Here is a 60,948-nt window from a genome sequence, read left to right on the forward strand (position 1 = left end):
TGTTGTATAAAAGAAAATATATTATAGATATAGAATACATTGTATGTAAATAATGTATATGTGAACAACTAAATGATAGATTAATTAATTTCTTGGATATATAATAATCAGTAAGATAGTATTATTTAATTATTAATTATTATTAGAGAGAGAGAGAGAGAGAGAGAGAGAGAGAGAGAGAGAGAGAGTGTGTGTGTGTGTGTGTATTTATATATTGTTAATATCTAGTTGTGAAAGAAAGGGAGAGGTCAAGACAATTGGAAACAACAAGACATTGGTATTAACACCATCTTGTTGGCCTCCAAAAATTTTGGTTTGTCCTCATTGTGTGTGTGTGTCTTCTTTTCCTCTCCCCATTTTGCTTTTCTAGTTATTAGCATCAAGATATATAATGTTTTTAATAATATATGTTAGTACATTAATATTAGTAATGTTCTTTATATTATTATATAATATGACATAATATTATTTATATTGGTATTGTTTTTAATGATATGTGTTAGTACATTAATCTTATTAATGTTCTTTATATTATTATATAAGATAATATAATATTATTTGTATTGATCTTTAGTATGTATATCATATATTTAAAATTAGTATATTATTACAATATAATAATATTCTCTATATTATTATATAATATTATTAATGCAGTTTAAAATATAATATCTTATTTCAAATTAGTATTATAAAATAGTAGTAATCATAATTTAGTATTAGAAAATTGGGTTGTGGTGTTAGTATTATAAATTAGTAATTACTTACCAAAGGTATGTATTATGTGTTCTTTATTAGTTAGTTATTAGTACTAGTTATTGAACTATTAGTTATAAATTAGAACTTTGTAGTTTGTATTAGCAAGTTAGAAATTCAAATCAATGCCAAAAATCATAAGATAATATAAGCGTATTATTATTATACTACATAATGTTCTTTAGTTGTACTAGCAAGTTAGTATTTTAACTTAGTGCTAGAAATCAGGTCGTAGTTAGTATTGGTAAGCTAGAAATGACTTAATGGTAGTTAGTTGGTATTACTTAGTATTAGATAGTTAGTCATTAGTTACTATTATTTCATTGCTATTCAATAAAGGTATTGTGTTAAAGGATCCCAATACCACTACCACTAATGAGAAGAGCTCAGCCACCACTTACCAACTCACAAATTAGAGATTGAATTTTGGACTTTCTTGAATTAATTACTTAGTATTAGATACCTCCATTTCAATTAATGAAGGAGAGACAAGATTATAGACTTAGCCTCGATCAATGGTTTGATAAGATGCAAGTAGCATGGTCTACAAAGGACCCTAATGCACTAGTAGGACTAGCACATAAAATATAAGGATGGCAATTACAATCCATTAAATTTAGCCTTTCATATAATGTATGACAATGCACGTGCATAGACTAATAGTTTTAATAGTTCTAGTATTTGTATTTTATGTGTATAGTTTATAGTTATGGTATTTGTAGTTTTTTTAGAGAAGGGAGGCATTTGATAGATATAGAGAGAGGGGGGAAAGAGAAGTGGGGGAGGGATGTGGGATTTCATTTGCCAAGAAGGGGGTCACTGGTGTCCCCATATTTGGCCAATAAAAAATAAATCTGACACATCTCTCTCTCTCTCTCTCTCTCTCTCTCTCTCTCTCTCTCTCTCTGTGCATGTGACATGTATGTAATACTCCACTAACTCAAAGTGGTCATATAAGGTTGATCCCTCCTATGACCCCCCACATTATTGTGGGCACAACTTTGGATAGAAGACCAACCCCCCTTGCATTATAGTATTCCCTCAATTGTATAGATCTCTCTCTCTCTCTTTCTCATATGCATACACATTCTCTCTCTCTACTTACCCCTCTCTCTCTCACCTCACCTCTCTCTATGTGTATAGATTGTATTTGAAATGGACCCATCATCATGTGCCACATCAGAAGCTAACAATGAGGTCTATATAGCCTCTCTCATTTTCAACCCAATAGTGCAGTATACAAACAATGAGTTCTAAATGCTTAGGGAGGGGGAGATTTGCATTGCAAGGGTAGACATTTTCTTGCTATCATCCACGTGAATTGCTAAATACAACCACACCAATCCATTGTAGAAGTGACCACAAGGCTAGCCAAGTATATATTTTAGATACTTTGATTTCAGGAGACATGAAATGCAATTACATCATGACCATCCCCTACTATAGACCTCACTAGAAGCTCATGAAAAGTGGGACAAGAAAGGTGTGTGTGTGTGTGTGTAATGCAATTATTGTAACATATTTCATGCAATATAAAATATATTTTTATATGTGTATAATTGTATAATCAAAAGTATCTCTATGATTATGTTTAATATCATAGAACACATTGTAGGTGGTATAAAATAAATATTAGATAATCATATGAAATATATATTTTATGTATATAACCTTATGCTTAATAATCATATATGATATACAATTGAAAATATTATTGTTTGAAATATTTATAACTATACAATTATTAATATGTGATTACATGATTATATTCTATATAATTACAATTAGATCTCTCTCTCTCTCTCATATGCATACACGTTCTCTCTCTCTACTTACCCCCCCTCTCTCTCTCTCCTTACCTCTCTCTATGTGTGCAGATTGTACTTGAAATGGACCCATCATCATGTGCCACATCAAAAGCTAACAATGAGGTCGATATAGCCTCTCTCATTTTCAACCCAATAGTGCAGTATACAAACAATGAGTTCTAAATGCTTAGGGAGGAGGAGATTTGCATTGCAAGGGTAGACATTTTCTTGCTATCATCCACGTGAATTGCTAAATACAACCACACCAATCCATTGTAGAAGTGACCACAAGGCTAGCCAAGTATATATTTTAGATACTTTGATTTCAGGAGACATGAAATGCAATTACATCACGACCATCCCCTACCATAGACCTGACTAGAAGCTCATGAAACGTGGGACAAGAAAGGTGTGTGTGTGTGTGTAATGCAATTATTGTAACATATTTCATGCAATATAAAATATATTTTTATATGTGTATAATTGTATAATCAAAAGTATCTCTATGATTATGTTTAATATCATAGAACACATTGTAGGTGGTATAAAATAAATATTAGATAATCATATGAAATATATATTTTATGTATATAACCTTATGCTTAATAATCATATATGATATACAATTGAAAATATTATTGTTTGAAATATTTATAACTATACAATTATTAATATGTGATTACATGATTATATTCTATATAATTACAATTAGACTATTATATATCTCCCATAATAAAATACCTACAACACTATCATTGATGTGAGTATGGAAGAAGTGAAAAGAAGCAAGAGTGCTCCATGCAAGCATAGAAGAAGTTAGAAGAGGTAATGTCGGAAGCTATTGAGCTCATGAAGTCTAGCCCCCTTGTCCTAAGAGTGTTAAGCTTATTGGTATATTTTTAGGAATATTAAAAAATACTAATATTTAGAAAGAGCAAATTTATTTTAGATAAGCAGAAGTACCAAGTTGCTCTTGCAAGGAAACCTTTCACGATCACATGTAGTGGTGTTGTCCATGGAAAAGTATTCTCAAGGGTCGCTATTTAGTTTGTCATTGACATGTTGTTATCCTTTGGTATCCCATGTTGCTATCCTTTGGCATCCCTTGTTGAATGTCAGTAACCATGATGACTAGTAGCAGATTTGATGTTGGATTGCAAGGATTGCGAGACGTATGAATGGCACGTTGAATCCATTATCAAATAAAATACTTCTTAGCATGAGATTGTGATACTTAGGGTGGTTTCACACTTTGGTGGACAATAAAAATGTTAAGGGGTGTAGAGTTGATGTGTTGAGTGCTCGTGCCTTAAGAGATGTGATAGATGACCTTGGCACCCAAATCCAAAGATTGAATGGCTGTTGCATTAGGCAAGAATCAACCAATGACCTTGTGGACTTAAGGCAACCACCTTTTCATGATGCTAATCTCCATTCGACAATAAGAGAGTTGTTTTTGTCATTTATAATAGTTGTTCGCTCACTACTTTTTCGATTCGCTTCTCGTATGGAGTCAAATGAGAATCTAGTCTTAATAGCAGGGAATAGCCCTTGGCCAAACAAATAAAGTTTTCATTATAAAGAACTAATGTTGCTTGTGTTTGCTTTTTTGAAGGTTTTTTTTTCCCAATGTTATACATGGAAAATTAAGGGAATTGCCAAAATTCAAGTAAGGAGAAGAACAAACGCCATAGCCCCTTCATCACGCAAGGCCCCCTCGACCGAACAATGCGTAGCAGCAGCCCCCAGCTCAATGAAGGCGAAGGCGAAGGCGACGAGACCGCCTTCACGAAGCCGACCAGAAGTCGCAGTCTTCCACACCATGGCGCTGCCCTAGCAGATAACGTAGCAACGGATTTAAAGAGAAGGAAAGGGCTAGATGGACACAGGGTTCAAGTTTCCGCCCCGAGCAGCGACGATGAAAGTGACCGGGATCATGATACCGATGAAGACAGTGATCGACCAGCTGAGACCTCTGCCTCAGACGACGACGGTGACAGGTCTGGTTCAGATGAAGATGCTGACAAGTCTGGCTCAGATGAAGACGCTGGTGATGGGGCAGAACCCAGAAGCTCCACAACGGCTTTCGGTAGAGCTTTCAAGAAGATTCTGAAGAAGAAGCTGCCTAACACTAGTCTTACGGATGCCATGGTACGACATTGCTAGTACAACCAATGTGATCAAAGGACTGGGTCCTAATAAACATTTTACCGGAGGTTGATTGAGTTGATACTGGTTTTTGAGATTTTAGAAACATTATAGGACAAAAATATGTCCTTAATATGATCAGGTCGGCCAGCAATAAATGCTAAATATGACCAAAATGAAGACCATAAAAAATGCCTAAAATATCCTAAATAATGTGCCCAGCCTATGCATGCACAGACTCACACATGAGCTGACATATTTGCTAACATGATCTGAGTCCTATAAGGTTAAATATTTTCATAATTCCTATGGTGCCAGCTCTTGATCTTTCAACATTTCTATTGGATGGGTCTGGATAATTTTTAGTATTTTCTCTTGATGGGTGGGCTTGGTTCAATAACAGCGTTTCATTTCATGAGTGAGCCTTTTCTAAAAAGATAAGGCTTTAGTATTTTTTGGCTTGTTTTAGCTTTCTATCTTTATATCAACTTGTTTTAGCTTTCTATCCGTATTGAGCTTCAATCAAACATTCTCTCTTTTCATGCAGGGTCCTGTGTTGTCTGCTCATAAGCAGCTGATTACAAAAAAATTAGAAGAAGCAACCAGCGATCGAAAGGCTAAGAGCGAAAGCAAGAAAGAAAAACAAGCTGTCAGTGCCTTTAATCCTGTCTTCTTTACATTTAAAAAGCCATCTGATTTGCTGAAGCCTTAATTAGGAGATAAATAAATGATGAGGAAAGTGTGAGGTTGTTTTTGCAATGATGAATTGTAATTCTAACATATGCTGAAATAATACATGTAAACCTTGTCGTTAAGTACCTTTTTCAAGGAGCTTGCCAATTTCATAGTTTGAAGCTGCAGTTTTACTCGATACTTTTGAGGACATTACCAATTCGTAGGATGTTATAGAGGACAGGGGGGACATCTAGGTTGCAGCAAGAGCCGTGGTGGTCCTAGAGAGGGGCATCTCCATCCAAGACCCAAGTCCTTGAGTGTGCTATCTTAGTCGCTGAGGTATCTCTTCTAACCACCCATGTGGTTATCACACTTTTGCTGATATCTTCATTATTACTTTGCAGGTTCCAAATTCACTTGAGGCTGACTTTCCAGCAATTATGGAGGATCACCAGTCCTACATCTTACTTTAGGATCACTCGATTCTCAAGAATTGTTTTTGTACATGTTTGGGATGATTGAGCTTTTCATATCATTGTTCAAGGGATTTGGAGAGCGATTTTGAGTTTTATTTGAGTTTGTAGTAGATCTAGAGCTCGAGGTTTGATGTTGTAGGATCAATGCAAAATTTCTACAATATAGGGATACTTTGTCTACATGTTTTTAGAGAAAGATGCTCATGTTTCTCTTTCGGTGCTTCTATTTTTGAGCACCATCTTCTAGAAAGAGCACTTTTTAATCAAAATGTGAGTGGAAGCAAGAACTTGTGAATAGAAGACATAAGATTGAAGAGCAAGATGAAGGTGATGAGGAAAGCTAGTGTTGATGACGAAAATAGATACAGTAGAAATGCTTGCACTTGTCATAGTGAGTGACCATAGCAAGGGCAATGGGAATGAGAAGATTGAAGATGAGGGATTGTGAAACCAACATTCTTTCTTGCATAGGATGGTAAATAACTTGATTAGGCACTAACTACAAGAAGCATAAAATTCAAATAAATTAAAATGCAAATGTTACCTCTTAATCCTAAACAATCGACACATTGTTGGTCCCAAAGTTGGTGTTCTTTCCCATAATCCATTGAGTCATTGTGCCTCAATGTACAGGAAATAAGGATGCATATACCCGCTACCTTCATAAAACATGCAAAACAATCCCACACATTATTGGGATAAATATCTAGGGATTTTCTAATGGTGTGTATGAGTGGTAATCATATGGAGAATATGTGGAGAGACTAGCATGACGAAGTGGAAGCAAGTAAGGCAAGCAAGGCCAACATGTAAGCATAGGGAAAAAAATTTGCCTTTGGAGATTGCCATGTGCAATGCTACGAGTATGATGGATCCACAATCAACCACTCCAAGGGTGATCGAAAAGGGATAAATGCGCATAGATTCATGTTTACATGAATAGAATGTCAATGCATGGAATAATGCAAAGGAAGATTCAAGTTTTCATACTCATGCAGAATGTGATGCAATGGTGCTACTTGAATATTGCCATTGCAAGGGAATTGTTTAGTTGCCAAAGTGTCATTTTACAATCATGTTATTTTGATAGTGTGGATGAAGTTCCAAATGCCCATAATGTATAATACAAAGTAAAAAAATATCGAAAAGTGATAAAACTATAAACATAATCATTGCCACTATAAAAAGAAACAAACCACTACCTTTTAAACGAGAAGGAGAAGTGAGGGAAGCATCATTTCCTTGTCAATCTGAAGAAGTAGAGGAGAGTGTAGCCAAGCCGATTCGTGGTAGAAGATTCCGTAGAATTGGCCTGTTGACTGCCTTGGTCAAATTATTTGCATAATTATCATTGGAAGGCACAAAATCTAGGTGAAGAGTGCCTAGCTCAATCTGCTCTTTGGTGAAGTTGAAGTGAACCACCATGTGCTGTGTCTGAGGGGTGATGATCGGATTGCTCGCAAGGGCAATGGCATTGTGGCCGTTGCTGTAGACAACTGCGGGTGCCTCACAAGGAGACCAAAGCGCGGTTAAGAAGTTTCTTTGATAAATGGCCTTAGTGATACCATTGAAGAGAGCTTGATACTTTGTCTTGGTTGTGGAAGCTGCCATGGTCTCTTGCTTACGGCTAGCCCAAGAGATTAGCACCGTGTAAGATGTAGAGGTAGCCGTCATAAGAACGTCGGGTGTCAAGATCTCTTACCCAATCAAAATGAGTGTAGCCTTGCAAGCATAAACTATTGCTATAAGTTAGTCCATAATTACAGGTACACCTTAAATATCTTAACACACAAATACAAGCAATCTAATGAGACATTTTAGATGCATTAAAATACCGACTAAACAAACTAACTCAGTATGTAAGTTTTCGCCTAGTATGAATCAACCAGAGTAGTTTTCCTACAACGGAACGATAGGTATAAGAATTAAAAGGCTGACCTGAGATATCCTTATGTAGATGGATAGTGGGATCAAGAGGCACGGCCACAGGTCGTGTTTGATCAGTATAATATTGTTCCACTAGTTGTAGGGTGTACTTTTGCTGGGACAGAAAGGTACTTTCCTTGGATCGAACAATCTCCATCCCCAAGAAATAAGATAACAAAGTTGGTCATTTGAATGCAGCGCAAAGTTTTGCCTTGATTTTTGCTATCGGCCTAGAATCCGAGCTAGTGAGGAGTATATCATCAACATACAATAGAATATAGCTGACCCTTGCGCTAGTGGTGTGCACATAGAGATTTGGATCGTAGGGGGTAGAATGGGATCCATGAGTCTATAAGAACTTCTTCATCTTGTGATACCAAGACCTTGGCGTTGCTTCAGTCCATAAAGAGCTTTTGTGCTCAAGCGAAATATCTTATCATTCCGGTCAGTAGAAGAAAAGCCGAGAGGCTACTCCACATAGACTTCTTCCTTCAAAGAATCATTCAGAAAGACACTTTTGATGTCCATTTGATAGATCAGCCAATCATGGTGAGTGGCAAGCGCAACCAACAGACGAAATGATGGCAACGGAGCAGTAGGTGCGAAGGTTTCGTCATAGTCAATACTGTACTTTTGTTTGAAATCTTGCACTACTTGGTGAGCCTTGTTGTGACATTAATGTGACATTAAAAGTGATATTTAATGTCACATTAAGGTCATAAGTGTGGAATGTGACATTAAAAGGAATATTTAATGTTACATTAAGGTAAATTTAGGGGAACATGCACGAGAAGGACCGTCCGGGCTCTTGGGCGCCCGAACGGGGTCAAGGGGAGCCTAGAGAGTAAGGGAGTCCAGAAATAGTAGGACTCCAGCTAGTTGACGGCTGGCAAAGAGATAAGCTTGAAGGCCAGCACTTATCTAGGCGTGGCTGGGAGGTGAAGAACTCTCGTGCTTCCATCAGTCTCAAGAAATCTGTTCCCGTAATCTAACATTGGTATCAGAGCAGGTAACTGTAAGGATTCCTGAAGGTCTCAACAGAAGAGCAGTGACGAATGTGAATGGAAGTCAGTCGTGAAGAAGGACGGAAGCCAGAAGCGTCCCGTCCCGTCGCGTCTTCACGGCACTTAATTCCAGATGGTCACGCGATTTGACGTAGTACTTCCGCCCTGCCCCGTCACATAAGAAAACGGGCCGTCACTTCTGTCCGGTCCGTCGCGTGAGAAAACGGGCCGTGAAGAAAAAATTAAAAAGGAGAAGCCACGTCACGTCACATTAATGTGACCATTTCGTGGCGAGCAGAGAAGGATACGTCACATTAAGGGTGACCCGTTTCGTGACGGGCAAGGAAAAGAAAAGAATTAAAAAACGTGGTCGCGAGGACCAGGAGTGAGTCGCCAGCATTCGCGAGGACCAGGAGTGGAGTCGCCAGCATTCGCGAGGACCAACCAGCTCAGATGTGAAGCTGCCAGCAGCCGCGAGAACTAGATCAGAAGTGGAGCCGTCAGTATCAGATTGCTGTTCACGAATAGGACTGCTCCTGAGGCGGATAAGACTGTGACTGCTGTGAGACAGGCAGAAAACTTCATATACAACTGAAGCTACAGCCTTCATACAACTGAAGTCACAGTCTGCCATTAAAACCAGGGAAGTATTTTATCTTGTATGCAAATTTCTTATTTTTGCTTTCCAATTCCAGTGTATTAATGGCAAAAAAAGGGAAAGAAAGGGTAATGGAAAGTTCTAGTTCCGAGGATCAACCTATGGCAGATCCCCATGAACCAGACATACAAGAAGAACAATGGGAAGAATTTTTTGCCACGAGAGAGCAATTTGATGATCTTTCTGCTCGTGTGCAAACTCAGGGGGTTCAAATGGAGTTTTTAACTCAAACACTTACTGAAATAAAATCTCAGCTAACTTTATTATTGAAAAAAGATAAAAATAAGATAGCAATCTCAGATGTCCCATCTTCATCGAAAGATTTAGATGCGACCATTCGAGATTCTAAAGAACCCCAAACCTATCATAAATTGAGGGATAATCTGGTTTTAAAAGATATGAAACCACCTCAATTTTACGGGGAGGAAAAAGACAGGAATAAAGATACAATCTTTAATTTCCTCCAAAAATGGGAAGATTTACATAAATTAAAAAATACACCACCACATCTCTAAGCACTGGAGGCCAGTTTAACTTTGGGGCCCAAAGCATATAAGTGGTGGCGAACCTTAAAGGAGGCGAATAAAATACCTGAAACTTGGGCTCAATTTGAATCCGTATTTTTAAAAGAATTTCTTCCTGAAAATGAAATGGAAAGAAATTGGGAAGATTGGGATTATGTTAGACAAAAGGGACGACCCCTACTGACATATCTGGAGGAATATCGTGAGATAATCCTCAAACTGGAAGGAATTGATGAATTCCAAAAAACAAGAGGATTCATTAGGGGACTGGATAAAGCCTGTAAAAAGGAAGTAAAACGGAGTTTACCTAAGACGCTTGAAGAGGCAATTAAATTTGCATTAATTTATGAAGATAGTACGCGTCCAGGTACACTCACCAGTCTCACTGATATGGAGCCCAAGTCTAAGGAATTAGAAACCTCAAAATTTGTGGGCAAATTTAAAAGAAAAATGCCATTTTTCAAGGGTAAAAAACAACCTTTTGAAAAGAAACCATATATGAGGCCAAAGCTAAGTCCTGATGACTTTGATAAGGCCAAAAAACAAAAATTGTGTTTTAATTGCCTATCCCCTAACCATGCTGCTTGGAATTGCCCTCAAAAGAAAATGGGGGAAGACAAAGAAAAGGACAAGGGCAAGGGAAAAGAAAAACAAATCCATGTAGTGCAGACCTTAGAATTAAAGGGCCATGAAAAATATAAATCTTTAAAGGTCTTGCACATGGATGTACAACATAAGTGTTGTATGTCAACTTCTTTGTGGCAGCCTACTTTTGGGCCACATGATTTACTTAGAGTACATGGATTGATAGCTGGAAAACGGATTAGAGTCATGATTGATGACTCTGCCACACATAATTTTATAAATTATGCACTTGTCAAAAAATTGAAACTTCCCCAACAAAACAGTGAGCATCAATACGTTGTGCGTATGATGCAAGGCCAAGACAATAAAATATGGGATACAATGGTATCCAATTTGGAAATCGAGATTCAAGGATATAAAGATAAGCTTGATTTCCAAATAATGAACATGGAAAGAGTTGATATTGCTCTAGGGAGGGAGTGGCTATGGGGATTGGAACCATCCTTAAAACGTAGCTATCACCATAATACACTGGAATTTGAAAGGGATGGTAAGACTTTTGTTATTCAAGGTGAACATGAAGTATCTGATAATCCTTTGCTGTGTTCTATTGAAGTTCAGAAGCTGATAAAGAAGGAAGTTTGTGAGGTATATATGCTATGGTCTCTTCCTGTACAAAATACTTTTACTTCCTGTAATATAAAGCAACAATTTTCTTATGTTTGCGAATTGAATGTAAATAATGAATTGAACAGTTTGTTAGATGATTTTAAAGATGTGTTTCCTTCTGATTTACCTAGTGGCCTTCCACCAGATAGGGGTGAAATAAATCACCCAATTGATATAAATAAGGATACACACCCAATTTCAAAACCACCATATAGGTTAAGTGAAACACATCATCAAGAAGTTGAGAGACAAATTAAGGATTACTTGGATAAAGGGTTTATTCAACCCAGTAATTCACCTTGGGCTTCACCAATTTTATTGGTAAAGAAAAAAGATGATTCTATGCGACTTTGTGTTGACTATAGAGCACTTAATAAAATAACGGTGAAGAATAAATTTCCTATGCCCAGAATGGAAGATCTTTTTGATTAATTACAAGGGGCAAAATTCTTCACAAAGATAGACTTAAGATCAGGTTATCACCAAATAAGAATTAAGGCACAAGATATTTCCAAAACGGCATTTCGTACTAGATACGGGCATTATGATTTTTTAGTGATGCCTTTTGGTCTCACTAATGCACCAGCTACTTTTATGAAGCTGATGAATAGTGTTTTACGGCCCTATCTAGGACATTTTGTAGTAGTCTTTTTGGATGATATCTTGATCTTTAGTAAATCAAGAGAAGAACATTTGGAACACTTATTATTAGTATTCCAACTGTTAAGAACACATTCCCTTTATGCGAAGAAAACTAAATGTGAATTCTTTGCACAAGAGGTCAAATATCTAGGGCATATAATCTCGAAAGAGGGAATCAACATGGATCCAGAAAAAGTAAGGGCAATTATTGAATGGCCACCTCCACGGAACCTGGAAGAGCTGCAGATCTTCCTAGGTTTATCTGGATTTTATCGTAGATTCATTCGAGATTATGCCAAAATAGCTGTTCCAATGACAGACCAACTTAAAGGGAAAGGGAAAAGTTTTAATTGGGGAACAGACCAAAATGAAAGTTTTCAAAAACTTAAGGTAGCTATTGCTACAGCTCCAGTATTATTAATAGTGGATCCCAATAAACCATTTGTGGTTGAAGCTGATGCCAGTGACAAGGCAATAGGCGCGGTCTTATTACAAGAAGGTCGACCAGTTGCTTTTGAAAGCAAGAAATTAGATCGTGCAAAACAGAATTTTTCTGTTTATGAGAGGGAGCTATATGCAATAGTACATGCAATGAAGAAATGGAGGCATTATTTGTATGGTGCCAAACTTTTGATTTTATCGGATCATGAAAGCATTAAGTGGCTTAATGATCAACCAGATTTACATGGGCGTAAAGCCAGATGGGCCGAACTCCTCCAAGAGTTCGACTATGAAATAAGATATAGAAAAGGAAAGTATAATATAGTAGCTGATGCACTTAGCAGAATGCCCATCATTAATGAATTGAGTTTTACTCAGTTCACTTCCAGCTTGCTTGAATCTTTAAAAGGGAAATGCCAGGTTGATCCGGCATATTCCAACATATGGGAAGCAATAAAAAATGGAGATCCAAATAAAAGTGCTTCTACTGAGGAAGGAATATCTGAGGATGTTCAACTAGGAAATGGAGCATCAGGGGTTGCTCAAACTGGATTCAAGTGGAAGAATTTTACCATTGATAATGGTTATTTACTCTACAAGGGTAGGGTATGTGTCCCGAAAGATATAGAAATAAGGCGCCAGATACTCTTTGAGTGTCATGATACCCCTAGTGCGGGACATCCAGGAGTTAATAAGACTTATAGTCTTATTAAAAGGCAGTTCTATTGGCCTGGAATGAATAAGGACGTCCTTGACTATGTGGTCAAATGTAATAAATGCCAGGTTAATAAAGCTGAAAAATTAAAAATGGGAGGACTTCTTCATCCATTAGAAATTCCTTCGGGAAAATGGGAGAGTATCTCCATGGATTTTATTGTTGCTTTACCTAGAACACAGAGGGGGCATGACTCTGTGTGGGTAATTGTGGATAGGTTAACCAAAATGGCTAGGTTTATTCCAACTTCAACTGATGTTAAAACACCAGAATTGGCTAGATTGTTCGTAGAGAACATATACCGATTGTATGGCCTTCCGGCAAATATAATTTCTGATCGGGATAGAAAATTTGATAGCCATTTTTGGCGTGCGGTATTTAGGAAATTGGATACTAAACTTAGCATGAGTACGGCGGATCATCCGCAAAGAGATGGGCAAACTGAAAGGGTTAACCAAATTCTTGAAGATATGCTTAGGGCATATGTAAGCAAAAGGCAAACTAATTGGGAAGAGTATTTACCGATAGCAGAGTTTGCATATAACAGTGCCAAACACTCTTCCACTGGATATAGTCCATTTATGTTGATGTATGGGTTTCAGCCCAGAGCTCCTTTTGCAGTAGGACTGCATAAGGAAAAGGTTCAGGCAGCTAAAGACTTTTTGGAGGATATGAATAGTATGTTAAAATTTGCTCAAGAAAATATTAAAAAGGCTCAAAGTCGAGCTAGAGCATATACAGATCCTCACCGAAGAGACATCTCCTTTGAAGAAGGAGAATTGGTCTATCTTAAGGTGCCTGAACAAACTAAAACTATGAAAAAGGGACATTGTCCAAAGCTTTCACCAAGGTATTGTGGTCCTTTCATAATACTTAAAAGGGTGGGAGAATTGGCTTACAAGCTCCAACTACCTGCTGGTAGTAAAATACATCCAGTTTTTCATGTAAGCAAATTAAGGAAGAAGCTGGGTGATTTGGATAATCTAATCTTAAATGATGATATTGAGGAGTTATTCTATGACCAATCTAATCCACATGAACCAGAAAAAATATTAAATGTTCGTAATAGACGAACGAGGAATACTATTTATCAAGAATGTTTGGTTAAGTGGAAAGATTGTTCAGAAGAAAGCTCAACATGGGAGCGAGTAAGTATTTTAAAGAAAAGGTTTCCCGATTTACAGTTAGACCTTCCAAGTATCGTTTTGGAGGACGAAACCGATTCTTAAGGGGAAGGAAATGTGACATTAAAAGTGATATTTAATGTCACATTAAGGTCATAAGTGTGGAATGTGACATTAAAAGGAATATTTAATGTTACATTAAGGTAAATTTAGGGGAACATGCACGAGAAGGACCGTCCGGGCTCTTGGGCGCCCGAACGGGATCAAGGGGAGCCTAGAGAGTAAGGGAGTCCAGAAATAGTAGGACTCCAGCTAGTTGACGGCTGGCAAAGAGATAAGCTTGAAGGCCAGCACTTATCTAGGCGTGGCTCGGAGGTGAAGAACTCTCGTGCTTCCATCAGTCTCAAGAAATCTGTTCCCGTAATCTAACACTTGTATTTGTCTAAAGTACCGTCAGCCTTTAGCTTGGTTCTAAACACTCACTTCATCCCAATGCTTGGCTTGCGAAGAGGATGATCCACAAAGGTCCAAATCCCATTCTAGTCGATACTATCGAGTTTTTGTTTCATGGTTTTATACCACAGAGGGTTCTTGAGAGTCTTCTGTTGCCAATTGTTCGGCACGGAACGTGCAGTGTAACCAACTATAAATAGCGATACATATGAAATCTAAGAAGCGAGTGAAGCAGATCTTTTAGGGCCCTCCAGAGTGAAATTTGATGGAAGGATCTCAGAGCTCCGTATGGTTTGCTGGTACTAGTGAGATAGCAGGTTCCTTGGAGCGGGCCTAGGAGCTGAAGTATGTGCAAGAAGATCAAGAGTGGGTAGTAGATCGGGTTCAGAAGGTACGATCTCAAATGATGTGAGCGGAGGTGAGGACATTGAGTTTGGTGTAGAGGACTACACGGTGTCCCTTTCATCAAAGACGACATCTCTCCGAACAATCACCTTGTTCATTCGAGGATCGAACAAGCAATATGCTTTTGCTTCAGAAGAATAGTTCACTAAGATCAAGAGATTTGCTCAAGGGGTGAGCTTTCCTATCTCATCATCAGACTGTGCGTATAAGTACGACTATCGAAGACTCTGAAGTGAGAAACAATAAGCCAAGAGCCAAAAATACCTCATATGGAGTCTTCTTGGGGACCATCGTAGTTGGATATCGGTTAAGGATGTGCACTGAAGTGTTAATAGCCTCAACCCAAAGGCACTCAGGGAGCTCTGCCATGAACAACATAGGGTGTGTCATATTCATGACTATTTGGTTCTTACGCTCTACGACTCCATTCTGGGCAAGGAAGTTGGTAGAGGTGAGTTGGCGCACAATGCCTTGCTCCTGTAGAAGCTCAAAGAACTCGTGGGAGATAAACTCGCTACCAGAATCACTTCTTATAGTACCCATAGGATGACGAGTCTATTTATGAACTAGTAGCATCCAAGCACTGAAATAAGTAAAGGCATTTGACTTATGCTTGAGGAACTATACCCATATGTATCTAGAGAAATCATTCACTATTAAAAATAAATACAGTGTGCCATTCAAGGCTGTAACCTACCTTTTTGTATATTAATTGTTATGAAGACATATTGACTCAATGATTCTAAATTAATTTGATGCTCATATACTTTGAAAGGCGATTTGTATTATTTAAGTGTTTCAAAATATGATTAAATGTTCATCTTTCTATTTAAGGGTGGTCAATGGCTAAAACACCCTATAATTATACTTGGATCGTCATTGATGAGATATTTAAGAGAAATTAAAAGCTTACTCGAGTGGGAAGATTGACTAGAAAGCTCAGATGACTAAGACTTTAACACTTAGATAGTCACATTGACTAGAAGCCCATATAATGAGTGGTTTTATAAAGTGAAACCGAATACTCATGATTGAAAAAACAAATCATGATCCGTTGAACTTATATAATGAAGCTCCTCAAAAGCTAAATTTGGCGACTCCTAAAATTTACGATGTTCCTATTTTTGAAAGTTGCTCCAATGGAAATTGTGTTAAGGCTCCAAAATTTTGCAAGGAACTATTTCATCTTTAGCAGTTATCCTAAATTCTTAACCATCTGAGGGATTTTTAGAGTAGAGGGTTTGGAAACTTCTTCCTCTAGAAAAGTGACATGTGCCATCTAGAATAGGACATGTGTCATTTTGAAAAGCATTTTCAGCAAACACTTGTCACTTGTAGCCTCTACTTTCCACTTTTGAGTACCCAAGCCCGACATCTATATATTGGAGGTCTCTCTCTTCATTCGGAATAAGCTCTCATGATGCTGGAATATGAGCCACATGCTTTGTGCTCTCTTATCTATCTCTCATCCAAGAAGTACTTTCTACTTGGCTTGATCCAATCCAAGCACTAAAAAAGAAAATCAACGCTGCTTAGAGTTATTAGAAATTAGGGTTTCAAAACCCTAATTTTTAGAATTGCAGCAATCAACCCTTTTGTATATGGTTCAGACACTTCGTATCTATGGTTTTGTTTAAATAGTTCCTGTAAAGGAGGAGGGGCGAGGTCACTTCTCAACGAGGTGTCCCCTCTCTCTCTCTCTCCCCCGTAATTTTCATGGTGATGATTGAGTTGGTTAAGTTCAAAGTATTATCATTCTTACGTTCTTTCTAGTGCTTACAAAGACAGTAGTGGATGTGGAACCAAAAAGATCTACATGAATGAGCAAAAAGGGTTTCTCAATATGGGTGGTAGATTGCTGAGGAAAGGGTGTACGATGTTGCTTACCTAGCTAACATGCTTTATAGACCTCTCGAGATAGTTTAAGGTGTGGAAGGCCCTCAACCATCCCTTGACGTGACAACTTACAAAGAGAGTCGTAGCCAGGATGTCCTAAGTGAAAATGCCAAAGACGCTCAGAGTCTGTGGGCTCTTGTGTGTTGGCCAAGGTGTGGAAACGATGGAACTCCGGATCATCGACGATTGGCTTGGTAAGAAAATGGGTCATGTGGTAAAGGCCATTAGGTTGTGCCTTGCTGCGAGCATAGAAACAGGGAACGACCGTTCCAGCTTGTAACGCGTTTCAAACCCTTTGAGGAGGTGAAACGGCTAGGGAACGTTCCTTGTTGTTCCCAAGGCCGTTCCCTGCAGTTCCTTGCCGTTTCCCCTGCCGTTCCCTGTTTGGAACGGCCATTCTAGGCTTGTCGACAAAAAATTGATGTTTTTCTTTTTGCTTGTGTCACACTCCTACCACATGTTCACCCATCTGCATTGCCTAATATGCACCTCTCTCTCTCTCTCTCTCGGAGGCACATGTCAAGGATACAAGGGATACTATGCTGCCATCGGAGAGCCGTGCCCCGCCAATTCAACCTCTTGATGTTAGATAGACCCATGCGGGACATTTTAGGATGACCAAACTCCATGAGCAGTTCCATACCATACTTGGCACACATATGAATTGTACCCAACCTATATATCATTTTGTACCTACTCAATTAGTTTATCATAGCATTAGATAGTAGCTTTACTGGGACCTGGAAAGTTTCCCAAACATTTTGTAAGTAACGTTTTGGTCTCATAGGCCAACTTGGCCTTTCGTAGACGTTAATATGACTTTCTTTCTTTCTTTCTTTCTCGGGTTGAAGATTCAAAGTGTCAAGACAACCCATAAGCCAATCAAGCGTCCATGCAAAGTTCAAATTTGATGCATTATCAACTCTTGCAAATCATAATCAAATTTTAGCCTATCCTCTATTCCAAGGTAAGCATTCATTTATATTGTCTAATTTCAAGGAAACTTGGGATAATTGGGGCAATTCAGGAAAATTTGGAGCTATGGGGATAATCAAGTCAATTTTGGAACATTTGGGTTGATTTCGAGCATTGAGGGGTATTGGGGTAATTAGAGGGATATTCTTTGGGGAAATTTGGGTCATGTAGGGCATATTTGGGGCACTTAAGACATGTGCCGTTCCCTTCGTTCTTGTTCCCCAACCTTGGATATTCCCCTCGTTCCAGGGGGTTCGTTTCCTGTTCCAAGTAACTATGGCCGTGAGTAATCAGACCAGTCTGGGAGTCTAAGACCTCAACTGTGGTTGATGTGAAGAAAGTTGAACTGACAATAAGTTTAACCCAAGTTGGGGGACATGATAGACATAATTCAATGAAGCTAGATCCAAACCTTGGTCAATGGAAAAATTGACGTGACCTTTGGCCTGAATCTTGACCAAGGAGTTATTTCCTATGTGGACTTGTCGAATTGCAAGGGCTTTGGAAAGAAAATGTCCTGCATAAGAGTCAAGTGATGGTAGCTCCATTGTCCACAAGCCAAATAGGTGTTGATATGCTTGGCTGTGATGATTCATCCTCTGCAGTCACCTTGTCGGTAGGTAACTCACAAATGGGAATGAGACTTGCATCTGATGTCTCTAAGGAGATGATGTGGGCCTTAGTAGACTAGCCGGACAAACCCTTTGGAGTTGAGTAGTTCATCGATTTGTGTGGCCTTGCCATTTTCCCAATTGGGAATTGCCACCACCTTGCTTCCCCTGCAGGGGTTTTACCTGAATGGGGTGCGAGGTTTAGATCAACACTCCTTGTCGTAATGGCTAGTCTTTTGACAATGTTGACAATACCTATTCTTCTTAGGTACATTTTGCTGTCTAAGTTTAAGAGTAGATTGTGTGGTTTCTTGGGATTCACTAGCCTTGTTGTGATTTTGATTTTGATTTGAGTTTTGTTTACCCTTGGCATGCACCCCCTTTTGAGAAGATGCAACAAGAGCTCCCTCTATCAAGGACGTGCTATGAAATTGATTGAACGACCGTGCGTAACACAACAGTTGACACTCAAACTCATAAAATGTGAGCATTTGGCGTTGTGAATCTCTTGTTGGTACAAAATTGAAATATTTTCTTGGCAGCATGTTAAGGAATAGGGTAACTTGAGTGTCATAGGACTTAGGAGCCCCAGTAGTTGAGAACTCAGCGAGGAGACACCAATTTGAAAAAATGCTCTAAACGTAGAAAGCACAAAATCAATCAAACGACAAAGCACTAACTCATAAATATAGAACACAATTAGGGTTAGGGTAACCCAGAGACAGTGAACACAATGAATAATGAAGTGAATGACTATTGAATATACAATGGTCATGTAACAAACATACTGTGCAATAAATACTGAAACTCGAACTTCTCTCTGGGATCAAGGTAGAGGTTATGAGTTGGGGAGTGTGTTGTACTCCGAACGGATCTCGAAATGCAACAAGGCAGTCTTTGTGTGTCGAATAGCAACAAACGCAGCTAGAGAGGTTGCATCTAATGTAGACAAGCAATGAGGAGAGAGAGACCCGTTGAAACGTATCTTGTCATTAAAAGCATGCTTGGTGGATGAGGAGCTAGAACCATGAGGTGTTTGTGAAGGTGGATAGGCAGGGTAGTGTGGAGGATAAGATGGTGGTAGTGGTGAGGAGGAGGGGGTAATGATGGATAGGTAGAAATAGGTTGATGTCCAATGGGTGCCGATTGATGCGGAGATACCGAAACGATCATTGTTTCATATGGTACCGTAGGTGGAGATGGAGGCATTGGGGCACGGTAGCACTATTTACATGTTGGCTGGGATATAACATAATGACTAGATGGTCCACTAGGTAAAGCCATAGAGGTAAATTGCGGTACCAAACGATCCATACTTGAGTATGTTTGGGATGCACTTCCAGAGGGATAACCCGAAAGTGCGTGTGTGATAGGTCGAGCTTTGGTCATAGGTACACCACCTAGAAAGGGGTATGTAGAGGTCCTAAAGGTGGTCTAAATGTGTAGAATCCTCCTAGTGTGGTGAGTGGTGGTAAATGTGGTGCAGTTAATGGAAGCGAAAAGGAAGGTGTATGTAAAGAGCTAAATTAGGGGTATATAAAAGGTGTAAAGGATATATGTACAACATCATATTTTTTTTACAATAATTTTGTCCTTAAAGCTTCACCTCTCAAGCTCTTCCTTTCCTTTCATGGCTGCCAACCATTTCTCTCATTCTTTCTTGGCTTTCTCTCTCCATTTCTGATCTTTCTCTCTCCTCGTTTAGACTTTCTCTCACCTTTGTACTCTTCTTCTCTCTTTCCTACAGTCATCTCTCTCCTCTTTATCTCTCTTCTTAGGTCCCTTCATGACAAGTGGTATTACAGCTATGTCTTTGATCCAATTTTAATTTCCATTGAAGTTTATTTTCTCCATTTTTCAATCAGAAAGTCCATGGATCTTCAGGTATAGCAAGTATAGGCATGATAGGGAACATTTGATAGACCAGGGGTCTCACAAGCCAAGAGGACAGTAGACCTGGAAGCATTAATGGAGTCTTGGACCAAAGTTGGAGGCCAGCCACTAAAGATAGCAGCACGTTTTTCAATTCCAAGCCAATTTTAAAGGTATTTTGGACAAAAGAGAGGTAATAGGAGTTAGGGGTAACTTAAGCTAGGGTTACTTTTTGAAGGCAGATTTTTCCTTTCCTCTTTCCAAGCTCTCTTTCAAGCTTTCATGGCAGGCCTTTGCCTCTAACTTCATTTTCTTTCAAGATCATTTTGTTCTTGGGCAATGGCTTGTGCAGAGGGATTCTAGATATCATACACAGCAAATGGAGCACCATTGTTGATACCTTTGAAGAGGCTTTAAGGAATAGACTATTCTTTCTCCTCCCTCAAGTTCTCTTTGCATTCTTCACTTCATGAATTTGATGAGACATGCTTCAGTCCTTTAAGTGGCCAACAGATTCAGCTTTTATGCAGTTTGAGACTTTCATTTCTGAAAGAAGATGCTATGATTGGAAGGGACTTCAAATGGATCAGAACGTCAAATGGATCTCTGATTCAGTCAGATCTGTAGTCATTGGCAGAGTGTGTGTCAGTTTTGGACACCTAATGTGAAGGTTTAATGGCTTTCTTGATCAATATATCTCTCCCTAGCCATTTATCTCCTTTGTTACTGCCTGCCTACATTGCCTTGCAGAAGCTCACCAAAGGCGTCAGGCAGTCGTTTGTTCTAGCCTGCATTGCTTTGCAGAGGTTCACCAAAGGCTTCAGGGGTTGCATGACAGGTTACTTGTCTTGTTTAAATGAGTTCAGTTTCCTATTCAGCTGGCTTTTCGGTATGAGAAGTTTAATCTGAAGCACAAAGAGCACATTGCTGCTCAAAGTGAATTGGAGGCAAGAAATCACAACATCTGCAAAGGCTGATTGTCTTTTGCAACCATCAGGGGGCGTATCTCTGCGTCAGTCATCACCCTGAGTCGCTTATGTGACCAGGAAAGCTGCGTGCATGCTCAAATCTGTGTGTGAATGCTTAGGCTCATGCCTATCGTTCGGTGGTGATTGAAGACTTGAATAACCACTATACTGGTTCATGTCTGTGTATGAGCAGAGAGTACAGCGTCAAAAGAAATAACTGATTCGTTCCATGCTTTGATCATAGTCAATGCAGGTTTGGCAGGAGAGGAACTGATTTGTTCTGTGCTTGATCACAGTCAACTTAAGTTTAATCTTCTCTTCCAGAGCTTGACAGATCTAATTCTACAGTGCTATGAACAGACAGTCAACACAGGCTTAAGCTTCTGCGTCAGTGGTCCTCATGAATTTAAAGGAGATGGCCATTCTCTGAATCTGGAGCTTACCTTTGTTTCAGACCAGCACTAACTCATGAACTGATGCACAGCGATAACAATGTTTGATATATATTTTTAAATGCACACGGTCAAGTATGGAGAGCAGCCTCATACAACAACAGCACATGGCCTGTCAAGACTTGTCATTCTTGTCCTACACTGATACTGAAATCCAGGGTATTGAAAATTTCTTTCTCCAGCATAGAGGATGATACTCAGAACCAGTTGAATCTTTGCCATTCTCTTCTAGCATTATCTGTAGCTGATTGGCTGATTGCTGGCTCATGAGCTCCATTTAGAAGACTTCCTTCTTCTCATCCTATCAAATATCAAGTGGCCTGTAGTACAAATGATAGAACTTTGACAGAAACTTTAACACCACTGCATACAAGGATAGAAGCCCAGATACACTCGAATGACTGGACTGGCTGTCTAATGTCGTGGGTTGGATATTTCAGAAGAGCTGATTGGTCTCTTTGACATCTACTATCCTTGGGTTGGATATGTCAGAAGAGCTGAGTGGTCTCTTTGACATCTGACTTAAATTTGGAAAAACATTTGCATGAGCAATTCTACTTCTGGACACTCAGGCACCAAGTTTGGGTTCTCACTAACAGTGCAGAGTTGAAGCTATTTGTAGTGACATATTTGGCTAGAGCAATGGAATTACAATTTAAGTGATCAAGGATGAGGAATTGGTGTTTGCAGGATCCTTAAACTTGGCCCAAGACAGAGCCACTTGGACTTCATCACAATCTCCAAATGAGTCTTGTTCCATTTCCTTCCCCTTCTTAACTGATGATGGTTTCACTGAATCCTTTTTATCTTGGAAGTGCATCGGTGGTCCACGAGGTGTTCTTTTCCCAAATGCTCTAGGTGTTAGGTGCTAGGTAAAACCTAATGTAACTGATTTCTGCAATTTTGTACTCTACAACAACATGCAGCTCATTTGACATGCTGACAGTGACTGTGTTAGACAAGGGAGTAGCTTTTGTGAAGGAGTTCATATATCACAGAGTAAAGGTAAAGGAGACTGGCTGCTGAATTTGTATGACAGTGTTGACCCCTCCAGATTGTCCTCCATGCTACATGAATGTTGAACTGCAGCTGCATTTGGTGCAATGTCAACTGCCAAGATAAGTGTGGATGCGTCCCTTGGAGATCATCTTGGTCTTCTAGAAGATAGTTGGCTGCCAAGAGCTCATTTCTATCATAAGCAAGGAGTGACATTGATTGTTTGAGGCATTTGCTTCAGCAAGCTTTACAAAGGATGTCACTTGCACATGTAGAATTTTTATGATCCCTATCTACAGTCTTTTTGCAGAGTAACAAACTTTCTTGGATTTATAGTAGCAAGCTTAGGGACTCGAGTGAAGTTTGATTTTGTTATGGTATGAGTAGGTCATTTCAGGTGTCTTCACGTGTTGTCAATCAACTAAGACCTTCTGACATAGATCTAGGCCAAAAACTGGCAGCAAGAAGCATATCGTATTTCTAAATCTTATAAGCTATGTGAAACCGGCCTTCCTTCCGTGGGATGGGTGGTAATTCCCTAATTACAACTTAGTTACAGCAGTAACATTTATTACAAAATTGAGAAATGCAAATTAACTTACAATCTTGGACAATAGACACCTTGGTGGCCCCGAAATTGGTGCCCCTCTCGGTATTTCTTTAACTTAATTGAAGAAGAAGTTGATGTATAATGGGATTCTCCCAATCCCTTTCAGTATTCAACTCCCCTTGTTGTTCAAAATGACCTGCAAGTCTTTAATCTGATTTGCCTCTTGATTCGGGCAGTCACTTGGCCTTCACCACTTGCTGTTCATTAATTTACTGGTTCCTCCACTTAAATTTGACTGAAAATAGCTTCAGCCCTATTGATTCCAAGTCTTGGAGCTTTCAATTTCTGACATGCTTTTCGAAGTTGTTGCTAAACCTTAATTTTTGTTGCAAATTAGGGTTTACAGCAGAGAAATCTGAAATTTCTTAGCCTCTGGTGATCTCAATGTTGTAAATCTTCGGATCAAGGTTGTAGAAAGGCTAGGAGATGAGAGAGAATGCTGAGGGGAGAGAAAATTCATACTTTCTTGGTAAAGAACTAAAGAAAATTAGTCATTTACTGTTGCTGCTCTGTCTCAAAAGCTTGTAGATACTATCACCTACTGTTGATTGGTCTTCTCTTGCCCTTGGCTGCATCCTCCAATTGTTGCAAATCAAACTAGTAACATCTCCTCCTTCCCTCTTGCAGGCTGAATGCACTAAAGTGCCGCTCTGTGGCCTCTAAAGACGTTTTTCAGTCTTGCAAGGGCATTTTTGACAAGTGACAGCCTTTCCAAATAGTTCTTTTAGCATTATCCATAATTAAATATTAATTTTTAGCCTTCAAATGTTGAAAATTAATCTAATAATTATTTCGGTACCCTAAAAATAATTTGATTGGCTAATAATTAAATTAGCAAGGCAACTTTCATTCGAGTGTCTCTGCGCCATCTTTGACCATTAGATTGGCATTAGGTACCATTAAACACCACTTCTCTCGTGTCACCAACTGATACTTATGGCCAAGTGAATGATCTAGGCCAACAAACTGGCACCGGATATCACCAAGTACCTGTGCGGCATAACTTATAGCAACTTTTGCCTTTGACATTTCGTGATTTTCTCGGGTCTTGAGCTCGTAAATTTACTCTAACCCTATTTATACCTCACATACGCAACATTTACTTAACTATGTGATTAAAAATTAATCCACATGCTAAGTGAGGTTTCAAAAATACATGTCCTCATGATAGCCCTCCCCCTTAAAATCCTTGCAATCGTTCTCAATTGTACTGCTAGATGCATCAAAAGCAAAATATTGGAATGGAATTTCCACAAGGCATCATAGTTAACACAACATTGCAAACTGTTGCTCAACCATTCCAAATGTCCAATACATGCTGAAAATTACTAGCCAATCATAACATAATATAAGACTCCCAAAGAATCTCAAAAACATTGCTAGATTATCATGTGACATGTCTATTTCTCATGAGCTCAATTCATCTAGTAAAATCAAACCATAACATAGCATAACCAAGCACAAACCATGGCTTAATCATCAATCGCATCATAATATATGCTGTTGTCCATGGAACGAGATGTAAATCATTGAAAACTGAGCATAATGTGATCACAAACTGATCACTTGTTGATGTGAGAATTGATCACAAACTGTTGCAATTGTGATCCCAAATTGATCACAAACTCATTGCAAAGACTGACCAGCAATCAATGCAAAACTGAAAGTGACCATTAAAAGCTGAGCTAAAATTGATCAGAATTTTTATCTCAAAATTGAGGCAAAATTCATGCGAAGTTGATCATAAGCTGATGCCAAGTATAGTTCCAACGCTCAGGTGAAACTCATATGCATTTGCATACATCCCACAGTGACTAGTACACCAATGTTTTTGTAGACGAGCTAATGGGGTATTCCCCCATTTATTGATGTCTTGATCATAGCTGTAAAATCTCATTGGGGCATGCATTAGCTAGCAACATGGAAGATTTTACATTTGTACTATCATTGTATGCTTTGGATGAGACAAAAGACCTTGGTGTGATAGATTTGTGCTTGCATTTCATAGTTAATTGTGTTTGTTTTTCAATAGTTCGATATCATTAGACAATAAGTCTTCTCTTTCTCCATCTTGAGCTACAAATCGGTTATCTTGGCAGGGATCAAAATGCACACATGCAACAGTGGGACATGAGCTAGTAGAAAGAGAGAGAATAGACTATGGAGTGCTCATAACATGTGACGTGTGAGAATCAATTCAAAAACATCTACCACAGATTTGTAGACAATCTGTTTGAGAGAGAGAGAGAGAGAGAGAGGGGGGGGGGGGGTGGGGAGCGAGAGGTGTGTCAACATGTAGTGCCCAAGTGGTAGCCGTGGCATAACTAGATACAAATGTGGCATCCATAGGCAGCAACACAATCTCAGCATGATCTTGACCCTTGTGTTGCAGTTTCCAACCATAGTGCAAGCACCGGATAGCATTGCGATAACAATTACCAAGTATGATAGAAAAAACATTTTGTTACTTTTTTTTTCCCAGAAATTTGTCTAGATTCGAAATAAGAAACACAATTTTCTTCTCTTATTTTACCTTCTTAAGTAAGGTTAAACATATAAGTGTTGATACCAAAGTCATTAAGCTTATTGTATTCTATTAATTCCTCTCCTGGTCTCCATTTACAGCTCCCAAAAGGCTTTATTTGTATCATTTATTAGTGTTTGGGCGCCACCCGAGAGAGTGAAGGCACCACCCTAGACAGTCAAGGCACCACCCGAGAGAGTCAAGGCTTTATTTGTATCATTTATTAGTGTTAGGGCGCCACCTGAGAGAGTCAGGGCACCACCCTAGACAATTCAGTGGTTCATGTGCCAATAAATATCTAGTTTCATTGGTGAAAACCTTATTGATCTCTATGCCCGATGTGCACTCAATATCTCACCCTATCACCTTGATCCATTAGGATTAGGATTCATCTTCTATAGCTCCTGTAATTAAATTCCTGTAGTATACATGTCTAGTCCTACTGATGTCATCCTTATTGTCCACTATGCTCGACATACTTTCTTTATCTCACTTACCACCGTGATCTACTATGGTTAGGGTTTAGACGGAGTCACAGATGCATTTAAACTGATCGTTTTCGCAAAATTATCAAGGCCGTAACATCAGACCTTGTTAGCCTGCTCTTTATCATTCTCAGTCTGTCATCTCCTGGTTGTGAGCTCCTGTCAGAGTCTGACAGGAGACAGAGGAGCTATGTCAGTTCGTTTAGAGGCTGTCCTTGTCAGTCTGCAGCCTTTGGGAGTCATACAGCCCATACTGGGCTGTTATTCTGCAGTCGGCCCAGTTTCCTGGGCAGGTCGGCCAGAGGCTGTCCTTGTCAGTCTGCAGCCTTTGGGAGTCATATAGCCCGTCGGCCAGAGGCTGTCCTTGTCAGTCTGCAGCCTTTGGGAGTCGGCCAGAGGCTGTCCTTGTCAGTCTGCAGCCTTTGGGAGTCATATGGGCTATATGACTCCCAAAGGCTGCAGACTGACAAGGACAGCCTCTGGCCGACCTGCCCAGGAAACTGGGCCGACTGCAGAATAACAGCCCAGTATGGGCTGTATGACTCCCAAAGGCTGCAGACTGACAAGGACAGCCACCTGGCCAGATCTGGCCGACCTGCCCAGGAAACTGGGCCGACTGCAGAATAACAGCCCAGTATGGGCTGTATGACTCCCAAAGGCTGCAGACTGACAAGGACAGCCACTAAACGAACTGACAGAGCTCCTCTGTCTCCTGTCAGACTCTGATAGGAGCTCACAACTAGGAGATGACAGACTGAGAATGATAAAGAGCAGGCTAACACCCCCTCTCAGATCCTGGGAGGGTTTGAAGACCCAAGAACCGCATGTGATGAAGCAAAGAAGCCTAAGGCAAAGGCTTCGTAAAGAGATCAGCTGCATTGGCCGCCGTAGGACAGTAGACCACTACCAGCTCCGAATCCACGATCCGCTCTCGAACATAGTGATACTGAACCTCAATGTGCTTCGTGCGAGCATCACGATCCTGGGAATCCCCCTCTAAAACACTAGGGGTCAGGGAATCCACAGCCGCATCACCGAGATCGTCCCCCTCAGAAAGGGATGGGGGGTACGAGGGAACCACCGGAGGAGAAGGTGGGGGATGGGAAGAAACCTGTGGAATAGAAGGTGCACAAGCGGGAACGGGTGTAGCAATAGACTGCCTCGGAGGACCCTGCATCAAAGAAGGGGAATGGAGCCTGTAAAGCCCGCTCTCCTGCTAACCTGTAGATAAGACAGCTCCTGTAAAAGAATCCTCAATAACAACGGCATGCTCGGTGAAGATCACTCGTGTGCCAAGCCTCGTAAGACCATAAACTGAGAGGAGGGGAAGGCCCAAATCCGGAACATGTAGGGCTTGTGAAAAGGAGCTCGAAGGTCGGTCGGTAAACAAAGGCAATGTGCCAACACCACTAATAGGCACCGATAAAATGTCACCAACAGTGACTGAACCCTCGGATGGACGGAGATCCTGTAACAAATCACCTCAGGGAGTCATATGACTCGAAGCACCACTGTCCACTAACCAAGGCTGCGCAGAAGACACTGCAGCCACGGAAGAAGGATCCTCCTCCAAAGCATGGATATGAAGGAACAGTGACTCATGGGTAACAGCTGGTGTAGAGGTAGAAGAAGGCTCCGATGTAGATCCACCCTTCGCTCCCGGACGAAGGTGAGGGTACTTCTTCCAGCATTTCTCCTCGGGATGTGTCCCTTTCCCACAGTGTGGGCACTTCGGTCTCTCTGAATTTGAGTCAGAGCCTGAAGAACTGTCCTTCTTCGTAGCCTTTGACTTCTTCTTCTTCTTCTGCTGTTCTCCCGAACCTGCAACAAAGGCTCTAGTGGAGTCGGATCCACTAGCACTGACCTCTCTGAGTCGCTCGTCATGCTCCAAGACAAGCGGGGATAGCTCCTCCCATAGAAGCTTCTCACGGGTCCTCGATGTAAGAAGGCTAGTGTAGAAGACATCAAACCAAGGCGATGGCAGCTGAGGCAAAAGAATCATAGCCATGTCTTCAGAAGATATCGTCCGACCGAGGGATGCAAGCTCATCCCTTATATCCTATAATCTGTTGATGTGGTCCTTCATGGAAGGACTATCATCAATAGCGAGCATCCGCAACTTCTTTTCGAGAGATATCCGGTGGGGAAACGTCTTCTGTTGATAGAGAGACGCGAGCTTTCTCCAGACATCTGCTGCAGTCTTCAACCTGTGAACATGAACAAGGACAGAATCCTGCAAACTCAGAAAGAGGAAAGATCTGGCTCTAGAATTAAGCTGATCCCATAAGGCTGCACGAGCCATAGATGTCCCATCTGCAGGATCCACCTTAGGCCGGGGAATAGGAACAAAAACAAGCTCCCAAAGATCGAAGGAGTCCAAGATACACTCCACCTTGCAGGACCATAGAGAAAAGTTGGAGCCATCCAACCGGTCCTCTTTGGGCAGCTGAGGAAGTACGGGTACCTGTACAGGGGGTACCAAAGGCTGCATTGTCGGCCCACTGGAAGGGGATCGCCGGGATACATGAATAGAAGGGGGACGGGAAAGAGGAATAGACTTCGGACGACAGTCCTCGTGATAGAAATCACGCCTCCGTTCAGATGAGTGTTGAGACAAAAGCTCGTCATCTGAGTCATCAAAGCCTGTAAACTAATGAGAAGACATCTTCCAATCTGCAAAACACTAAACACCAAAGAAAACTATGCCGAAGCTGAAGTAGGACCAGCAGTCTGGTCACCAACCACCAAAACACAGGCTGTGATAGCCTACAAACACTTGGAGCTGCAAAACGCAAGGATATCTGATGAAGATCACCAGAAAAGAAGCCGCCAGCACCAAAACGCAGCCTGGGAGTGGGTCGTCAGCAGGAGATGAGTCACCAAGAGTGGAAACGACCACCAGATGTGCAAAACACAGCCTGATGATGTGTCGCCCAGCTGAAAGAGGGGCCGCCTGATGGAAAATGCAAGCAGGAGGTGTTTGATGACGTGGCAGCCTCGGGAGTAGTCGTCTGCAGAAAACGCAAGAAGAATGGCCACTTGGAGGGGCCGCCTGGGCAGTTGGAGATGAGGCGACAGCAACAGAAGAGGGGTGAGGTATCTCTCCACAAGGTTAGGTCCTCCGTGCTCTCAGTCAGGCGATGATACCATGTGAGAGTGCGCAACGGAAGAAGAACACGAACACAGAGGAGAGGAGAGAGAAAGTAGGGAATGAAGGAAGAAAGTCTGCATTGACTGAGATGAATGCTGAATACACTGAAATGGACAGAGCAGTCCCTGCACGCAGCCCGGAGCGCCAGTGAGGGAACCAGAACAGATTGGAAGCAATATAGCCCCCAGGCCAGTAAACTGGCCGACCTGCCAAATCTGGCCGACCTGGCCAGATTTGGCTGACCAGCCAGATCTGGCGGACTTTGGCCAGATGTGGCCGACCTGCCTAGGAAACTGGGCCGACTGCAGAATAACAGCCAAGTGCTCCGAAACCACGATCCGCTCTCGAACATAGTGATACTGAACCTCAATGTGCTTCGTGCGAGCATGAAACACCGGATTCTTGGCCAGAGTAAGAGTACTCTGGTTATCCACGCGCAGCTCCGTAGGACCGGTCTGGGAAAAGGCAATCTCCGCTAGTAAGCGACGGAGCCAGACTGCCTCCATAGCGGTCGAACATAGGGCCTGATACTCAGCCTCTGTAGAAGAAAGTGCCACAGTAGGCTGCTTCTTGCTGCTCCAAGAGACAACACCGGATCCAAGGGTGAAAGCATAACCTGTAGTGGATCGTCTCGAATCCACATCACCTACCCAATCAGAATCACTCCATCCAAAAAGGGTAATCCCATCTCCATACATGATCCCGAAGGATGGAGTCCCCTGTAAATAGCGAAGAACCTGCAAGGCTGCCTGCCAGTGATCCTGGGTAGGAGTCTGCATAAAAGAAGACAATAAAGCCACCACAAAAGAGATATCCGGCCGAGTGTGAAGCAGCCAGATAAGAGAGCCGACAAGGCACCTGTAACGGGTGGGATCTGGAAGGGGAACTCCAGCTGTCAAAAGCTTGGACTCGGGGTCCATGGGGCATGAGATAGGCCGACACTCAGCCATATTAAACTCCGAAAGAAGCTCGGAGATGTACCTGTGCTGCGAGATAAAAATGCCCTGTGCCATGTGATAGATCTCCAGGCTTCGGCCTCTGAGGATCCGATTGATGGTTCCATTACAGATGTTTCTTCGTCATTGATGGAAACCCCCCCCCCCCCCCCCCCCCACCTTCTCTCCCTTCACTTCCTTCCAGGATACCCCTTAGCACCCCCACTATTCCTTCTCCTTCGGCTTCCCTTTCCCCTTTGGTGGATGTGACTCCGTCTTCTACGAGCTCTTCCACCGCCACTTCGGGATCTTCACGGGATAAACAACCTTCTTCTGATGCGGAGGATCTACCTTCACTCGGTGAGGGGGAGTCCTCCTCCGATTTGGGTGCTTTGCGGTTAAAAAATGACTCGGGTACCTAGCTGAGTAAGGCCATGCACAGATAATAGGTTAAAACCCAAATCAGGGACATAGAGAACTTTGGCGGAGGAAGACCGCCTGTCAGAAAACATAGGTAAGGTCCCCACGCCTCGAACAGGGACTGTAGAATTGTCGCCAATGGTGACGGTACCCCCTCTGGAACGAAGATCCTGAAGCCAATCCTGACGGAAGGTCATATGTGAAGATGCTCCACTGTCGACGAGCCAAGGCTTCTCCTGTGTGGTAGAAGCTAGGGCTGTATCCTCCTCAACAAAGACATGCACAAACGCAGATTCTGTTGTGGCTGGGGCCGCCTTCGAGTCCTTCTCTTGAGGCTTCAGATGGGGATACTTTTACCAACACGTCTCCTTGGGATGAGTGCCCTTCCCACAATGGGAACACTTGGGCTTCTTCTCCTTCGCATCCTTCTTGTCCTCCTCCTTCTTGTCCTTGGCCTTCTCCTTCTTTTGTTTCTTCTTCTTGCCACCACCTGTGCGGGCCGTAAATGCCTTGGTGGAGCCATTGGCTCCCACCTCTTTGAGTCGCTCGTCATGTTCCAAGACAAGCGGGGAAAGCTCCTCCCATAGGAGTGTCTCACGGGTCCTCGAAGTGATGAGGCTGGTATAGAAGACATCATAACGGGGTGATGGCAGCTGAGTCAACAGAATCATCGCCGTATCCTCAGACGATATCAGACGACCAAGAGAGGCTAACTCGCCTCGCATATCCTCCATCTTCGTGATGTGCTTCTTTATGGAAGGAGAATCATCAAGACTGAGCATCCGCAACTTCTTCTCCAAGGAAATCTTGTGGGCAAATGTCTTGTGCTGATACAAAGACGCAAGCTTCTTCCACACTTCCGTCGCGGTCTGTAACCTGTGAACATGTACAAGAACAGAATCATGGAGACTCATAAAAAGAAAGGAACGGGCTCGAGAGTTGAGCCTATCCCATAAGGCTGCGCGGTCCATAGAGGTGCCATCGGACGAATCCGCGGGGGGACGGTCGATGGGTGAAGAAACAAGCTCCCAAAGGTTAAATGTATCGAGGATGCAGGCCACCTTGCATGACCAGAGGGAGTAGTTGGAACCATTAAACTTATCTTACTTCGGAAAGGAAGGGAGAATCGGCACCTGAATAGAGGGAATCAAGGAAGGCATCCGCACATCTGAAACAGTCTTCACTGAAGAAACCTTCGCGGTAGATGGAACCCTCTGAGATGCATGGACTGAAGAAGGACGAGTGCGAGGAGGTTCTTCCCGACGTCGAACCTCATGATAATCCCGCCTCCGCTCAGAGGAATGATGAGAAAGAAGTTCATCCTCTGAGTCATCAAAGCCTGAAAACTGGTAAGACATCTTCCAATCTGCAAAATACCAAAGAAAGTTGTGCCGATGTCGAAATATGACCAGCAATGTGGTCACCAACCACCAAGACGCAGGCAGAGAATGCCTACAAACACCTAGATCTGCAAAACGCAAAGATAACTGATGACGATCACCAGAAAAGAGACCACCAGCACCAGGAAACAGCCCGGAAAGAAGTCGCCAGCAGGAAATGTGCCGCCTGGAGTGGTAGCGACCAGCAGAACAGCAAAACGCAGCCTGTAGATCAGTCGCCCAGCAGGAGGGACAGCCTGGTGGAAAACGCAGGGTTGTTGCATGGCTGGATGACGTGGCAGCCTTTGAAGACAGCGTGGACAGGAAAACGCAGGCTGAAAGGCCTCCTGAAGAAGTCGCCTGGCAGTTGGTGATCAGATGGCAGCAGTAGTAAGGTATCTCACTCCTGAGGGTATGTCCTTCGTGCTCTCAATCAGGCGATGATACCATGTGAGAGTGCGCAACGGAAGAAGAACACGAACACAGAGGAGAGGAGAGAGAAAGCAGGAAATGAAGGAAGAAAGTCTGCACTGACTGAGATGAATGCTGAATACACTGAAATGGATAGAGCAGTCCCTGCACGCAGCCCGGAGCGTCAGTGAGGGCACCAGAACAGACTGGAAGCAATGGCAGCACCAATGCCGGAGACGGAGATGACGGAGACAGTGCTGAACCTGCAGAGTACAATGCTGGAATGACTGGGGGGGCTGCTATATATAGCCCCCAGGCCAGTAAGCTGGCCGACCTGCCAAATCTGGCCGACCTGGCCAGATTTGGCCGACCAGCCAGATCTGGCGGACTTTGGCCAGATCTGGCCGACCTGCCCAGGAAACTGGGCCGATTGCAGAATAACAGCCCAGTATGGGCTGTATGACTCCCAAAGGCTGCAGACTGACAAGGACAGCCACTAAACGAATTGACAGAGCTCCTCTGTCTCCTGTCAGACTCTGACAGGAGCTCACAACCAGGAGATGACAGACTGAGAATGATAAAGGCAGGCCCAGTTTCCTGGGCAGGTCGGCCAGATCTGGCCAAAGTCAGCCAGATCTGGCTGGTCGGCCAAATCTGGCCAGGTCGGCCAGTTTACTGGCCTGGGGGCTATATATAGCAGCCCCCCCAGTCATTCCAGCATTGTACTCTGCAGGTTCAGCACTGTCTCCGTCATCTCCATCTCCGGCATTGGTGCTGCCATTGCTTCCAGTCTGTTCTGGTGCCCTCACTGACGCTCCGGGCTGCGTGCAGGGACTGCTCTGTCCATTTCAGTGTATTCAGCATTCATCTCAGTCAGTGCAGACTTTCTTCCTTCATTCCCTGCTTTCTCTCTCCTCTCCTCTGTGTTCGTGTTCTTCTTCCGTTGCGCACTCTCACAGACCTTTTATTTATCTTCCATTCGTCATGATTGTGGGACCCCCCCCAGATACTTTTTGCATTTCATCATCGCTAAGATGTTTTACTAGAATTCTCTTCTGGAAACTGTGGGCTGTTGCAGTTTGGCCATTTAACATGATCTGATGTGTATACAATGGTCTAATCTCATGAATGAATAATGCACAACTAGGTGGTCCACGGATAGTACAAAGGTGGAACACCAATGTGATCATTGAAGTTGCTTGGCAGTGGCTAGGAATCATCTTTCTTGCTAAAGCAAGTATAAGTCAAATTATATTTGCCTTATTATTCTGGCAGAGCACATTTAGATTCTTTCTTTATGGAAAGAGAGTCTGCTTTTTGGCATATTATTTTACTCTTTAGTGCTATAGTACTCAATTATGCAAAAGATGCATTTTTTTCTTTAATCAGGTCATTGCTAATAGGGCAGTGTTTTGGATTATTATTCGTTTAGATATTTAATAAAAATCTAGTCTGTTTGCTTACCTCACCATATTCTTCTGTATGTATGTATGTATGTGAAATTACCTTCATCTGCATGACATGTTTAGTTATGGGAGTGTGTATTAGCAAGGAGTTTCCTTTTTGCATAGACCTTTCGTTCCATGCAAAGTATTTTAATGTTAAATTCATCTGCATTTTATATTTAGTTACGGGAGAAAGGTCACACTGTTCCAGTTCTCTATCCAACTGCACAAGATAGGGAGCTTATCAAACTTGCTACTAGAGGAGGTAAGGATTTTGTAAGTTTTCCATGGCAAAAATTTACAGATATTTCAAGTTGAACTGACCAACTCTATTTCTGGTGTGCTCTGTTGTGTTTGATTGCAGTGGTGAAGCTGTTCAATGCGGTGAGTTCTAGTACAGACTGGCTTCTAGTGACATATATCATATTGTTGGATATATTGACTTGCCTTTTGTGTGAGAGTTAGAATGTATGACATGCTTGGCTTCATCATAGGTTAGCAAAGCACAGAGTGTTCAAGAGGCATCCAAAGATTTAGAAGCAAAAGGTAACAAGAATGCCGTGTTTTGTATACGCAATCGGATAATTTCTATTGTCATGTGCTTTTCTTTGTGTCACATTGTATTTCCTGGCCTTGTTTCTGTAGAAGTGGTAAAACGGAGCAAATCAACATTTTTGACAGTATTGCAAGGTGGTAATGGTCTAACTGAACCAACCACAATCTCAAAGCAAAGCCTTTCAGTTACAGATAAGGTAAGGCATGTCACATCTTTTGGACCTGTATTACTTGGCCATACTGATTTCAATTTTTGGATTGTATATTTTTATTCATGTTTCCTTCAACTTTCTCAAATGATACCTTACAACACAATGAGTCTTTTTTATGATTTTATGGCTGATGGTTTTGTAAGAACATCCATAGGTAGTGGGAAACCTGAGAAGCGATGAAAACCCACCCGTATTGTGATGCATGATATAAAGGACCCTCGATGTGAGGGATCCTTTCAAGCAAAAATATTATATGAGAAAAAGTGGAAAATCAAATCTAAATGAGCTGACATATTTGTTGGAGTCTGAAATATCATGTAAGGACTGTTGCAATGACCGATGTAAGCACAAGTACTTGTCAATATAGGTGCACTGGAAGTTTTTGTGATTCTAGGTGATCTAAATAGTGCAAAGAGCCTCATATCTAGTTTGTATAAGGAACACCAGATAATATGTACAACATCTATCATATTTGCGAAGGACCGAAATGTATGAGGAGATGTTTGTGCAAATTGGAGATGAAACAAATCAAACATCTTTTGCAGAGAATGAGTGGTATCATGAGGATTTCAAATGAATGAAAAACGTATGCATAAAAGAATGAGAATGAAGGGATGAATATGAACCCAAGAGATCCAGAAAGGATGCTCAAGGAGTGGAGGGACAACTGCACTGTAACTGGAGCAGATGTGAGGGCTCGAAGCATGGGTAGGAGAACCACACAAGCTCCATGGCTGAGGGTCTAGGGCTGTGGGATACTGAGAAGGAGCCAATGACACCAGGTGGCAGGAATAAGGAGTGTGTCATCTTTGGATGAAGCAGCCAGCCAGCACTCTGGTGTTGGTTAGCGTGTGAAATTAGCATGAGATGAGCTGATTCACATGCTGTCTTTGATGGAAATGATTATGTGGCACACTGCGTTGGACAAGACTCCGACAGGAGCAGCAGCAGCAAGGTCTCAGGTGCAACAAAATGCAGCTGTCTTCAACTCATGGCCGCAACTTGGGGTCGCATGTGGCTGCAGGGCAGGTGTGGTTAGGATGGCCAGATGTGGCAGCAGTGTGATGATCTTTGGAACAGCAAAATAGCAAAACCCGTCTCTTGCACATGTTACACTTATCATGTTTCTCCTACGTTCTGGTGTGAACGCTCCCTTATCCATAGGCACTTTTTACCTTCTAGCTGGAGAAGGGCTTTTTTATTTGTGTGAATACCTTTTAGTGGGTGTGGTACTTAGTACCCTAGGGATTGTCCTTTCATGTTTATTCTCATATAGTGGATGTGACCTTCCAACACTCTCTCCTCTCTTGCTGTTCACTTGTTCATTGTGAGTGTGTGTGTGTGCTATTGAACCCTAACCTAACAATGGTATCAGAGCCATACCTTTCAGCCACCACCTTGCTTGTGTGCCACCACAGCCTCTGTTGAGCCTTGAGCTTAGTTGCTTTGCTTTGTCACAACATGCATGGACTAGATTCGACACCAAGCCATGCAGGTATAGACCTAAAAACTTTCTTGCTCAGCGCCTGGTCAGCTGCTTGAACTTCAGGCTGCACACGCGGCTGTCGCCTGTGCTCGACAAGACACTCACAGCTGCTGACAGCCAGCTTCCTCTTGCGCAGCCAGTTCTAGCGCTGACAGCTGTATGTGTTAATCGCCAACAAAGCGCAGCCTGTCCACATCCCCAACATGTTGCGCTCGCCTGATTTGTTATATTCAGCCATGTCAGTGCCTGCTAGGTGCCAATTTGCTGTGCACTTTGTCCTTGTCAGCTGCTCGATGTTATTTTCATTAAAATATTTCCGTCCCAAGCCTTAATCACCATTAAGTCTTTTAAAATGGCTCCTGTTTGTATGCAATACCCCTATTAAGCACAAACTTTGGGATTCCATAGCGGAAGCAAAGAGCAAACACGTGAGTTGAGGTGCTGAATAGTGAGAGAGTGTGAGAGTGAGAGTCAACCGATAGGTGTGTACCAGTGTGGTACACAAAAAAAATAAAAGAATGTATTTATACTTAGGATATGGTACACTTACACCCGCTAGGGTGAGTTCACATATGTAAAGTAATATATACACAAGAGATACATGGGAGAGTGTAAAGGGTCTTTACACTTGAGCAATGTTATGTCTAGTGGCAACCATAGCATATATGAGTGAACCACAAGTTGAAGCATAAGGAACACCCTTCATAGAGCTGGCTGCCTTATCGTCTTTTGGGCAATCTGCCTTGCTAAGCTTAAGGTATGGTGGTCAAGGTACACCAAGAGGCTTAGCATTTGCCATAGAGAAACGATCAAGTACTTCACTGATGTACCTTTCTTGTGAGAAAAATAAGAGCTGCTGCTCTTTATCTCCTGTCACATGTATGCCCAAAATGTGTTCAGCTGCACCCAAATCCTTCATGGAAAAGGCTGAATTCAGCTGTCTTTTCAATGCATTAATCTGGCTCTTATGCTTACCAACAATAAGCATATCATCCACATAAAGCACAAGTATAATAAGGCTTCCATCATCAGCCTTCTTAATATATAAGCAATGATCTGCACTACGTCGTTTAAATTCACGTGAGAGCATGAAGGCATCAAACTTTTTATACCATTGTCTAGGAGCTTGTTTCAAACCATACAAGTGCTAGCAGATTAGTCAGCTCAGGGTGAGTCTGTGCTGTAGAGGCTGTGGCCTTTTTATAGTATTTTTTTGGCATTTTTTGATGCCTTTTTTAGGGTTGGGTAGCATTACATTCTGGTCGACTAGCATTAAATGCTAGCCGATTGCATTTATTGCTCCCCCCATTTTATGCCTGTATATTGCTAGGGCTCCTCCTCCTTTGGTGTACTTCAGCCTTCATTTGTGGATTCTTTTGAGGAGAGAGGAGCCGGTGCCAGGGTGCCCACACAGCCAGTGATTCACTGTTGTATGCTGCTGTCTCATGTTCGATATGGATTCCGTTTCCCGGGCATACATCTGAGTTCTCATCTGTATTTGTGTTTATTTTTTCTTGTCTTGTGTTTCAGCATGTTGTTTATGCTTCCATTGCTGCACCACTTCTGACATGGTATCAGTTTTCAGGTTTTGTGTTTCTGCTGTGTTTTATTGCTGATTTCAGGACTGATTTACCCCTCTGCTGCCCTGGCGACTGCTGTCAACCTGATTGTGACCAGATTTTGGCTTCCCTACTCTGCGTTTTGATCAGCATATGCATCGCCTGCCTGTCCAACACCTCCTGCTGCCTGTGTTTTCCTCCTCAGGCTGCTGGCGACAGTTCCCTACACCTGTTTAGGTAGTGTACAGCCTGTTTTTTGCTATTTATAGCATGATTTTGGCTGGGCAACTGGCTAAACAGGCCGTAGCAGATTTCCACTGATTTTTTGACTTTGTGCAACAGATTTTGGCTTATTTTGATTAGTTTTGGGGTTATACTACATGTGAACTCTTGCTTTTTGTAGTTTGTGCTCAGGGTTTGGCTGTGTTCCCTCTCCCAATCCCTTCTTTTCTCTATTTCTTTTCTAAATCCTCTCCAGATGGCTCCTCCATGCACATCCATTGATGACAACCTTCATGGGCTTGATTATCACACGTGGAGTGCGGTAATGAAGGCTTGGTTTATTCAGAAGCAGTTATAGTACGTGGTTAACGGAGCTGTGGCACGTCCTTAACAACCTTCTCCTGTTCCATCTGATTTTGATGAAGACAACCATGAGGAGGCTGTGCTTACATGGGATTTGGATGATGCCCTTGCTTATTCAGCATTACTTCGATGTATTTCCAAAGAAGTCCTACCGGCGGTCACCTCCTGTACGACAACTTCAGATGTATGGTCGAAGTTACAGTTGATGTACTAGGCTCTTTCCACCATGAGGGCCGTTACTCTCTATGGCCAACTCCGACAACTAAAATTTGAATCCAAAGATACATATTCAATCTTTCCTACTTCGTGTTACCCAACTCCAGGACCAGCTTCGCACTATGCAGTCTGCCCTATCAAAGGCACATCTTGTTGGTACGGTACTCTACAAGCTTCCTTGGGAATTTGATGGAGTGGCAAATGCTTTACGGGCACAGACATCTACGACTCTTGTCAGTTTTCTTCACATGTCCTCTATGCTACTTGAGCATAAGGCTACTTTGCGACTACAGGGGCGGTTTCCGTTACATTATGGAGGTTCAGGTGAGGCTTTTGCAACTTCAGAGAGGGATTCAAAGATGAAGAAGTTGAAGGCCCAGTGCTAGCATTGTGGCAAGAAAGGTCATTTAAGGAAGGATTGCAAAGAGTTAGTGGCTTCCTGGAAGAAAAAGAAGCAGAAGACGAAGCGGGATGCGGACTCCTTCGACGAGTCATCATCTGCCTCAGATTTTGATTCCGATTTTGATTCTCCAGCCAAGGCGAAGTCCAAGGCGCGGAAGGGATCCTCTTCTTCGGATCGTGGGAAGGGCCTAGTGGCCCCTTCCTTAGTTGCTTTCTAGTGGTGGTGATGTGGACATCCCTCACGACTCTCTAGTGCCAGAGAGGGAGTGTGAGAGGGTAGTAAGATGGGGCAGCCATGCCTCATCTATATGTCTATACAGAAGCACAGGATCCAGAGAGGGACATCCCTGATGCATCGACCGAAGTTTGGCAGGTACAAATCCTAGAGCTAGGATTGACATCCAAGTTAATGATGGGCTGGTTACTTGATAGAGAGTGGGAGGCTTTCATCTCGAGCCCATATGAGGGGACACTTTGGCGGTTCTGGCCGAAGGCGGGGATTCCATGGTCACATGTTCAGAGATATGTTTGGCAGACTGATCTTGTATGTCCTGAGTGACATAGGTGACATAACACAGAGAGCTGCTATGATTCTTCTCTATTTTCAGGTGGTGTTGTTATGATCGACATCGATGTCAGATATTCTCGGAGGCATCTTGGTAGTGGGCTGACTACTCACTGCTTGGATATCTATGGTTCTTCTGGTGGTTCTATGTTGTATAGTTTATGATTCCTCATCATTGTACTATTGTATTGTATCAACTCACCCTTGATCCGAGAGAGAGTGTTAGCAGATTAGTCAGCTCAGGGTGAGTCTGTGTTGCAGAGGCTGTGGCCTTGTTATAGTATTTTTTCTGGCATTTTTTGGTGCCCTTTTTAGGATTGGGGAAGCATTTAATGCTGGCCGATTGCATTTATTGCTCCCCCCATTTTATGTCTATATATTGCTAGGGTTCCTTCTCCTTTGGTGTACTTCAACCTTCATTTGTAGATTCTTTTGAGGAGAGAGGAGCCGGTGCTAGGGTGCCCACACAACCAGTGATTCACTATTGTATGCTGCTGTCTCGTGTTCGATATGGATTCCGTTTCCTGGGCATACATCTAAGTTCTCATCTATATTTGTGTTTATTTTTTCTTGTCTTGTGTCTCAGCAGTTTATTTCAGCATGTTGTTTATGCTTCCATTGCTTCACCACTTCTGACAATAAGCTTCTCTTAAGCTTACACACCAAATGCTCCTTTCCTTGTATAACAAAACCTTCGGGCTGTTTCATGTATAGCTCTTCTTCCAGATCACCATGCAAAAATGCAGTTCTAATATTCATTTGATCAAGTTCAAGGTCCATAGATGCTACAATGGCAAATAACACTCGAAGAGTGGTCATTTTGACAACATGAGAAAACACTTTCTGAAAATCAATGCCCTCCTTTTGTGTATAGCTCTTAGCCACAAGTCTGGCTTTGTATTTGGGTTTGCCATCCACACATCTGATTTTATAGACCCATTTGTTAGGAATGTCTTTCCTATCTTTGGGCAATGTAACCAAATCCCAATTATCATTATGATACAATGGCTTCATTTCTTCCTACATAGCTAGCTCCCACTTTTTCTTCAATCCATATGATAAAGCTTCTTTATATGTAAGAGGCTCACCTTTATCTATGAGCAAAATGCAGTCCAAAGAAGGATCAAATCTTTGTATGGGTCCTAGGTCTTCTGACACGTGTAGACCTTCTTACCCAATGATTTGTGTTATAAGATAATGGACCCACATCCAAGGGAATGTCAATGGCCTCATTGTTTGGCTGCTGAACTGTATGTTTAGGCTACTATAATACAATTTCAGGCTGCTATAATTCATTCTCAACATGCTGATTTTGGTGCTCTAGCTGATTTTTAGCATCCCCTTGTTGCCCATTATCATCTGGCTCAATAATGATATGCGGATTGTCATAATCAGCATAAAAAGGAGCTGAATTTTTAGTGGTTGATGGGTGTAGTGACTGATCATGCTGAAATTTAACTTTCTTATTGTTTGAGTCATTAGATGTGATATTTTTCAGCAGCTTTGACTCATTAAATACCACATCCCAATTGCATAGCACCTTTTTTATGCTTGGAACCCAAACTCTGTAGCCCATTTCACTCTCATTTTCATAACCCATGAAGATTGCTCTATGAGATTTTATGTCAAGTTTGGTTCTGCTATCAACTGCTATCAATTTGTGTATATAGCATTCGCAATTAAAGACTCTTAAGTGGTCATATGAAGTAGGTTTACTAGACCAAACCTCGTTATTAGGAATGCCACTTTCAAGTGCACAGTATGGAATTGGTTGCACATATGTACGGTGGTTTTAAGTGCCTCTCCCCAAAACGATTGCGGGAGATTAGCTGTGGATAGTATGCACTGAATCTTCTCACATAACGTACGATTCATTCGCTCAGCCACACCATTAGATGATGGATTATAAGGAGCGGTAAGCTTCCTTTTAATCCCATTTGTATCACAAAATTTATTGAATTCTTTAGATATATACTTTTCCCCGTTATCTGTTCTTATGTATTTTAATTTTAAACCTTTTGAGTACTAACAAATGCAAAACCTTTTAAAAGCATCAAGTGTCTCACTTTTCTGCTTGAGCAAGTAAACCCATAGTTTTCTAGAATGGTCATGAATAAAAGACACAAAATAACAGAAACCACTATGAGTATTTATTGGCATGGTGCATACATCAGAATGGATTAAATTCAAGATACAGGCCTTTTTAGAGGCTCCATGAGAGTATGGACTCTTAACATGTTTACCCAGGACACAGTCATCACAAAAGTCAAGCTTTGAGTTTTTCACATCAACACTTCCTAGTGAAGAAAGTGCTTGTAAACCCTTTTGGCTCACGTGTCCAAGACGCTTGTGCCATAACTCCATGTGTGATTGCACTTTAGCAACTGCAACAAACTTTTCAGGAAGTGCCTTGTAGTAGAGATAATATAGTGTCTTTTTTTTTACCACCTCTAGTGACTAGCATAGACCCTTTCAGTATCTTCCACATTCCATTGCCAAAAGTTGTGAAGTAACCTTTGCTGTCTTGTTGCCCAACAAGAAGCAAACTCTTCTTGATGCTAGGTACATATCTAAATATCATGAAGGATCAATTCTTGACCATTTTCAAGGGCCAAATATATGGTGCCTATTCCTTCAATATCACATGCATGATTGTTACCAAGGTAGACTTTTCCAAGGTTACCTTCTGCATAGGAAGAAAAACACTCCAAAGATGGAGTTACTTGAGATGAAGCATCACTGTCAACAATCCACGATTGTGACAAACCATCATGAGCCGACAACAAAGCATCTATCATATCTGTTTCAGTGATATACATGTCCTCCATTGCCATAGCATGTGGATCTGAAAATGCAACCAGCAAATCATCATCTTTATGCTCTTCTATCTCCTCAATAACAGTATTAGATACCGCATTTGCTTTATTTGTCTCTTTATGGGTAGATCTGCCATCCTTTTCATTCTTTTTGCTTTTTGCATTAGCTTGCTTCTTGTGTTCTTGTTGCCTTTTAAAGTACATGCAATCAGGATTTTTATGCCCTTTGCGACTACATTGATAACAAGTTACATCTTACTGTTTTTCCTTGCTTTTGCTGTGATTTTTGTTCTTATTTGCAGCATTAGATCCTTTTTCAGTTCTTCCTCTTACATTGTAGGCTGATCCATTGTTTTCCCCACTTGCCTTGTGTCTAATCTCTTCATTGAGAATATAACTATGCATACCATCAAATGTCAAGTTGGGGTTATTGCTTAATGACACAACCAATGCTTCCCATGAATCGGACAAGGTCATGAGCAAGAATATAGCCCTCAATTTAGGATCAAAAGCTGATAAACTTGCATCGTGTAAAATTGACTCAAAATACAAGTGAAAGCATTCAAATGCTCTGAGGCAGGCTTAGACTCATCAAGCTTCAAGTTGACCAACTTTCGCATGAGATGTACTTGATTGACAAGAGTTGTATTTTCATAAGTAGCCTTGAGTTTCTCCCAAACTGCGTAGGCAGTATCAAGCCTCTTTATATCAACCAAGATATCATATGTGATTGCCATTTTAATGTAAGTAATGGCCTTTTTATTCATTTTAGCCCAATCCTCATCTGAGAAAGCAACAGGCTTATGTTCTGCTAAAGCATAATCACAATCCTTTAGAAAGAGTATATCTTGCATACGATCTTTCCAAAGATCAAACCGTTGCCATCGAATTTACGAATCTCAAAGAGATTCTTTGTGTCAGATGTAGATGCATTGACAGCCATCTTCAGCAATAAACAACTGCAATAAAGGGCTAAATGCTTTCAGCCAATAGCAAGGTTGTTGAATGTAACAAATACACACTCTTGTACTTCCAAGGTGTCCAAGAAGCAGATGTTTAGCTACAATTTTAGTCTCAAGTACTGATTACAAGCATATACAATAATCAAATTTGATACATTTGCATTTATGATAGCTCCCACTTCAATAATACATCACCATAATGCCCAAATGCAATAACTCAAATGCTGTATTTACCACTGTTTCACTGCATGATGAGCATTGAGCAATACATATACTAAGAGAAGCTGCCCTTTTACAACATTTGAAGCATCCAAAGCTCAAAATTCTTCCACTCAGCAGTGATCTGCTGCAAATTCGATTGTCCAGTCTCAAATCAACTCAAAATACACCACCAATGCGGAAAGCCCCAGAATTTTTACAGTAAAACTATCCCAATTGCATCAATTCGTGTTCCCGAGCATCAATTGTGGGCAAATGTTGCAGAAATTTTACAAATTCTGCAAAAGCCCCAATTTCGGAATTCAAGAGTGCACAAATTCCAAAGGAATTGGCTCAACCAAGCAAAAATTTCACTTGCATATGAAAATCCCCAAAATTTTCCGAGACCGGTGCACTCAATGTCCGCAATTTATGGGTCTAGAGTCATTGAAGCATGTGATAGGCACCAAATCTGGCAAAGCCCCAAATTTCTAGTGGCAAATTTGCACAGATTTGTGTTCTGTGCTTGCACGTGCGAACACCCGGTAGAGAAGGGAGTGAAAACAAAAATTTCAGATTAAAAAAAGGGTTGTGGACCCGCCTGTCTGTTGCTTGGCCCGGTTGGCCCGTCATGTGTTGCCCGTCTGATGCCTGCCCCTTCGACTGTTGCAGCCACGTGCTGGTCAGCCTGTTGGCCCTGTCGCTGCCACGCGTTGGTCAGCCCGTCAGTCCATTGAGCCTTGCGTGCCAGTCGTGCGACCCGCTGTTAGTCCCGTGACCTTCGTCTTTGTCACCCGCCACACGCGCTGCCTTTGTCAGTCTTGTTGATTGTCGTGTTGTGTGCTGGTCTTGTCCACCAGTGATTGCGTGCAGGTCTTGTCTACTTGACCACCGTGTGACGCTTGCATGCCCACAGCTAGTGCTTGTGCACCAACTATGGTTGTCGAATGCAGTTGATGACTACTGCCTATGACTGTCAATGTTGCGGCTACCTACGTGGACCATCAGTTTTGATACTAGTTTGATGAGAACGAGTGGAAGCAGAGAGAGCACACACGTGAGTCGAGGTGCTGAACAGTGAGAGTATGAGAGTGAGAGTTGACCAATAGGTATGTACCAGTGTGGTACACACAAAGAAAAAAATAATGTATTTATACTTAGGGTACGGTACACTTATATCCGCTAGGGTGAGTTCACATGTGTAAAGTAATATATACACGGGAGAGTGTAAAGGGCCTTTACACCCAACACATAGCAAACACTAATTTCCTTCAAATTTCTTTAGTAAATTTGGGGCTTTTGCATGAAAATTCCGAATCTCACTAGAACTTTGGGGGTTTTGCATTTTATGCTCCAAAATTGCTTGGTCTTGTACCAAAATTTGGGGCTTTTCACATCCGAGCTCAAATTTCTCCAAATTTCAGAGACTAAATTTGGGGTTTTTGTGAAATTTTCCAAATTCATCGAGGCCAATCACACCTACACTGACATTCGTGCACATTGGAGCCCTTTCCCTTGCAAATGCTTCATTGATGCCATTAATTTTTTGAAAAATTGTTTGTTTTTGGTCTCTTCTTTGCTTTACTTTTGTGGTGCAACTACATTTATACTTTGGACAGTAGATGGTTACAAGAAAACCAGAAATTTCAGCAAGCAATGGAAGGGCAAAATGATTTGCTTAACATGTTTGGAGACTTGGACAAATTGGATGTTACTAATTATTGGATGTGGACATACATGATGAAGCATGTGCTTGTTGCCAAGTAGCTTTGGGTTTATGTATGTGGTTCAGAAGTTAGGCCTGTTGGCCTAGCTACACAGAATGTCAGGGGTTCTATCTCCTCGTGCACCTCCCACAACAGATTAGTTGAAATGGGATGGGTGTGATGAGGTATGCCCAAGCCCATGTTTTGATTGCACTTTTGTGGAAGAAACAAATTATCTGGCATATTCGGTCGTGCACAACGGCCAAGGATGGTAGGGATATGCTTGCTTCGTTGTATCAGGTGCGCAATGAGGCTTGTCTAGCCTATTTGCGTAAACAGCTTGAGATGGAGCAGATGATAGAGGGTGATTTTGTGGATGCATACATTATGCATGTGAAGGATAATATGGAGCACCTTGCTAAAATAATTTCTGATGCACCTCTTGTAACTATAGTCTTGCTTGGTCTACTTGATATTTATCAGAGTTTTGCCACTATATTCCGTTTACTTGCAAAAGGAGATGCTAATGCTTACACATTTGATGCGTTGGTATCACTATTGTCACAAGAAGATTAATCAAGATTGAATCACTCCAATAGGAGTATGGATAATCAAGCATTTGTAGCTAGCCATCAAAACAAAGGGAAGTCATGGCAACCCTCAAACTCAAAAGGAAAAAGGAAAAGCAACTTCTTCTATGGACTTCTCAAGTACCACGGATGGTGTCGCCAAGAAAAGAGGTGCAGTTATTGCAGGAGGAAGGGGCATGTTATTGAATAATACAGAAAAAAGATGGGAAGTAAAAAGAAGAAACAATTGGGCATGAGTGTTGCTAAAAATTCAGCAAATGCAAAGGATGCAACCGCACATTTGGCAAGCTTGGACATTGGTTAGTCTTATGCCTTCATTGTCCGTTGTTCATATGTTCCTTCTTTACATGATCATAGCCTTTCAATTTTGTTGGAAAGTGTAGCATATGGTATTTTGAGAGTGGTGCTTCTAAGCATATAACGTCTGTTTGTATCTTGTTTGTATCATATACAAATGTACAAAAGGGGGGATTCGTTGTATGTGCAAACAATGTTTTGTATGCAATTCAAGGCATTGGTCAAATTCCCATCATTATAGTAGATGGAAAAACTATCATGCTTGAAAAGGTCTTGTATGTGCCAGGCATAAAGAAAAAATTGCTTTCAATTTTAACCATTGCATGTGTTGGTTTTGTGGTTTAATTCCACATGGATTGATTTAGTGTCTATGACTGTAGTGATGGGGATGCTCTCATTGCCACTTATACTTTGTACAATGGATTCTATCATCTTGATTTATATGAGAGAAGACATCAGAGGATGCATTATAGATTGATGCCACCATTGTGGATGACACTGAGTTATGGCATGCTTGGTTTGGTCACCTTAAAGCAATTTGCTTCACCTATAAAGCAAAAATATGGTGCTTGATCTTCCTCTGTTGAAAGCACTTACTCACAATGTATGTGTAAGTTGTGTACTTGGCAAAATGCATTGTGCTTTCGTTTTCCAAAGGTGGTTCTATGCGTGCTAATCAGAAATTGTTGCTTATGCATAGTGATGTTTGTGGGGCCATGCATGTCAAATCCATCGAAAGATACTTATACTTTGTTACCTTCATTGATGTCATGACTCATCATTGTTGGGCATATGCTTTGAGGCATAAATATGAAGTGTTTGCATGTTTTAAAACATTCTTGGCCTTGGCTAAAAATGGCAGTGGGTGTAGGCTGATTACACTGCATACTGATCGAGGGGGGGAATATATGCCACAGGAGCTCAACTCCTTAGTGGAAGGGGGCATTATCCATCACTGTTCTAGCCTTACACACCTCAACTAAACTGTGTGGTTGAAAGAAAAAATTGCACTTGGGAAATGGCAGGTTGTATGTTGTCACACAATAAGCTACCCCCAAAGTTTTGGCTTGATGCTATCAAGCGCGCAATGTATGTGCCGAATTGCAGCTCAACTAAAGCATTGGCTGAATGTATGCCTTACGAGGCTTGGAATGGCTGGAAACCAATGGTGTCACAAATTCGTATATTTGGTTGTTTGGCATATGCTTTGGTATGACAACTAAGAAGACATAAACTAGAAGACAAGGCTGTCAAATGCATTTTTATTGGTTTTAGTGCAGAAAGTAAAGGGTACTACTTGTACCAACCCTCCACAAACAAGATTTTTGTTAGTAGAGATGTGTTATTCGTCGCTGAATATGCTGGTCAGCCCTTCATGGGCTGCAAAAATTAGCCCAATGTGGGGCCTATGGATATGTTTGACAGTTTGTTGCCTTTATTTCAGTAAAATGAATTTGATTTTGGTCAATTTTAGCAATCTATTGAGGGTTTACAGCAGCAAAAGTAGTAGCAAATACATGCTGAACAACAGCTTGATTTTCAGCACATTGATCAAGGCATTGCTGATTATGAAGTGGCCGATGAGAGGGTTGTTCTTTGGGAAGCTAAAACAGTCCTTAGATGGTTGTTAGATACATTACGAGATAGCAAACAATCCGTTCCTCTTCCTAGTAGAACTAGAGTGGCCACTTGCTAAGCACTAGGTAACTTGGTTGCGCAGCCACTGGTAGCTACTGCATGCAATGAAGAATCTGTTTCTCTACATGATGCTTTACAAAAGGAACATTGGATGGCAGCTATGCTATCAGAGTTAAACTCTATTGATAAAAATGGCACATGGGAGTTATGTGACTTGCTTGGTGGCAAGCATACTATAGGTACTAAGCGGGTTTACAATTGGAATGCAGATTTGAGGGCAACATTGATCCGTACAAGGCATGACTTGTTGCCAAAGGGTATGCCCAATCGCATAGGATTGACTATGATGAGATGTTTGCACCCAATTCACATATGACCACCATTCACACTGTCATTGCTTTGGCTGGTCATTATGATTGGCATGTGCATCAGTTCGATGTGAAACCTGTATTTTTGAATGATACAATCGGAATAGAATGTTTAAGGATGTTTCATTTAATTGATTTTAATTCAAATTTCTTTTTGGGTTTGTACAATAGCCGAGTGAATTGATGAGTGCTTGACGATTTATTTCAACTTAATATTTTCATAGCTTAACACCTCCTCTAAAAGAAGCTTAAGAGAGATTGACAAGCAAGGCTTTACACCCTTTTCCTCATAAAAAAGAAGAAGAGAAGTTTAGTTAAGGGGGACTGAAAGCATAGGTCAACCTCAATGGTCTCCAAAACGAGGGAATGCCACCAAGGGAGCCACCCACTTGGGGTTTTGACCAGCCAAGAACCCAAACCACAAAACACAATGGTAGGGCATGTGTCCAAGAGGTTTTCACTTGAGAATGCCCTCAATGGAGTACTCAAGGGTCCTTTTAGAGAAGGGATCATCAAAGCATAAGAGGGAAAATATGCCAATTCCAAGGACAAAGAAAACAAACAAAACCCTGAGTGTACAAAGAAAAGAGGGAAAGCAATATGCTCTTGCAATTGTGTTGATGTCGAAGGTGGACGAGGAGCCAAAACCCCAAGGCTGATGCACGGAGTCACTTGAGCATTAGCTAGCTCTTTGGCTTGGTGAGGAGATTTGAATGTCTGTCAATCGTGGGAATGTATGCGAGCTGATAGTGCCCAACTCTACTTGCTTTTTGGAGAAACGATAATGGAGGCCAAGGTGCTTTGACCAGCGAAGAAGATTGGGTTGTCCGAAAGTTGGCTGTCAATGTGTATAATTTTGGGGTATCATTTGCTTCTTACTGGACCAGGAATGGACCTCTACCCAAGGGAAGACATATACCACGGTTGAAACCAGTCTTTGCTAGACCCATAGTGCCGTAGAAACCTAAAAATTGTACACAAATAGTTGAATCAACAAATCAGCACGCAAATTAACTCAGAAGTGAGAGCTAGAAAGCTCTGTTGGCCCCAACCATGGTGCCTCTTGCAACATTTCTTCAAATTGTTAAGAATTTGGATTGATAGTGTACAAATGATCAATTGCTATAATTGGCCAGCAAACCCAAATAACAAATTGCCACAAACCAACAGCAAATTCAAGCCTAAATGAATGGGAAAATGCTCCATTCCCACTAAGAAGAGAGAGAGACCAACACTAGACTGATTCAATCAGTCAACCCTGACTGTAGGAAGGTGCAAATGCTGAACACAAGCTGATCACTATGCATTCATTTTGAACAAATAAGCTTCATCCACCTGCCATGTTACTATCCAGCCCTAACATGGTTGCTGTCAAAACATTCTCTATAGCTGAAAATGAAGAAAATCAGTCCCAAAACTTGCAAGTTTCTGCTGCATTGTGAGAGCTGACAGTAGAGAAATCAAGTTGAATAATAGTAAGTCTATTATTCCAAAAGCTATCTCAAGCTAAAAATCCATGAGCTGATCCACTGGGGCTGCTTGTCAAATTTGACCTGCTCACTAGACCAAACATAGCTCTAGGGCTGCTTGTCAGCCTAAGTGAGTCGCTCACAGGATCAAACTTGTCAAAAGGTTCAAAAACTTATGTTAAGAGCCCGAATCAGGATCTCGTGAGATCTTGGAGACCTGCTTTTGTCTTGTGCCTATATCCCTCATTGCAACTGGGACTCTCTCTCATGCCAAGAGCTAGGGATGCTAGAAAGACACCATTGGTCCTGTTTTAGAGAAGTTTTAGGGATTTTTAAAAGGGATTTTCATACTACCGAATCTTTTGGAGTTTGATGGGGCTGTAGGAGCGCCAAATAAATTGGCCAATAATTGAGGATTGATTTTGATCTCAATTTTCATAGCTTAACACAAGTAATTGTGTTGTTATAGCTAAGGAGAATCATTGAAGAAATAGCATTCTCTACAATTCAGAGGGTGACAGGATGGAGCATGAACGATCATTTTTCCCTCTTCAATGGTAGAACCATTTTCAAAAAGTTTTGTATGCACTTACCATCACAGCTTCTCCTTTCAGTTCTTGTTAGATTGATTAAGTGTGATTGAAATTTTAAACTTCCTGTCACGCAACCTTGCCAGTCTATTATCTATTTGATGTATCAGAGTGACTCCGTATTGAAATTTTAACAAGAACAAATAACTGCGAATTCTCATCATGCTGTAGTGAGGCTGTGTTTCCATTTATGTGTTGTTTTGACAGTTACCATTACCGACTATGCTTCTTTCTTGCTTGGGCAAGATTTTGGGCTCTTTTGATTTCTTAAATGGTCCCAACAAACTGTTTTCTTGCTTACCTCATAAATGCTATTGCTTTAGTCAAGCTTTGTGCCATTCCACTGTGGATAAAGAAAACGTATTTAGATACTGTAAATCATGAAAAGAGATGTATGCATATTTTTAATTGTAACCCATGAAAAGAGATCCATGTATATATAGTTTCAAGTTTTCAACTTGCTGGAAACTTCTTTTGATGTACAAACAGTAGTCTTAGTGACGATCATGAATACATACAGTCAAGTTTCATGAAATTAGGTTTATGCTTAGTAGCTACAGCCGATAGTCAGATCCCTTCTGTTTGTTTGTTAGGAAGTCCAGAGTAATCCAGATATGAGGCAGTGGAATATTCATATATGGACTTATTTAGGAAAGCTATATCAGATGGTGATGATCAAGTAACAGGCTGACACAGTCGAGGGTCATAACATTATTAAAATAGCCATATATCTCAGGATCCATCCACTATGTGATAATGCATGCATTCTTGGAGGATTCATGATGCTGAGGGCATTTTCTAGCTTCAAGCTGTTAAGACTAAAACTGACAGAAGTCCTGATTTCTTCATTCTGGTATTTTGTTGAGGAGAAGAATGAGATTAAGCCAGGCTGGTTGGCATTGCAAGATACATTCATGCTTGGAAAATCCAGACTGAAGGACTGGGACACCAAAAAGGTAACACCAGGTTCGATTTTCTGAAACTAAAAAGGGCGTCACTCTGTTTACTGAAATTGTCCTCTTGTACGTCAGGATGTGGAAATTGATGGGCAGACTGATGATCACAGTGATGATGACAGTTTCAGTGACTAGGAATCTCCATCTAGTAAGCGATGTTCCTCGCAGTATGTTATATAACTGCATAAAGATGTTGTTTGTGTACATTTTGTCTAACATATTTTGCACTCATGCAATGAATACAGACCATGATTGTTGCAACTCCCTGGAGTGAAGTGCTGATGAAACTCCAGGTTGTATGCAGGTGAGAAGGAAAGCAGTAGCGAATAAATGTTCTTTCTTGCATCAAACTAAAATTCATCATTTGAGAGTGAACTAGAGAATTAAACATTTATTCCACATGTTTTATCAAGGATTGGATGCAGGTTGTTATTGAAGACAGAACATTGAACGTGGGAAAAGCTTGAGTAGAAGAGGCAGTTGTCCTTACTGAGTAAGAAGGCTTGCCACCTGGGGCCTCTTTGAGCAAGTGAAGCGAGGTTAGTTTTGAGGCCTTACAAGGCCTTGGTATGTACAACGTGCAAGCACCACCCTCTAGAAGAATGTTGAGTTAGTTGGCTTTATTTTTGAAGCAGCTTACTTGGCTAAAGCAGGGACTCAACTTCCCCTAGTTTTTATGACAAAAACTGACTTTAAAGATGACTGCTTTCCACCATGTGCTTGCTGTTCTTTTCACCTCTCGGTTACTCAGAAGAGTACCGTTTAGTAGCCTTCATAGGCCTGATGGTTCTGTAACTGCAGCAATTACTTGGAGTTAACTGAACAGTTTGTCCCACTTGTGATACAAATGTTTTTGTGTATGCGTGAAATTCCATGCATTTTATTCATACAAAATTTCAACAATCTCTTCCCTCACGTGGACCTCAATTGACATTCAGCAGCAAAGCTGCATCTGTGTTCTCAGGGCTGTATGCTGTTCGGCCCCACTTTTCTTGCTTATCATGCTTTAGTACTGATGCTTAGAGAATCCTAACAGGTTTGAGACAAATTTACATGAAGTAGTAGATGCATCTATTGTTTTGGTGCAAAGGGAGTTGAGGGTATGTGTGCGTCTTTCGGAATAAGTGTCATTTCTTGGGTCTGATGCAGAATGCATTCCCTCTGTGCGTGTGTGTAAATATTGCCAAAATTAAAGAATAATTATATTTACAAAAGAGTGGCTGACTAACATGCAAAAGCTGTATTCACCACTGGAAAAACAAACCCAAAAGGTCAAAAGTTTTGACACCAGGAAAGAGAAAACTTATTGAAGCCCTTGAATAGTAAGAGCATCTTGGACCATTGAGTTGTCTCTAATCATGAAAGAGACATATTATACAGATGACAATCTCTATCACTATCATGAAGCTACCTGCCACAATGATAAGCCTCTAATGTGACTAATATGACTAAGTTCACTAGTGGAGTGGAAGATAAAAGCATTTCTAGTATGCTAGAAGTACCAGAGTGCAATATAAGGCAAGATGAACCAATTGTGACGCTTACCATTGTATGGACAGTTGTAATCTTGTGTTGCTGCCCTTTATTGCCAATAGGGAGGCCTCCAACAAGAACTCTCCATGCATAAACCTTGCCTTGATATGAGATCTTTGATTTCCATATTTGAAGCAATCTATGATGCCATTATCTTATTAGCCTTTTCAGTATAAAAATTAATTAAGGTAACCAATCTTTCATCCTCTATATTTTATGGTAGGTCACATGTGCTTAAAAGTATAAAAATTAATTAAGGTGAATGAAACTCTAAGCATCAAGCATCAATCAAATTAGAAAGAAGATTATGCTACTTGATTTTTGTCAATTTAGACCATATCAATTGATGGTTTCTAGGTAGACAAAAAGGTTGTTATAAATGATAATATAAATAAACTTTTGAGCAATGATGAATACCAAAACCTCCCACAATCATTAGACTTGATCATCCCATTCTATTTGGCTTATTTTTGAGCAATGAATTATTTGGTCATGCTACATCTAGAAATAGCCAAACACCACATCATGCTGAAGGCTTGATCATCCCATTCAATTGAACTTATTTTTTAACAATAATGGTCAATACAACAATCTAGAAATAGCCAGCCACTTCGGCTTGTAAAGAATTGATATATTCTATAGAAATTTTGGGTGCGAAAGAATAAAAGATAAATAGTTATTGCCAATAAGAGATTGAATGTGATAAAAAAGTTGACTTAGGAGGGCATTTGATTCTCTGAGTAGATTTAATAACATGCAACCAAGAGACTTGAATATGTGTATTGCATTGAGAGATCCCTATCGCTAAAAGCTTTCATAATATCCATGCAAGGTTGTTGCTCCAAATAGATATGTTGTAAGAAAACTAATCCAACAATTATCTTGTGTTTTCCAACTTCTAAAAGAGCAACCCTAGTCATAAGCTTTGGAGAGGTGACGTGGTCCCAAAACACGTAAAGTTTTATCCATAGTTTCGTTATTTCTTCTAGAGCATCAAATTAGTTGCACCAATTTATCTAAAGATTTCTAAGGTAGCAATGGTAGGAAAAAGGAATTCATACTAGTCATGAAATTTCGCTACTTTAAGATAAACATGCAATGAGTAGGATTGAGTTTTTTAGTATACAAACTTCTCTCTTATATTACCATGTTTCTAGACAAACAACTAGCATGCCCACCCCAATGGGATATATAGTCAAATATCTTTTTGTGCAAGTAATACAAGTGATTTAGTATTAATATGGAAGTGTGATGCTAACCCAAACAAAACCCAAGCAGCCATATCTTAGGCAACTTTATTTTTTTCAATCCTTACAAATATGAAGAATCATTAAATGATGATTGACCAACAATCTTTTCACCATTAGGAAGGGCCAGGCCCACAATATCTCCATTTGGTGTAAGCTTATATAGTAAATAGAAGATGGGATGAGTGATCAAAGCAAAGAATAAAGAGTTGAGGGGGTATCCTTACCTAGAGCAAGGAGAGAAATCTCTTCAGAAACCTTGTCTAGATACTTGTGCATGTTTGATGCCAATTGAACCTTAAGGATATTATATAAAACACTTGAATTCTTGATAAAACCATATTTTACATGCTGAATAAATGTATGTACTTTTTGCAATCTAATTTTCAAAATGTTAGTATAGAATGATCCTATCGTAAAAATTTACCTCAATTACTTCAACTCCATTGATGTAGGTACTTTGGGCAGTAAATGAAGTAAGGCCAATGTTGAATTAGAAGGCATTATACTAAACCTCATGATCCATGGAAGTAAAGGGAATCTTGAGATATTCTACGTTAGTTGTTTGCAAATAGTTCATTTAGCAAGCCATTCCAACTTGGACTCTTTCTGTGAGGAAGATGAAATAAAACATAGTCCGCTTCATTTTTTGTCCACAAATTTGCCACCCACTTGTGTATAACTTGATCATGGACTGTTAACCCTCAAAACTCAGTCAAGCAGAGAAACGTACAAATCAAGTGCTCGAAAATGGATTATCACCCAAGGAATTATCCACCCATAACATGTAGTTCAAAAGTTTTACTCAAGATATATAAATATGGTTTTTGCAAACATTATGCAAGAGCAGCCTCATTCCCATGCAAATTGTTATGCTTGCCAATGTTAGATCAAATAATTCCATCCAATCTACTTTGTATTAGGTCATATTAACCTACTTGATATGTCTAGAATGTTAAAGGACCAATCAAAAGCCTTAAAAGTGGATAGGGCACCCAAGTTTTTGTGGAAACTATAATTCTAATCTTAATTTATAAAAACCAAAAGATGAATGGAATAGCACATTCTTGTGTGCGCCATTCTAGTTAGATCTAGCTTATATATATATATATATATATATATAATGTATGTATGTATGTGTGTGTGTGTGTGTGTGTGTGTGTGTGTGTGTGTGTGTGTGTGTGTGTGTGTGTGTGTGTGTGTGTGTGTGTGTGTGTGTGTGTGTGTGTGTGTGTGTGTGTGTGTGTGTGTGTGTGTGTGTGTGTGTGTGTGTGTGTGTGTGTGTGTGTGTGTGTGTGTGTGTGTGTGTGTGTGTGTGTGTTTATTGTTTTGTGTGTGTGTGTGTATACATGGATTGAAGGCTTCCCTGGCAAAGGGATTTTAGGAGGATTGTGAAACCATCTCCTTCTACCTTCAAGTAAGGACTACAATGAGAAAGTATTAGAGATGTGTACATACTACAATCCCATGAATCATTAAGCTTTCTTTCCTACATGGATGTCATGAGAGAATAGTGCATCGGTTTTGAGTTGCAAGGTGACTCGCTAGGTAAGAGATAGTCAATTGAGGTTGGTCAAACTCTTAAACAAATGAGAGATCCATTCATGTCCCTTTGTTGAGTACTCGTAGAGCTGCACATTTTGGTTGTGTTGCCAAGATAAGGGTAGTATTCACTACTCCATGTGTTTTTCTTTGTGCTCTACACTTTCTTTGAAACATGCATGGTTAGGTTAGAACATGAAAGAGTGTTTCTTATAAATTCTAAATAAAAAAACATTGCATCATTAGGCATAGCTTAAAGAAGACTATTGAAATCAAAATGAATTTAAAAAGAAAACAAAATGGTATGCACTCAAGCATATGTATGTATAGCAATATGAATGCCTTAAGGAAAACACACATAAAGGCAGGAAAAAATAGTTGCCCATCAACTTTACATGCACATCGAGAATATAAATACCAATAAAAAGGGTATGTCACTTTTAGTAACCCTCTCCATGGCACCACTCGAATCATTGCCACTCAATTGTAGGCGCACCATTATTGCAAACACAAAAGTACTCAACTCAAGAAGCATCTAGCTCTCCTAGGTGCACCACTATTGCAAACACAAAAGTACTCAACTTGAAAAGCACCTAGCTCTCCAAGCACTTGAATTTGGGCACAAACCACAAAAACACACCTTGCATAGGGTATCCTTTTAAGGCATCATTCCATCTTTATTATGTTGTTTATCCCTTATAATCTTGAACTTTGAAAGATACTCACACAATGGAGATGGTGCCTCAAAGGAAAGTCGTTAGCCAATTTGCTAATCTTTGAAGAACTATTAGAGTAACCTAACTAGAAATTCCACGATGGTCATGCTCATCTTTTTATCCACACCATTATAAGCTACATTTTCAGGAGCTATCAACTCTCTTTTGAAATCACCATGCTTGCATAAAGGTCCATAAATACATAAGAAGTGTATTGACCACCATCATGAATTATTGAGAACTTAAGATTTTTTTTAATATTTTCTTTGATGATGCCAAGAACTTTTAGAATGCATCTAGCACATGACTCTTCCTATGAAGAGGGCAAGCCTAAACCTTCATAGTGGTATCATCTATGAAAGTGACAAAGTATTAAGGTCCACCCAATGAGACCATAGGCATGGGCCCATACAAATCATAACGAACTAGATCCAAGCACTTTGATCTTCTAGTACAATCACCTCTCTTATGAGAGAATTTAGTTTGTTTACCAAAAAGACAATGGCCACATGAACCAATATTAGAAAATTCCAAACAATAAAAATGATTCAAATGACACAAAGCTTTCTTTCTATTAAGTAACATGTGCCCCAAAATGGTGATGCCATAAATTGATGGCTAATTGGTATGCCTATTTTGTGACAACTACAACATGGTCTTTAACTCGAAAAAAATGCAAAGGATACGAAGTACTAGATTTATGCCTTTTGGCAATAACAAGAGACCTTTTGAAAGTTTTCATACATGATCTCCAAAGTCACCTTATAACTACAATCATAAAGTTATCTAGTACTAATCAGACTCTTAGTCAAGTCTAGAACACGTCATATATTCCACAATACAAAAGAAGATCCATCAGGCAATGCGACAAATGTACATCCCCTATGCCAACAATGGCACAAGCATCATTATTAGCAATATGGAAACATCCTCATTTCTTAGCATCATTAGTGAACCACTCTCTATATAGAATGACGAGTCTTGAATTCAATACTAATTCTATGACATGCCATTATCCATGGCAACCAAGAAAACATCACCAAAAGAGGAAACATATAAGGCATCTCACACATCCTCATTACTTTTATATGCATTAACCTCTTCTATCTTAGTTGTTCCACTCTCCTCATTGTGCATATGGGATTCATGACAACTCTTCTTGGAGCATACATCATTTGTCTATTTCTCAACACCCCCCTTGAAACGATGAGTCCCTACACTTGCTGGCTTTTGCCCCCCCTACATGATAACACGGCCCGGAAGACTAGCTCATAGGCACCCTAGTCAAGTTAAAGCTTGAGACTTTACATCTTTGGCAAGGGTTTTACAATAAAATCCACTAAGGGAAACATAGAGATCCACTATGGGAACAAATTCCTTAGAACAACTTGTCAAAGTTGTTGATGGTAGCGGAAGTATCTTTTTCTTATTCTTGATTCATAAATTGACTTTGGTGATATGATGGTCATTCTGCATCTGCTGTGCTCTTTTCTTGTGCAAGCATTCACTAACAATGTGGCCAGTTTTATCACAATACTGACATGTCATCCGACTCCTGTTGTCGATGTTGAATCCTCGACCTCTTCCCTTGGGTCAAGTAGTTTCTGTAGTGTATAACTCTTTTTTCTTTTTCTCGTTCTTTGGTTTGTAGCAATTTTCCTTTATACGTCATATAAATCACATAGCTTCTTCCATACACCAATCACACCCCCTAATGTGTATTTTTCATTAAAATAAACAGATTTTGAGAGTGTTGACATAATAGTGAAACATGCCTACTTATCCATTTCTTCCCATACATAAACATCCATGCTCTCAAACTTAATATCATTGCATTTGAGTGTCTTTACCTACTTCTTCTGAACCAATACATTATAGATTTGATCTTTTCAATAAGAAAAATTGATGACATCGAATTTTTCAATATTAAATAATGCATTTTAAAAAGTAGATGAGGAAGTCATAATGATTGCAATATGTCTTGCACAAAAAACACCAAGATATGCCTAATTGGAAGCTCAAAAGAAACCATCTAATTGTGATCCATGTGTCCTCCAAAGCCAAACAATGGCTAAAGCAACATCAACTTAGTCCAAAATCATGCAAATCTACTGTATGGGCATTCTAAAAGGCATCGCCATTATTATACAATGCAATCAACATAGTCACTAGAATACAAGCATGGTACAATAAAAGCATGTATCTGAGATGAGAAGTGTGTCAATGTCAATGTTAATCACAAAATCGAAAAGTTTTTTAAGACTCAACCAATGTAGACGAGACTCAATGAAGCCTTAATAAGATAGGCTAATAAGAGTCATGTGTATTTGAACAAGAAGAGTGCAACTTTGACGAGATGAAACTTGCCAAGTTGTATATTGACGCAACGTTTAAAGTTATCAAGTGCACACTTTGGTCTTACTTGATTGATTTGGAGCTCTCAAATGCTTTGCTAAAATATATTCTCTTCTTTGTCTCCTCACATGAAAGGCCTTGCTTGAGTCTCGTACTTAAGCCCCAAGCTTCCAACAACAAGTAGGCCCCTTGCTTGTAAATCACAGGCTACCCCTTGCTTGTAAATCACAGGCTACCCCTTGCTTAAGCATATACTCTGTGCTTGTATACATAAAAAACATGTACCAAAACCTCTTTCCAAGCATCTAAAACCAAGTTGTTCTACTTGAAATTCAACCACTAATGGCAAATGTGATCAAATCGGGGGTTATGGCAGCCCTTGAATGCCTCAATGGCTCCCCAAGTTGGAACACTTGTTTTACATAGGTGTAAAGCTCGGTAATGAGGATAATACCACTTTCAAGATGTAGACATCAAGCATGAAAATTGCAAGAGAAGATTGAATCCTAAAATTTGGAACAAAGGTTGACTCCTCCCACTAAGAACGAGCTTCCACAGATGCTGTTGTGATACTAGTTGTGAAGGGAAGCAATGTTAAGATGAGGGGTCAAAGTTATAGAGTGCAAGACGCGAGACACACACACACACACACAGAGAGAGAGAGAGAGAGAGAGAGAGAGAGAGAGAGAGAGAGAGAGAGAGAGAGAGAGAGAGAGAGAGAGAGAGAGAGAGAGAGAGAGAGAGAGAGAGAGAGAGAGAGAGAGAGAGAGAGAGAGAGAGAGAGCATACAAAAGAGTTCACTCAGTAGAATGAAAAGTATCATTGTTCTTTGTTATCTTCACTTATGTATGTGTACTTATATAATGGGTTGCCACCAGGCCATCAACCATTGGCCTTTACCCCAACATGATCTCTATGGGACCTTCATAAGATCCTTTCACTAAACTAAAATGGTTTTTTATAGCTTGATATACTACAATAAATTTATTTTCCTTTTTCTAATATCTCGTTTAATGCATAGAAACATCTCAATAGGATTCCCCTGCATCATTCGATGCTAGCTCAATAGGAGGAACTTGTAGCTTGAATTTTATCTTAGCCTTCTTTTATTAAAGTCCATAAAGCTAATTGAGAAATTTGTCTTAGAAGAGCAAGATCTAGTCGTTTGTTGCATATCTAGCCTTTTATTTGATGGTTTCAATATATTCCTCCAGTCTATTTGATTAACTACTATGACTACATAAAGGTAGAGGTAGGTGCTTTTTTGGGCTTAAAAATGTACCGTCTAAGAAGTTCAAAGATAGAATATTACTTCCTACGAATCTTGTGTAACACCCTTGTCTCATCTCAAAACTCTTTTGACCCATATATCATCGTGAAGCTCTTAATGAATAGATCTACTTTTGCAAACAAAAAATTTTGGAGCTATTTGTTGTAACACCCTTGTCTCATATCAAAACTCTTTTGACCCATATATCATCGTGAAACTCTTAATGAATAGATCTACTTTTGCAAACACTAAAAATTTTGGAGCTATTTGCAAACATTTCCACTCTCTTGGGTTTTAAGAGCATTATAGCCTTGAATTTCTTAGAGGGCCTATTTTTAAGACCAAAAATTCCCTAATGATCTTATATTTCTCATTTTCATCAAAGTCATAACCCATGATGTCACAACCCATGAGAAATAACCTTTGAATGATAGGAAAATGTGAGTTATATTGTTAACCTAATCAAGACCATGAGAAATAACATTTGAATGATAGGAAAATGCGAGTTATATTGTTAACCTAGTCAAAATAATGAGAAGAATAAGAAATGGTGGTCCAGCCCCACCTAATAAGGCTAACTCATGATAAACAAAGAGAACATTCCTTTTGATTGTGAGGCTTTAGGTAAACACTTCATCAACAAAGATCCTCACTTAAAAATTTGGCCAAGAGAACTCGATGCTTTACAAACAATTTGGATTTTGAGGCGTTGAGTTTTTAGGCATCAAGTAATTAACCCCCTTTTAGGTATGCATAGAAACCCTGATTTGTGTGCTGATTAGAAGAGAAAGTGGTCTTCTACAACCAATCAAGAGTTTGGTCCTAGAAATAAGTCCTTTAGAACAAACGAAGGACTTGTTACTAGACATAGTGGTAAACAACAAACATAGCGATAGTTGTATAGTGGTTGATACCAAGCATAGGTTGGTTTTTACTTTTAATTACCCGTTACTTGTACATAAGAAAGATCACAAAG

The 60,948-nt window shown here is 40.6% G+C and overlaps 1 protein-coding gene across 4 annotated transcripts; it reads left to right on the forward strand.

Moving 5' to 3' along the window:
* The first annotated feature begins 4,198 nt into the window (after nucleotides 1–4,198).
* LOC148040104 (Rrp15p protein) lies at nucleotides 4,199–52,212 on the forward strand. 4 transcript variants are annotated; one of them, XM_087696631.1, is made up of 10 exons: nucleotides 4,199–4,715; nucleotides 5,260–5,361; nucleotides 34,323–34,404; nucleotides 34,504–34,523; nucleotides 34,634–34,685; nucleotides 34,785–34,891; nucleotides 51,220–51,309; nucleotides 51,385–51,457; nucleotides 51,555–51,613; nucleotides 51,735–52,212. In XM_087696631.1, the coding sequence occupies exons 1-8, from the start codon at nucleotides 4,293–4,295 to the stop codon at nucleotides 51,442–51,444; spliced, it is 936 nt and encodes a 311-aa protein (XP_087552757.1). In that variant the 5' UTR covers nucleotides 4,199–4,292; the 3' UTR covers nucleotides 51,445–51,457; nucleotides 51,555–51,613; nucleotides 51,735–52,212. The 4 variants fall into 4 exon arrangements, with proteins under 4 accessions (XP_087552757.1, XP_087552754.1, XP_087552765.1 ...); XM_087696628.1 differs by having other exon boundaries at nucleotides 4,200–4,715; nucleotides 51,723–52,212; XM_087696639.1 differs by having other exon boundaries at nucleotides 4,200–4,715; nucleotides 51,223–51,309; nucleotides 51,723–52,212.
* Nucleotides 52,213–60,948: the final 8,736 nt, after the last annotated feature.

Source organism: Lygodium microphyllum, chromosome 2, assembly GCF_053477565.2.
Source record: "Lygodium microphyllum isolate KBCC chromosome 2, Lygodium_microphyllum_v1.1.10, whole genome shotgun sequence".
In the NCBI taxonomy this organism is placed as follows: domain Eukaryota; kingdom Viridiplantae; phylum Streptophyta; class Polypodiopsida; order Schizaeales; family Lygodiaceae; genus Lygodium; species Lygodium microphyllum.

Coding starts and splice junctions, on each gene's coding strand:
- LOC148040104 (XM_087696631.1), top strand. CDS start 4,293: ATGCGTAGCAGCAGCCCCCAGCTCAATGAAGGCGAAGGCGAAGGCGAC. Junction 5,362..34,322: donor GCAAGAAAGAAAAACAAGCT/GTCAGTGCCTTT, acceptor TTTTATATTTAG/TTACGGGAGAAAGGTCACAC. Junction 34,405..34,503: donor CAAACTTGCTACTAGAGGAG/GTAAGGATTTTG, acceptor GTTTGATTGCAG/TGGTGAAGCTGTTCAATGCG.